A 72089-nucleotide genomic window follows, 5' to 3' on the forward strand; every position below is an offset into this window, starting at 1 on the left:
ATTTGGTATTCTTGACCATGGATCTTGCTGGGGCATTACACACAAAGCATTGAACCGTTATTTGGATGTTCCTCCCTCCGTAGTCCAGGCTATTTGCCAAGATCTCAGCTTGGTCAACCACCGTGTCCTCTAGGAACGCAAGGTCCGTTGGCCTCTTCAGTCCACAGATCAGTACCAACGTGAAACATTTGGAAGATTGATAGGAAAACCTTAACATGTTAGTTTCAAGTTTCAAGTTAATGTCACATGCACAGTACAGTGAAATGCCTTTCTTGCAAGCTCTAAACCCAACAATGCAGTAATCAATAACAAGGTATTACACAAAAACTATCTAGAACAAAATAAAATAGAAATAAGAAGAACACGATAAAGTAAGTAAGCATACTATATACAGGGTCAGTTCCAGTGCCATATTTACAATATGCAGGAAACTGGATCGATAGAGGTAGATACTGTATGTATAATGGGAAGGTGACTAGGCATCAGGACATATGATAAACAGAATAGCAGCAGCTTATATGGAGACTGAATATGTGTGTGTGTGTGTGTGTGTGTGTGTGTGTGTGTGTGTGTGTGTGTGTGTGTGTGTGTGTGTGTGTGTGTGTGTGTGTGTGTGTGTGTGTGTGTGTGTGTGTGTGTGTGTGTGTGTGTGTGTGTGTAGAGTGAGTATAAATGTATGTGTGTGTGTGTGTGTGTGTGTGTGTGTGAGCAAATGATAGAGTGAATGTTTGTGTGTGTCTGTGTGTGTTGGAGTGTTAGTGTGTGTAGAGACAGTGCATACGTGTATAGTGTATAATAAGTGTATAATAAATTACAGGTCAACTTAGATAGTCAGTGTAGGCATTTTGTTAGCTATTTAGCAGTCTTATGGCATGGGGATAGAAGCTGTTCAGGAGCCAGTTGGTGTCAGACTTGGAGCTCTGGTACCGCTTGCCGTGAGGAAGAAGAGAGAACAGTTTAAGGCTTGAGTGGTTGGAGTCTTTAACGATTTTCCAGTTTGGTGGCTACTTGAATTCAGCACAAAGCCTTTGCCATCATTTGGGTTAATCTCTATTCAATCTGCTAGGATTCTACTCTGCCTCTATGTTAGGCCATATATACTGAACAAAAATATAAACGAACATGAAACAATTTCAACGATTTCAATGATTTTACTGAGTTACAGTTCATTTAAGGAAATCAGTCAATTTAAATAAATTCATTAGGCCCTAATCTATGGATTTTACATGACTGGGTAGGGGTGCAGTCATGGGTGGACCTGGGAGGTTATAGGCCCAGCCACTGGGGAGGCAGGACCAGTCAATCAGAATTTGTTATTCACCACAAAAGAGCTTTATTACAGATAGAAATTCTCCTCAGTTTCATCAGCTGTTCGGATGGCTGGTTTCAGACGATCCCGCAGGTGAAGAAGCAGGATGTCGAGGTTACGGGGCTGGCGTGGTTACATGTGGTCTGCGGTTGGAGGAAGCTTATGGTAGAGAAATGAGCATTCCATTATCTGGCAACAGCTCCGGTGGACATTCCTGCAGTCAGCATGCCAATTGCACGCTCCTTAAAACTTGAGACATCTGTGGCATTGTGTTGTGTGACAAAACTGCACATTTTAGAGAGGCCTTTTATTGTCCCAAGCACAAGGTGCACCTGTGTAATGATCATGTTGTTTAATCAGCTTCTTGATACGCCACATCCGTCAGGTGGATTGATTATCTTGGAAAATGAGAAATGCTCACCTACAGGGATGTAAAAAAATGTGTGCACAAATCATGATATAAAAAAGCTTTTTGTGCGGATGGAAAATTTCTGGGATCTTTTATTTCAGCTCATGAAACATGGGACCAACAATTTACATGTTGCGTTTATATTTTTTTCCGCTATCTATCTATCGTGCATTCGGAAAGAATTCAGACCCCTTGACTTTTTCCCACATTTTGTTACGTTACAGCATTATTCTAAAATGGATGAAATAGTTTCATCTCACCAATCTACACACAATGCCCCATGAAAACAGGTTTTTAGAAAACGCCGGAAATATCATATTTACATAAGTATTCAGACCATTTACTCAGTACTTTGTTGAAGCACCTTTGGCAGCAATTACAGCCTCGAGTCTTCTTGGGTATGATGCTAAAGGCTTGGTACACCTGTATTTGGGGAGTTTCTCCCATTCTTCTCTGCAGATCTTCTCAAGCTCTGTCAGGTTGTATGGGGAGCGTCGCTGCACAGCTATTTTCAGGTTTCTCCAGAGATGTTCAATTGGATTCAAGTCTGTGTTCTGGCTGAGCCAATCAAGGACATTCAGAGACTTGTCCCGAAGCCACTAATTCGTTGTCTTGGCTGTGTTCTTAGGGTCGTTGTCCTGTTGGAACGTGAACCTTCGCCCCAGTCTGAGCTCCTTAGTGCTCTGGAACAGGTTTTCATCACGGATCTCTCTGTACTTGGCTCCGTTCATCTTTCCCTCGATCCTGTCTGCCGCTGAAAAACATCCCCACAACATGATACTGCCACCAACATGCTTCACCGTAGGGATGGTGCCAGGTTTCCTCCAGACGTGATTGTCATGAGCCTTTTACTGAGGAGTGGCTTCCGTCTGCCCACTCTACCGTAAAGGACTGATTGATGGAGCGCTGTAGAGAAGGTTCTCCCATCTCCACAGAGGAACTCTGGAGCTCTGTCAGACTGACCATCTAGTTCTTGGTCACCTCCCTGACCAAGGCCCTTCTCCCCTGATTGCTCAGTTTGCCAGGTGACCAGCTCTAGGAAGAGTCTTGGTGGTTCCAAACGTCTTCCATTTAAGAATGATGGAGGCCACTGTGTTATTGGGGACATTTTTTGTACCCTTCCCCAGATCTGTGCTTCGACACAATCTTGTCTCAGACCTCTACAGACAATTCCTTCGATCTCATGGCTTGGTTTTTGTTCTGACATGCACTGTCAACTATGAGACCTTATATAGACAGGTGTGTGCCTTTCCAAATTGTGTCCAATCAATTTAATTTACCACAGGTGGACTCCAATCAAGTTATAGAACCATCTCAAGGATGATCAACGGAAACAGGATGCACCTGAGCTCAATTTTGAGTGTCATAGCAAAGGGTCTGAATACTTAAGCCTTTCTGTTTTTTGTTTTTTTAAATTAATATGAAAAACAAACAATACATTTATCAATGTCTACACTGTATTTCTGATCAATTTGATGTTATTTTAATGGACCAAAAAAATGCTTTTCTTTCAAAAACAAGGACATTTCTAAGTGACCGCAAACTTTTGAATGGTAGTGTATGCCAGAGTAACAAATATTTAACAACGTTTCAATGTTTTACAACAGGTATGAAAGACAATGACATATCTGTATGTAATATATCCTCTCTCTCACTCTCTGGCTATGAAAAAGACAAAGACATGACATTGACCGCTGAGTGTTTGCCCACTCTATAGCCACCCTGGTTATTATCTGACCCTGATGGTCATCTACGGATGTTGGAACATCTTGAATAACAATAAGGGGCTCATGTACTCTTAAATTTCCTCTCAGCAGAGCCCTCGGAGCATGGTTCCTCTCTAATTTTAATCCTAGGTTTATAACTTCTAGGACGTGTTTCCTAGATGCTTTGCTTTATGCATTGATGGGTCTTAGAGTTTTAGACTGGGTATCTGTAAAACACTTTGTGACAACTGCTGATGCTAAAAGGGGTTTTAAGAAATACATTTGGTTGATTGACAGATTTGTATTATTATAAAAAATAATATAACAATAGTATTATTATCATAGTCTGTATTATTATGTTACAGGTGAGACATACCCAGAAATGTCAACGTCTTGTCAAGTGCTCAAATCTGTACAGCATCCCCAGACAATCATGTAGAGTAGCTCCAACTTACAAAAATGGGTTTACAAGGCAGTGATGAAATGATTTTATATGAGAACAATGATATATATTTGATACAATTACCCATTCAAAACTGATGTTACAAAATCACTTCTCATTGTGTACATTTCAAGGTTTCACAAACATCTAGTTAATGTTTCTCGGGCTAACGCACTGTTGAGTTTCCTATTTACTAAAGAACAACCATTAAGACAAAACACAAAAGTTGTAATATAAACTGTGTACATGTCATTCTATACTGAGAAGGTACATTCTGAAATATTTTGTTGTTGATGTGATAACAATTTTTATTCATGTCTCAATTTAGGATAATACTGTTTCTTTTTTTTCTCACTTAAATTGTATTATTTATGTTGTCTCATACCATGCTGATACACTACCAGCAATGCAAACAGATGTGCCTTTTTGCTCCCCTTCCTGTTGAAGAATGTTATTGTGTAGCGGATCTAGAAATTGACATGGCGGTGGAGGACGCCACGATTGCTGATGGCTGCACATAGGGTGACGTTGCCTCCCCTCTGGCCAGGAACTTGTATGATGGCACTGTGACCAATGATGTTGCGCCCACTTTCGCGCCTTTTTGTTAGGTTGAACCCTGCCTCGTCGCTGAAGACGTACTCCTGTGGGTCAGCCATGGCATCCAGTTCAAATAGTGTCTACAGAAATAAAGAAAACACACATTTTACTGTACCACAAATGCAGTACTGTCGTGTACTACTGTACTGGAATGAAAGATTTATAGTAATGTGTTACAGTAACTGCAGTACATAGTACTGTATTGACATGCTGGACATACTCTACATACTGTAAAAATGCTGTGCATTATAGCAATTCCCTGCATATATTGGAGTCGTTGCGCCTCAACTCTGATTGAATTCCTTTCAAAAGGCACACGGTACAGCTGCTTTGTCCTTATGTGGTTCTTCTGAACGATCCGGTCAATGGTGGAAATGCTGATGCTGTCAATTCCTTGGAAGATTACCTGGTCTTCAACTATTTGGGTTTGAATTTCCCTCAAACGGATGGCAGTATTGGCAATCACCATATTCACTATCGGCAGTCTCCTGCTCAGCTGTGAGAAGTCTCCGCCCACCTCCAATTGATGGCCGCCTCTTAGTTCTGCAAAAATGAAATTTGACCATTACTGACCTGTGGTCATCCTTTACTGTGGTAAAAACTACACTGAGAACAAAGTGGAGATTCAGTCTATATGCACTACAACATTACATGGATCACAGTAACAACAAGGCAAATGACCTGTTTTCCTTTCTGAAAGTATGGACAATGGATGCAACCGTGTAACGGCTTAGGTTGGGTTGCACTAGCTGTCCAGCTTCTCTCATAGTCCTCCCATGTATGAGCACATGATGAACTAGGGTGGCACGGTTTTCATCTGAGATTACTTGTCTTTGTTGTTGTTGTCGTTGTCCTCGTCTTCATCCTCGCTATTGTCTTGCAACTTCAGCATTGTAAGGATCCATTGTTCCAAAGCACATGGACATGCCTCTAGGCCCTATTTATTGATCCTGCAATTCTGATTGGTGTGTTAACAATTTTGAGGCTTAGTGTTTGCACCTGGAGAAAGTTGTGCTCTTTGAGTTTAGGTTGTGATGACTTGTGTTAATTATATTGAGAGCATGTGTTTGCTGAATGAATATATAGTACAATAAATTCTTCAAGCTCTGTCAAGTTGGTTGTTGATCATTGCTAAAACATGAAGAGTGATGTGTTGTGTTGGATTTGCCCCAAACATAAAGCCTTGTATTCATCTTTGTATTTTTTGCCACATTTTTTTGCAGTTTTACTTTATTAAGAGCCAGCAGAGCAGGTTAAATACCAAGACACCTATTCCATCCTAGAAAATGACAGACACCTATTCCATCCTAGAAAATGACAGTGGCCTAGAATATCAACTCCCTCAGCATCAACGGTGTGCATGTCACCTGCTGAACCTCATTGCAACAACAGGTTCTGCGTTGGCAGAAACAAATAGTAATGGCTACAAAGGGTCGTCTTTTGCCAAATGCCAAGCGGAATAAAACGGGCCGGTCAACCTTAGCTGCTGAAGTTGTAGAGAACGAGTGCAAACTTCAGTTGATCCGTCCAAATCAGACATGTTGGAACTCAACTTACCTGGCTGTGGAGAGGATCACGCGTATCATACAAGAGAAGGGGGAGGATGCCATAAGAAATGTGTGTGAAGAATTAAAAGTGAAAATGTGAGTAGCAATTCTTTGAATCATTGTGATGTTTTCCTATTACAGTAATATTTAGGGTCCATGAGATGTTAGAATTCTAAGAGGTATTACATTTACCTTACCTTTCAGGCTGAGCCCGGCAGAAACGTCCTTCTTGAATGAGTACTGCAAAGTGATGAAGCCTTGAACATGCAGCTTTGAACATTCTACAGTCTGAGACCAACACGCATATGGGGTGGCTGCTGCCAGTGATTTCTTTCAAAAAACAAAACTTCAAAGGCCGGAAGCATCTTGCCAAAGGTGCCAACCATTTATCAGAGCCATTCAGAACGGTCTCCAAAGGTTCTTTGGAGAAATGATGGAGGAGCCACAGCTTTTTGCTGCTGCAATCCTTCTGCCAAAGTTCAAGACGTCTCGGACTGACAAAGCTGATGTCATCACAGCCGGTATGATTTCTTTACTCCAAAAGGTTTTAACCTCATTGTCCATATGATATCTTTGAGTCTTTTCTTTAATTGTTTTTTGTTATGTTTCTGTTTAAGTTTCATTACAGGTGCTGGACAATAACCTTTGCGTATAACTATGTTTGGGTACAGCCAGACATGGCCTCAACTCAACATTAGAGAATTTGTTAGGTCTGAATGCATTTGAACAACTCAAATCAATCACAGTATCTGAGAATAACAAGTGTGTAAGTCTGTGTTAGAGCTACTACAATGCCAATAATATGATTGTGTTGCCAGCCACATATATTCAGTGTTTCAGCAAACTGTTGTGTTAATTTTGTGCTGTTTCCAATGTACAAGTTTGGCGTACCTAAAGAATAATTTTGACACAGTTACACAGGACGAGACTGAGCATCTAAGGCAGCATTCATCTGATGAAGAAGATTTCTTCTCATCACTGACAACCAAACGGTCAGAAGGTACAGGGGAGCTGGATGGGTATCTTGCTAGTCCATCGGACGAAATAGATTTACTTCATTTGTTTCCGTACATAAAGAAGTTGTCCCTCAAACTCAACACAGACCTGCCTGCATCTGTCACCTGCGAGCGTCTTTTTATCTGTGCTGGACTACTCTTCACTGCAAAGCGAGCCAGGGCAGACTCAATTAAGTTAGAAAATCAGCTCCTACTGAAACTGAATGGCAAATTCAGAGAGAAGTGAAGTGAGTTAAGTGCTCGATAGGTAGTTCCACAAAGAAAATATGCCTTTTGAACATTTGTATATGTGAAGTTGAAGATTTAATATTAAAATCAGCTGTGCTGGATTTTATCTTGTTGGTTATTTTCTGGTGTTTCATGGAAAATTTAGCCTGTCAAGCATTACATGTAAACAATATTACATATTGTGGCAGACCAGGGGGTTGGGTCAAAACGTTTACACAGATCAGACACGGACAGAGTAGGATTAGCTCAGTTTCAAAGGTGTTTATTAAAATAAAAGTCCAAAAGAAAATAGGTCTCCCCCAAGAGACCCTCTCTGGGATACCGTCTTCTGGGCTCCGGGTCTTGCTGTATCCTGTGGGAAACAAAAACTGAACTCCCTCCTGTTACCTATGGTACTGTCCCCAACTATACAGGAATCCTTTCCTCCCCCAGTCTCTCCCCTGTGTGCTGCCCTTCTGGCAGCTTTATGGGACTTGTACAGCTGGTGAGTAATCAGCCCTTGATTACTCACCAAACCCCAATTAGTCCTGGCCGGAGACCCCGTCAAAACCTGGCACGTCCAGCAGATGGAGCCATCGCCTCGTGATGTATACTCCGTCTGTCACCAGGCCTCGACGAGTCTCCCCCTGGTGGCTGACCTGCTGTACGCCACAATATACAGTAGTATATAGAAAAGTAAATGTTTTTGATATTCATTTGTTTGTGAAGCTTGCATTCAAACTTCCATTATTGTAAAAGGAGAGTAAAAATAACCATCAAATTTTAAATAGCAAATTTTAGAAGTAACAGTACTCAGAGTAAAAGTAACTTTTTAAATGTGCTACTTTTTACTTGAGTCGTTTTTTACACCAATACTTGATTACAATTTTATTAAAAGTAACAGTACTTCTACTTGAGTAGGATTTTACAGTACTCTTTCCACCCCTGAAAATAACAATAGCGAGACTATATACAGGGGGGTACCGGTACAGAGTCAACATGCGGGAGCACTGGTTAGCTCCAACAACAAAAAACATAGAAAATAAAAGTGCCACTCACCAGACAAGGTCTAGTCCAGGGCTCTCCAACCCTGTTCCTGGAGCGCTACCCTCCTGTAGGTTTTCACTACAGCCCCAGTTGTAACTAACCTGATTTATCTTATCAACCAGCTAATTTTTATGGTTGGAGCGAAAACCTAAAACTACGCTGAACCGAACTACACTGTAATTAGCAATGTGTCCAACCGGCCTCACAACCGCAGACCACGTGTATGGTGTTGTGTGGGCGAGCGGTTTGCTGATGTCAACGTTGTGACAGAGTGCCCCATTTTGGCAGGGGAGGTTATGGTATGGGTAGGCATAAGCTACAGACAACGAGCACAATTGCATTTTATCAATGGCAATTTAAATGCACAGAGATACCGTGACGAGATCCTGAGGACCATTGTCGTGCCATCGCCATCACCTCATGTTTCAGTCTGATAATGCATTGCCCCATGTCACCAGGATCTGTACACAATTCCTGAAAGCTGAAAATGTCCCAGTTCTTTCATGGCCTGCATACCAGACATGTCACCCCTTGAGCACATCTGGGATGCTCTGGATCAACGTGTATGACAGCATGTTTCAGTTCCCGCCATAATCCAGCAACTTTTCAGAGCCATTGAAGAGGGGTGGGACAACATTCCACAGGCCACAACCAACAGCCTGATCAAGTCTATGCGAAGGAGATCTGCATGAGGCAAATGGTGGTCACACCAGATACCGACTGGTTCTGACACACACCCCTAACTTTTTTTAAGGTATCTGACCAACAGATGCATATCTGTTGTCCCAGTCCTGTGGAATCCGTAGATTAGGGCCTAATGAATTTATTTAATTTGACTTCTTATATAAACTTATATAAACTGTAAATCTTTGAAATTGTTGCATGTTGCGTTTATATCTATTTTCAGGGTAGCTTTACTGTAGCTCAACTTCTTCCAATGTGAAGTAATTGGTAGATATATTTTATAGAGTAGCTTCTCCAACACTGACCCTGAGATGGCTTATTGTAAAAGCCAAAGTACAAGTAGCAGTGTTTCTATGCTTTTCTTATCTAGGGAGAGATAATATAATGGCAAGAAAAAGTAATGCTGGTCATATTTGTGAAACAGCGGTCAGCGTGAAGAAGCATTCCACCAATCTGAGGGTGAGAATGCCTGTCCTGGTCCTGGAGGTGCTCTTCCTATCCCTCTATGCTGCCTTTGTCAGCTATTACGATGATGCTAAACTGCAGAACAATGAGACCAAACCCATGGACAACGCACTTTACAGATATTACCCATTCTTTGCTGACATTCAGGTGATATTAATCGGTTTCGGGTGCCTTCTGGCCTTCTTTTGCCTCTACGGCTTCAGTGGGACGGTCTTCAACTTTCTGACAGCCACCTTCACCATCCAGTGGGACATCCTGGTGCAGGGCTACTTCCAGTTCAGCCATGATGGGAATATCCACCTGGGGGTCATCAACCTGATCAATGCAGAGTTTACCTGTGCCGTGGTGCTAATCTCCTTCGGGGGCCGTCCTGGGGAAGACCAGCCTAGTGCAGCTCCTAGTCAAAGCCCTGCTGGAGATCCTAGTGTTTTCAGTCAATGAATGGGCTGTGCTCAAGTACCTGAAGATCAACGACGCAGGGGGATCCATCCTCATCCACCTGTTAGCCTGCTATTTCGGCCTGGGTGTAACATTTGTCCTGTAAAGGCCACATCTGAACGAGGGCCACGGCAAGGAGTACACCAGTTACCAGTCAGACATCCTGTCAGTTATGGACACCTTATTCCTCTGGGTGTTCTGGCCCTCCTTGAACTTTGCTCTAACACTGAAGGGAGATGATCAGCACAGGGCCATCCTGCACACCTTCATAGGCTTCAGCTCCTCCATCCTCACGGCGTTTGCCCTCTCCACCATGCTCAACAAGAACGGCAAGATCACCATGGCCGACATCCAGAACGTGACACTGGCAGGCGGGGTGGCGGTGGAGTTGTCGGTGGACATGATGATCACTCCTGCAGCAGCATACGTGCTGGGTGTGATAGTTGTATCCCAAGCGGTGCAGGCCATCTCAGCCCCTTTCTGGCCCGCCACTTCCGGATCCAGGACCAGTGTGGTGGCCATAACCTGCATGGCCTCATATTTTATTTATTTAACCAGGAAGGGCTCATTGAGATTTGAAATCTCTTTTTCAAGAGCGTCCTGGCCAAAATAGGCAGCACCAAGTCATTACACAATTGCAGACAAAGTCATTACACAATTACAGACAGACAACATGAACAACTACAGGTAACCTAGGAAGAAACCATAGAATTCACAAGAGTATTTCAAAATCATTAAACAGCAAATTAAAAACATTGACATGTCAGGGAATCCGTCTCAAAATCCTTCATCAATGATTTAAAAACACCAATTGGGACAAGTTCTTCCAATTTAAAAGTATTTTGTAAGGTGTTCCAAGCCGATAGCGCAGAGTACATAAAAGCCCTTTTACCAAACTCAGTTCGGACATTTGGAACAGTTAGCAGGATAAAGTCCTGCTAACGAAGAGTACCACATTTCTGAACAATAAAAATTCTCTAATAAAATGGTAGTAAACCCAAAATGGCTTTTTAAATAAAAGTATACCAGTGACTACGATTGACTAGAAAAGGTCAGCCAACCCTTGTATATAAAGTGCATTGGACCCTTGTATATAAAGTGCATTGGACGGGTTTTGCAGTTTAAAATAGATCTCAATGCTCCGTGCGGAAGCATTCATATATAACATATCCCCATAGTCTAGTAAAGGCATAAATGTAGCTGATACTAGGCTCCTTCTGGCTTCAAAAGAAAAACAGGCCTTATTCCTAAAATAAAATCCCAACATAAGTTCAAATTGTTTTGTAAGTTGTTGAATATGCAATTTAAAAGAGGCCATCATCAATTCAATTCTAATATATTTATATGAGGTTACAGTCTCAATCTCATTGCCCTGACAGGTAGTAATAGGTGAAAGGTTCAGAGGTCTATTTCTTGCCTTAGGAAACAAACACCATTAGTTTAGGTGTCAGTATTGAGGATAAGCTTCAATTGACACAAGGTATGTTGAAAAGTATAAAAAGCAGTTTGCAAGTTCTGGAAAGCTTTTGTGAGAGATGAGGCACAACAATAAATAACAGTATTATCAGCATAAAAGTAAAGTTGCACATTTTTGACTAAATTACTTATATAAATAGTGAATAAGAGGGGACCTAGTACAGCGCCCTGGGGCACACCATTAGACAGACAATTTAACAGACATGAGCCAATCAAATTGAGTTATTCTATCAGACACATAGTTAGCAAACCATGCAACGGCATGCTCCGGAAGACCTACACTCGACAATCTCTGCCTCAGTATAGCATGATCAACTGTATCAAAAGCCTTAGAGATCAATAAAAAGTGAGACACTGTGCTGTTTTTTTGTCAAGGGCTTCAGTGATATTATTTAAAACCTTCATGGCTGCTGTAATTGTGCTATGCTTCTTTCTGAAGCCCGATCGGTACGTTGATAAAATAGAGTTAGTGAACAGATAAAAATAGTTTTTATAGACTAACAAGGGTTTCAAGTATTTTCACCAGGGGTGACAGCTTTGAGATTGGCCTATAATTATTTCAAAGAGTTGGATAGTCCCCTTTAAAAGTGGTAGGACAAATGCTGATTTCCAGATCTTTGGAATTTCATTAAATTCCAGGGTTAGATTGAACAGGTAGGTAAGTGGTTCAGCTATGAAATCAGCTGCCAGTTTTAAAAAGCAGGGATCAAGAAGATCAGGACCTGCAGGCTTTCTCTCATCTAAGGATTTCAGGGATTTATGTACCTCCTGCAATGAGAATGGCAAAAAAGCGCTGTGGGCATATGTGCCATCGTGACAGCCACTGAGGTGGTGTATGAGATCTTTAGCCACAGGGCACCTATGGAAGGAGACCCTAAGCTTCTGGAGCTCCAGGAGTTGATCCCTAGTCTGTGTAAAATTGGAGTGAAGAATGTGTGTAAATGATCATGAATCGCTTCTTGTTGGGATGCATATGTGGGAAACCCGTTTCAGGTGTCAAATTGTGAAGTACGCGCTTGGAAGAGTCTGTCAGAGTGACCAGGAGTAGTCTTATTTTAATTAATTGTATTTCTGAAGAGCAGAGGAAGATTGCTGTGGGCCTCAAAAGGATCCGGAGAATAGAAGTTTTGTGTTTTGAACTTTGGAGTAGAGCACCGGTCAAAGGAGTCATCTCAGGGGTGCCGACGGATGTTCAGGTTGAATACTTGGAGACGTCCTGGTGTGGTTGGTGCCCGGCGTCTGACCCGCTGGGTGAATGGAGAAAAAGACGAAAGTCTGTCAGTCCTGTTGTTTTTTTAAATAAAGAGCAAATACCCATGCATGTGAAGCTTGGTTGTGTAAGATACGACGTAAGAGCTTTCGTCCCCAAACCACTGCAGTGTAAGAATTGGGCTATGTTTCAAGTGTATGCAGACGAAAAGTGTATACTGAAGAAAGGTATGTAGAAGGACAATGGTGTTGCAATTGTGGTGGGGATCATGATTCTGAGTTCCTGGAGTGCCCTGTAAGGGTGAAGGAAATTGAGGTGGCAAAAGTTAGAGCGGTCAATCGAATCTCCTATGCAGAGGCGATTAAAAGGTTTGAGAAAACAAGTAATGCTAGTGAAGAGATGGTAGTGGATACCCCACAGCCTGTTGTAAATGTTCGCTGACAGACAAAAGACACCCTGTGCCTCAAAAAGGGGGGTTTTGTGTTCATTGCCACAGTTATAAACTGTACAGCAGAATTCAAAGAAACTAGACATTATTGTGGCTGCAGCAGAAAAGTTTTCGGGACTCAAGACTTAACCTTGGAAGACTTGCAAGGGGTACTGGAAGACCCGCCTTCCCAGGTTCCCCTTGAGCCTGTGTAGGGATCAGATATGTTTTATTTTTTGGTAGTTCAGTTTGAGGGAATCCTGTTTCCATCCCGCAAAGTAGGTGGCGGAATGCATATTACATTGTGTGATCGCCAATATACCATAGAATAAGTAGTAGGGGGTTAAGGTAAGTTAAAAGGCGCACTAAACGGATTGCACTAATCCGTTTTTAGATAGGACCAGTGTTGCCAATTTAGTGACTTTGTCGCTATATTTAGCGAGTATTCAGACCCCTCTAGCGACAAATCTAGTGACTTTTTCTGGAGTTATTGGAGACTGACGTGAAAGCACGTAGGCGGCCCAGTCCTCGCACAGCAGTCCCTCCTAGCTGCAGTCAGAGCAGGAGATGTTCACCCCTCCACGTCCAGACTGCAAATGAATCACGCATGTGGGAAGCCGCCGCTGGCTGATCCCACCCTGGCTTACATTTTTTTTTTTTTTTTTTTACAATTAACCTGAATTAGGGCCAGACTAGTTACCATAATTCTCTCACATTGCTATTGACAGTTGTTTCTATTGTCTCTTTTTGGTCCATTTAGATTGTTAATGTAGATTGCATACAAAAAAATTGAACAAAATGTTATGGTTAAAAATGTTCATGTTTTACTGTGACTTGTTGTAGGCTCCTAAGTGGACCATAAGGTTAAAAACCAAACCAAATTAAGAAAACTAAACTAAAAAACAAATAATTAAATAAAAAACAAAGTGACTCCGCCAGAGTTTCGCTTTTGGGTTACTTTTCCCGGTCCCAAGCTCAGATAAAGGAGGAGGGTCGGAATTGTGACATAAAAAAACAAGAATCGACAGAAGAAAGTTCATTTGTAGTTCTAAACATATTTAGGGTGTTTTTTACTCACTTTTTGTCTCTCGTTATCTTTCCTACAGCGTCCATCACAATTACAAGTACATGGCCACTTATGCAAATTGAGTGATGACGTCATTTAGCGACTTCTAGGACAGCCAATAGCTGCTTTCCTTACTGAGGAGTTGGCAACACTGGATAGGACCACGCTCATCGCGTGTTGATAAAACGAGAGAACGCCATTTTAGAGACGCTAATGAAGTTGTTAAACGCAACAACAACAAAAAGTTATACACGGTATAGCTAGCTAATATAAGGCTGAATTCATTATTGGCTGCTGTTAATAATTTCGTTTGCATACGACTGTACAGTAGCGTGGAACGAGAGCATTTCTTTTTAAGCTGTTGTGTGTTGTTGGGAAGAACAGCAGCAGGCGAATCCGAGGTCAAATTGGGCCAATTTGATCCTGAAGGCGTAGTTGGCTAACGTTAGTTCACTGGCTGATTTGATAAGTTTGCAAGCTAACTTAATTGTTTCTGGTCACAGAAGAAGCAGACGTTGGGACAAATCCCTGCGGTAAGTTAAATAACGTTACCATTACAAATCGCCACAGGCACATCTTCCTCACAGTTTGGCTAACGTTGTCTAGCTAGCTAGCGTTACTAGAAAACATATTGGTAGTAAGCTAGTTAAGTTCCATATGGTTCTTGCTCTAGTTAGTTGGAAGCTGCAGGAGTGTTGGGACAGTAATGCGCTAGCTAGCAAAAGGGACAGTAATGCGCTAGCTAGCAGATTGTAAAGGGCTAATGTAATGTGAGGCTCCATACTGTCATAGTTTCTAAACCTAGAGGCGAGACTTCCGTGAACGCTTGCGACACAGACCGGGGTTTGAGAAGGCATTGAGATTCTTCCTTAGTTCTCCTCGAAATCTTTAAATGCACAACCTAGATATGAGCCAATGTCTTAAGTAGTTGAACGTGTTATTACTCCAACCTCGTGAAAGTGACATACTGACACGTTTTAATTTGTCAAACTATTTTCTATTGAAAGACTTGACAGTTAACGGCTTGCACATGACGACTGTTAGACCCGGTGACGTGTTACTAAATATGAGTTTAGCTTCGCCATGGATTCGCCTATAAGTGTGATCGGATTTCTATTGGAGAAGCAGTTTTGGCCTGTCTTCATACTGTACTGTTTGGTATCATTTTAACCAGAATAGATTCTGACCCTATGCTTGTTTACAGCTGCACTGGGGTCGGCCAGGCTTCCTAGGGTGTTGGGGGACAAAATTAAACTTTGGTTCTGGTGTTATACTTTATATTTAATGTTATGGTAACACAGAACCGTTTATTCCACGAGAATAGGATTTACCATGGCTGAGATCTTATTTTCAAGTTATCAGAAAAGGTCAAAAAGGTTGCGGACAGGTCAATGTTAATCCCTAGTCAACAATGGCACCAAATCACTTGTCTGGGTTCAAAAATTCAACACGTTTTGTCCAATATCTCAAGATAGGGTGGTCATATTGTTTTGCCATTTTCAGAGCTGATGTAGAACACAGATTATTCAAATAAAGTAAAATGCTATATTATACAAATGTAACCGATGTGAAATGGCTAGCTAGTTAGTGGTGGTGCGCGCTAATAGTGTTTTAATCAGTGACGTCACTCGCTCTGAGACCTTGAAGTAGTTGTTCCCCTTGCTCTGCAAGGACCGCGGCTTTTGTGGCGCGATGGGTAACGATGCTTCGTGGGTGTCAGTTGTCGATGTGTGCAGAGGGTCGGGGCGAGGGGACAGATGAAAGTTATACTGTTACACAAATTGGGCAGTATGGAATACACAATTACAGTAATTTAAGCCCAATTTAAGGTAGGGTGGTCATATTAACAAATCAAAATGTTTTATGCAAAACTGAGTTTGTAACCATTTATGAAATTAGAATACAACTTTTTATACTACTTTATGCAAATCAGATAATTAATGTGGTAATTCGTCTACGGAATAAAAAATTACAGCATGTTACGCCCATTCATATAAAGTAAGGTGGCCATATTGTTTACATATTTATGTAGAACTGGGAGTTTACACTGAGGAGTAAGGTGCCACTCATTATACTAGTCGAATAAGACATGGGAGAATTTGGCCAAGATGTATTTATAGACAAATAAACATTAAACAAATAGCCAAGCTGAAAACTGCAGACATTACTAGTGCCTCCCCCGCGATCAAACCGCCATTAAAAAAATTAATGAAAGGCAGCCTAACGTGATCATTGACAGCTGCCTTGAAGGACACAAATAAAAAATGCTTTCTGCTACTAAGATCAGTGAAATGAAGTGTGTGCACGTTCACGTGAAGGGTGGGGGGGATTTGTCACAACACCGGCTCCGTGGTGTCTTAATTTCAACAGGAAGCCTGTCCAACTGCAGCTGTAGGCAAGCAAGGTCGGAATCTATTCTGGCTAGTATATTATTCAAATTAGACCAACTAGCTAGGCAAGCTATCGGCTTGGCTAACGTAAAGTAGCTAGTGCTAATTTACTAGGTATATAGATGGGTTGGGTGTTGAGCAACAAAACCGACGCGTGCACAACTATGGCGCAAAACAGACAGGGTTGGCTTAGATTGACAACATGTAAACAATATTTTGTCTCCAATGTTTATTGAAAACATAAATACATTTTCACACTTGTCATGTCACTTGTCTCTCACTTGTCTCTCATACACTTGTCTCTCATACATCGTTAGTTGGTTAGCTAGCTAACGAATTTTAGCAATATTAACATAGACGTGACACCAGTCAAAACAAGACATGGTATCAAGAACAAGCTGAAACGAGCCACCTACGATTCCCCACATGGCAGGTTCTTGTCATTGTTGCTAGCTATCTGGCCATCCACAATCACAACAGCACAGACTTCTGCCCCAATGAAGTGTGCACATCGTTTTCGTGATGTTGTCAGCTAACCCCAATATTCTGTGCCAGTTGTAGTATCTAGCTATCTAGATTATACATGTCTGCTTTTATCTCATGACTGATGTTCTGACTTGATTGTATCAGGTTTTCTCTTTCAGGAGACCATGGCAGACGACTTTGATGTTGAGGCTATGCTAGAGGCTCCATACAGAAAGGTGGGTAGCTAGAATTGCCAGCCTTGTAGCTGTTTTTTTTTTTTTGCGCATTCACTATTTGCTGGTCTTGTATCATCTTGTTGCTATTATTTATAGTTAAATGGTTGTTGTGCCTCTCAATGTTTGAATGAGGTGTGATGCATTGACATAATCCAAAATTCTGAATAAACACCCATCTCTCTCTCTTTGTAGACTTGCCTAACGATATCTCCCCTCTTCTCTCACCTTTTGATTCGTGTGAACGGTGGGGGGTGGGGGGTGGGTGGGGGGAGTAAGGTAGTAATTGCGCAATGTATTGATGTACTGTGATCCCCTAGGACAAAAAGAGCTTCATCTTAGAACATCCTATCACCTGTTTGGTTGCAACAAGGTGAATGCAAATGGATGATAATCAGCACATTTTACCCCACATGCAAAGGAGACAATATTCACATTTTCTGTTGACATGGTAGCTAAAGGCATTTTCACAATGTTTACACCTAATGTTACAGTTGGATCGACCCATAGAAATATAATTACTGTGGTACCAGTAGTTCTGGCACATTCTTTTGTTATGCGTCAGTGTCAATCAAGTAAGTCTGACCTAAAATAGGCCTTACATGTATTAGTACCTATTTTACCCTTACATTTGGCTTTAGTAGATTAGTCTTCTCTATAGTATACTTTAACAAATAAGGCTTAAATGTGTAGTCATGATTTTGCCATGGTCAACAAAACAAGCTAATGATTATTTTAAAATATGAATACTGTCTCCCTGCCCAAGTCTATTGTGATGGTTTCTGATTTTGTAAATCAGCATCTTGACTTTGCATGCCTTTTAACACCAGTAATACTTTACGTTTATTTTCTTACCACAATTTATTTGTACGATTTCAAGATTTCATTTCTATTATACATTTAGTTAATGATTTCACCAGTATGAGTATATTTTCCTCTCATAAAATTCAAACCATTCAAAAACAAACATCTCCATTCAGCTGGCACGAAAAATATATAGGACATTTAACATGAGGCTAAACTAGTTTTTTTTTTTTTGCTTCAGTTTTACTTGGGAGTCCATATTACTAAGCAGTGTGACTCCCTGTTTGCTTCAGGGCGAGATGTGTGACAGAGGTGGCATCGAACTCTTACAGTCCAAGAAGGAAAATGGGTGAAGATCACTGGACTGACATCAACCACAGGATCTCTTTTAGCGGCTGTGGGCCAAGCATGGTCTCAGTGGGCTTAGGAACAGATAGTGGTACGGGTACGACAAAGGAGGGGTGGGGTTGAGATGACCAAACTGTATCATGCCAAAATAGTATATATTTTTCCAATAGACTTTGACTTTTGGTTGGATTGAGTACTGTATAATATGTAGTTATAACAGCAGGGGGAGTAATTGGAGTGGAACTCTACAGGGGCTGTAGAAGGACCCCCTTACATACTTGTCCAAACATATTCATGTTAACAGTATTTTAACCTAATGGTTATGTTCCGTATTTTCTTGTTCCCTCCCTCACCCCTGACGACTTGCAATGTTTCCTCTACATCCTCATGATGTTCTTCTATCAACCCTGCTTAGGATGAGATAAAGTCCTCTAGTGCTAATGGACACGAAGAGCGCAGTAGTAAGAAGTAAGTACTGATTTTTAAACTCTTTGCTAAACCATCTCCATACAGACTGTTCTCTCTGCTACCGCACAGCAAGCGGTACGGGAGCGCTAAGTCTAGGTCAATGAGGCTTCTAAACAGCTTCTACCCCCAAGCCAGAAGACTCCTGAACATCTAATCAAATGACTACCCAGACTATTTGCATTGCCCCCCCCCCCTTACGCTGCTGCTACTCTGTTATTATCTATGCATAGTCACTTTAATAACTCTACCTACATGTACATATTACCTTGACCGTTGCCCCCGCACATTGACTCCGTACCGGTACCACATGTATATAGCCTCGCTATTGTTATTTTACTGATGCTCTTTAATTATTTGTTACTTTTATTTATTTAGTTTATTTTTCTTAACTGCGTTGTTGGTTAGGGGCTTGTAAGTAAGCGTTTCACTGTAAGGTCTACACCTGTTGTATTTGGCGCATGTGACAAATAAAATTAGATTTCTTGTCAGTTGCTACTAGTCATGTTTCAATCGTGTAACCTTTTGGAAACTGCATCAGTGATGGTTAGATGTCTAAAGTATCCGTTTACAATTGTATTCTGTGACTGCACCGTGATAATGTCATCCTGTGTTCCAGGAAAAAGAGGAGCCACATTAGGAGTAGTCGGAGCCCGAGCTCTGACAAGTGCAAGAGCAAAGTTGGGAAGAAGAGCCAGGATCGGAAAAGGAGCAAGAGTCCGGAGAAGAAACGGAGCCGCAGTAAAGAGCGCCGGCGCAGTGCTTCCCGTAGCAGGGAACATGCTGGACGCTACAGAGGACGCCGGAGCCCCTTGTACGTATTGCAGGGTTTTCCAAACTCTGTGCACGTTGAATTCTTTGCCCAAGCACTACACAGCTGATTCAAATAATCAACTGATCATCAAGCTTTGATCATTTTAGTCAGCTGTTTAGGGTAAAAACCAAAACGGGCACCTCTTTGGTTCCTGAGGACTGAGTTTGGGAAATGCTTATGTATTTTTTTTCCTGTGTCACAATTTTTGGGCTTCCTTATTTTGTCTACAGACAAATGGGTTGGAATAATCTGCTATATCTCCTTCTTGGACATAATTTGTGTTTTCCACTGAAAGCTGTTGTCTATAGAAACTTTCTGTTGATGATGAAATGAAACCTGGTTTTGTTTTTAAAAGTGGTGTAGTTTGTTGCCTTTGTAATCAAATTGTATTGGTCACATACGTGATTAGCAGATGTTATTGCGGGTGTAGCAAAATGATTTAAGACTATATACATATGGACAAGCGATGTCAGAGCGGAACGGACTAAGATACTAAGAATTTTATTTGTATTTTATTTAACCTGGTAGGCCTGTTGAGAACAAGTTCTCATTTACAACTGCGACCTGGCCAAGATAAAGCAAAGCAGTGCGACATAAACAACAACACAGAGTTACACATGGAATAAACAAACATACAGTCAATAACAGAATAGAAACATCTATGTACATTGTGTGCAAATGTAGAAGAGTATGGAGGTAGGCAATAAATCGGCCATAGAGGTGAAATAATTACGATTTAGCCATAACACTGGAGTGATAGATGTGCAGATGATGATGTGCAAGTAGAGATACAGGGATGTGAAAGAGCAAGAGGGTAAGTAATAATATGGGGATGAGGTAGTTGGGTGTGCTATTTACAGATTGGCTGTGTACAGGTACAGTGATCGGTAAGCTGCTCTGACAGCTGATGCTTAAAGTTAGAGAGGGAGATATAAGGCTTCAGTGCTTTTTGTTTATAATTTTTTTTTTGCAATTCGTTCCAGTCATTGGCAGCAGAGAACTTGAAGGAAAGGTGGCCAACGGAAGTGTTGGCTTTGGGGATGACAAGTGAAATATGTATTATACCTGCTGGAGCGTGTTGCTATGGTGACCAGTGAGCTGAGATAAGGCGGGGCTTTACCTAGCAAAGACTTATAGATGACCTGGAGCCAGTGGGTATGGCGACGAATATGTAGTGAGGGCCAGCCAGCGAGAGCATACAGGTTGCAGTGGTGGGTAGTGTATGGGGCTTTGGTGACACCGGATGGCACTGTGATAGACTACATTCAGTTTGCTGAGTAGAGTGTTGGGGGCTATTTTGTAAATGACATCGCCGAAGTCAAGGATCGGTAGGATGGTATGTTTCAGCATGAGTGAAGGAGGCTTTGTTGCGAAATAGGAAGCCGTTTCTAGATTTCATTTTGGATTGGAGATGCTTAATGTGAGTTTGGAATGAGAGTTTAGTCACATCCTAACCAGACACCTAGGTATTTGTAGTTGTCCACATATTCTAGGTCAGAACAGTCCAGCTTAGTGATGCTAGTCGGGCAGAAGGGTGCAGGCAGCAATCGGTTGAAGAGCATGAACTTAGCTTTACTAGCAGTTGGAGGCCACGGAAGGAGTGTTGTATGGCGTTGAAGCTCGTTTTGGAGGTTTGTTAGCAGTGTCCAAAGAAGGGCCAGATGTATACAGAATGGTGTCGTCTGCGTAGAAGTGGATCAGAGAATCACCAGCAGCAAGAGCGACATCATTGATATATATATAGAGAAAAGAGTCGGCCCGAGAATTGAACCCTGGTGGCACCCCCATAGAGACTGCCAGAGGTCCGGACAACAGGCCCTCCGATTTGACACTGAAATCTGAGAAGTAGTTGGTGAACCAGGCGAGGCAGTCATTTGAGAAGTGAAGGCTATTGAGTCTGCCGATAAAAATGCGGTGATTGACAGTCGAAAGCCATGGCCAGGTCGAAAAAGACGGCTGCACAGTACTGTCTTTTATCGATGGCGGTTATGATATCGTTTAGGACCTTGAGCGTGGCTGAGGTGCACCCATGACCAGCTCGGAAACCAGATTGCATAGTGGAGAAGGTACGGTGGGATTCGAAATGGTCGTTGATCTGTTTGTTAACTTGGCTTTCGAAGACTTTAGAAAGGCAGGGCAGGATGGATATAGGTCTATAACAGTTTGGGTCTAGAGTGATGACCGCGGCAGCTTTCCAAACTTTGGGGATCTCAGACGATACGAAAGAGGTGAATAGGCTAGTAATAGGGGTGCAATAATTTCGGCAGATAATTTTAGAAAGAGAGGGTCCAGATTGTTTTGCCCAGCTGATTTGTAGGGATCCAGATTTTACAGCTCTTTCAGAACATCAGCTGTCTGGATTTGGGTGAAGGAGAAGTGGTGGAGGGCGGCTTCGGCAAGTTGCTGCAGGGGGTGCTGAGATGTTGGCCGGGGTAGGGGTAGCCAGGTGGAAAGCATGGTCAGCTGTAGAAAAATGCTTAATGAAATTATTGATTATCATAGAATTATCGGTGGTGAGTTTTTCCTATCCTAAGTGCAGTGGGCAGCTGGGTGGAGGTGCTCTTATTCTCCATGGACTTTAGTGTCCCAGGAAGCAAATTTATGTTTGAAAAAGCTAGCTTTAGCTTAACTAAATGAGTATATTGGGTCCTGACTTCCCTGAAAAGTTGCATATCGCGAGAGCTATTCGATGCTAATGTAGAATGCCACAGGATGTTTGTGCTGTCAAGGGCAGTCAGGTCTGGGGTGAACCAAGGGCTATATCTGTTCTTAGTTCTACATTTTTTTTTGAATGGGGCATGCTTATTTAAGATGGTGAGGAAAGCACTTTTGAAGAGCAACCTGGCATTTTCTACTGACGGGATGAGGTCAATATCCTTCCAGGGGACCCGGCCCAGGTCGATTAGAAAATCCTGCTATCTGAAGTGTTTTGGGGAGCGTTTGACCGTGATGAGGGGTGGTCGTTTGACCGCGGACCCATTACACACGCAGGTAATGAGGCTGAGATCCTCGTTTAAGACAGCAGATGTGTATTTAGAGGGCAAGTTGGTCAGGATGATATCTAAGAGGGTGCCCATGGTTACAGATTTAGGGTTGTACCTGGTAGGTTCCTTGATAATTTGTGAGATTGAGGGCATCTAGCTTAGATTGTAGGACGGCCGGGGTGTTAAGCATGTCACAGTTTAGGTCACCTAACAGTACGAACTCTGAAGATAGATGGGGGGCGATCAATTCACATATGGTGTCTAGGGCACAGCTGGGGGCTGAAGGGGGTCTAAAACAAGCAGCAACGGTGAGAGACTTGTTTCTGGTAATGATGGTATAGAATACAGTGTATACATATGAGCTGAGTAATGCAAGTTATGTAAACATTAATAAAGTGACTAGTGTTCCATTCCTTAGTGGCCAGTGATTTCTAGTCTATGCCTATAGGCAGCAGCCTCTAATGCGCTAGTGATGGCTGTTTAACAGTCTGATGGCCTTGAGATAGAAGCTGTTTTTCAGTCTCTCAGTCCCAGCTTTGATGCACCTGTACTGACCTAGCCTTCTGGATGGTTGCGGGGTGAACAGGCATTGGCTCGGGTGGTTGATGTCCTTCATGATCTTTTTGGCCTTGCTGTGACATTGGGTGGTGTAGGTGTCCTGGAGGGCGGGTAGTTTCCCCCCTGTAGTGAGTTAGGCAGACCGCACCACCCTCTGGAGATCCTTGCAGTTGCGGGCGGTGCAGTTGCCATAGCAGGCAGTGATACAGCCCGACAGGATGCTTTCAATTGTGCATCTGTAAAAGCTTGAGGGTTTTAGGTGACAAGCCAAATTTCTTAACCTCCTGAGATTGAACAGGCTCTGTTGTGCCTTCTGCACCATACTGTCTGTGTGGGTGGTCCATTTCACTTTGTCAGTGATGTGTACGCCAAGGAACTTGGAAGTTTTCCACCTTCTCTACTGCGGTCCCGTCGATGTAGATAGGGGGGTGCACCCTCTGCTGTTTCCTGAAGTCCATGAGCATCTTCTTTTTGTTTTGTTGATGTTGTTTTCCAGGCACCACACTCCCAGAGCCCTCCCCTCCTGCCTGTAGGCTGTCTAGTCATCGTTGGTAATCAAGCCTACTACTGTTGTCGTCTGAACTTGATGATTGAGTTGGAGGCGTGCTTGGCCTATGTTCTATGTTGAAGTTCACGCATGAGACGGATAACTGAAGCCATAGCCCTGGTTTTGTGTCCTCAGGTCAATCCCCTCCCTGTTTGTGACCGGGCTGATGTGTTTCAAGAGAAGTAGAGTACACAAAGTAGTCCCAAATGAGGGAAGGAAACTAAGTTGAATAGAATAATACTTATGTATTAAAAAACCATACAGTTTGGCATAGTAGGCGTACATACTGAGCTGAACCTTGTTTTACACCCTAGTTTGGAGATGAAATGTTGTGGTGTTCCGGGAGGGAAGGTTGGTCCACCACATGCCAACAAACTAAGTTTTTTATAATTTTGTGTGACGTGTTGGTGTTTGCCTGTTGGATGTCTTGTCAATAAAGTATGTATGTAAAGTCTGGGTAAGAACTAAACCTTGTGATTGTTCCTTTTTTCAGTCGGAAACGCTCAAGAAGTCGTAGCCCCTTCAAGAAAGACAAGAGTCCAGTAAGGTGAGATACACAGCCGGATTGTCTTAGAAGCCACAGTGGGGCGGGTCAAAAGCTTCAAGTTCCTTAGCATGCACATCACAGAGGACCTGAAATGGTTCCTGCACACCGACAGCGGGGTGAAGGTTCAACCTCTGGAGGCTGAAGAAATTTGGTGTTTGCCCCCAAGACCCTCACAAACTTCAACAGATACACCATCGAGAGCATTCTGTCGGGCTGTCTCAACGACTGGTACGGCCGCAACAACTTCACCGGCCGCAACCATAGGGTGGCGCGGTCAGCCAGTGCATTATCGGGGGCACACTTCCTGTCCTCCAGAACATCTACAGCACCCGGTGTCACAGGAAGGCAAGAAAGATCATTAAGAAGGTGGAGATAGTACAGGTGCATCAAAGCTGGACTGAGAGACTGATAAACAGCCTTCACTAGCCAGCTGGTACCCTGCCCTGAACCTTAGACTGCTGCCCTATGTACATAGTCATTGAACACTGGTCACTTTAATAATGTTTACATACTGTTTTAACCCACTTTATATATATATATATATGAAAATTCACCTTTATTTAACTAGGCAAGTCAGTTAAGAACAAATTCTTATTTACAATGACGGCCTACCGGGGAACAGTGTGTTAACTGCCTTGTTCAGGGGGCAGAATGACAGATTTTTTTACCTGGTCAGCTCAGGGATTTGATCTAGCAACCTTTCGGTAACTAGCCCAACGCTCTAACCACGTGTGTGAGAAATCAAAGTTTATTTGTCACGTGTGCCGAATACAACAGGTGTAGACCTTACAATGAAATGCTTACTTACAGGCTCTAACCAATAGTGCAAAAAAGGTATTAGGTGAACAGTGGGTAGGTAAAGAAATAAAAAGACAGGCTATATACAGTAGTGAGGCTACATGCAGACACCGGTTAGTCAGGCTGATTGAGGTAGTATGTAGATATGGTTAAAGTGACTATGCGTATATGATCGAACAGAGAGTAGCAGTAGCGTAAAAGAGGGGTTGGTGGCGGGACACAATGCAGATAGCCCGGTTAGCCAATGTGCAGGAGCGCTGGTTGGTCGGCCCAATTTAGGTAGTGTGTATAGTTAAAGTGACTATGCATATATGATAAACAGAGTTGCAGCAGCGTTAAAAGAGGGGTTTTCGGGGGGGGGGGGGGAGCTCACAATGCAAATAGTCTGGGTAGCCATTTGTTTACCTGTTCAGGAGTCTTATGGCTTGGGAGTAAAAACTGTTGAAAAGCCTTTTTGTCCTAGACTTGGGCCCCTGGTACCGCTTGCCATGCGGTAATAGAGAACAGTCTGTGGCGGGGGTCTTCGACAATTTTTAGGGCCTTCTTCTGACACCGCCTGTAGAGGTCCTGGATGACAGGCAGCTTAGCCCCAGTGATGTACTGGGCCGTACGCACTACCCTTTGTAGTGCCTTGTGGTCAGAGGCCGAGCAATTGCCGTACCAGGCAGTGATGCAACCAGTCAGGATGCTCTTGATGTTGCAGCTGTAGAACCTTTTGAGGATCTCAGGACCCATGCCAAATCTTTTCATTTCCTGAGGGGGAATAGGCTTTGTCGTGCCCTCTTCACAACTGTCTTGGTGTGTTTGGACCTTTCTAGTTTGTTGTTGATGTGGACACCAAGGAACTTGAAGCTCTCAACCTGCTCCACTACAGCCCCGTCGATAAGAATGGCGGCGTGCTCCGTCCTCCTTTTCCTGTAGTCCACAATCATCTCCTTAGTCTTGGTTACGTTGATGGATAGGTTGTTGTTCTGGCACCACCTGGCCACACACACACAGTCGTGGCCAAAAGTTTTGAATGGCACAAATATTAATTTTCAGTCTGCTGCCTCAGTGTCTAGATATTTTTGTCAGATGTTACTATGGAATACTGAAGTATAATTACAAGTGTCAAATTGACAATTACATGAAGTTGATGCAGAGTCAATATTTACAGTGTTGACCCTTTTTCAAGACCTCTACAATATGCCCTGGCATGCTGTCAATTAACTTCTGGGCCACATCCTGACTGATGGCAGTCCATTCTTGCATAATCAATGCTTGGGGTTTTTGTTTGTCTACCCGCCTCTTGAGGATTGACCACAAGTTCTCAATGTGAGTAAGGTCTGGGGAGTTTCCTGTCCATGGACCCAAAATATCGATGTTTTGTTCCCCGAGCCACTTAGTTATCACTTTTGCATTATGGCAAGGTGCTCCATCATGCTGGAAAAGGCATTGTTCATCACCAAACTGTTCCTGGATGGTTGGGAGAAGTTGCTCTCAGAGGATGTATTGGTACCATTCTTTATTGATGGCTGTGTTCTTAGGCAAAATTGTGAGTGAGCCCACTCCCTTGGCTGAGAAGCAACCCCACACATGAATGGTCTCAGAATGCTTTACCGTTGGCATGACACAGGACTGATGGTAGCGCTCATCTTGTCTTCTCCGGACAAGCTTTTTTCCAGATGCCCCAAACAATCGGAAAGGGGATTCATCAGAGAAAATGACTTTACCCCAGTCCTCAGCAGTCCAATCCCTGTACCTTTTGCAGAATATCAGTCTGTCCCTGATGTTTTTCCTGGAGAGAAGTGGCTTCTTTGCTGCCCTTCTTGACACCAGGCCATCCTCCAAAAGTCTTCGCCTCACTGTGCGTGCAGATGCACTCACACCTGCCTGCTGCCATTCCTGGGCAAGCTCTGTAGTGCTGGTGCCACGATCCCGCAGCTGAATCAACTTTAGGAGACGGTCCTGGCGCTTGCTGGACTTTCTTGGACGCCCTGAAGCCTTCACAACAATTGAACCGCTCTCCTTGAAGTTCTTGATAATCCGATTTAGGTGCAATCTTACTGGCAGCAATATCCTTGCCTGTGAAGCCCTTTTTGTGCAAAGTAATGATAATGGCACGCGTTTCCTTCCAGGTAACCATGGTTGACAGAGGAAGAACAATGATTCCAAGCACCACCCTCCTTTTGAAGCTTCCAGTCTGTTATTCGAACTCAATCAGCATGACAGAGTGATCTCCAGCCTTGTCCTCGTCAACACTGTCACCTGTGTTAACGAGAGAGAGAATCACTGACATGTCAGCTGGTCCTTTTGTGGCAGGGTTTAAATGCAGTGGAAATGTTTTTGGGGGATTCAGTTCATTTGCATGGCAAAGAGGGACTTTGCAGGTAATTGCAATTCATCTAATCACTCTTCATAACATTCTGGAGTATATGCAAATTGCCATCATACAAACTGAGACAGCAGGCAGCAGAAAATTAATATTTGTGTAATTCTCAACTTTTGGCCACGACTGTGTGTGTTTGTATGTGTGTGTGTGTATATATATATATATAGAGTATTCTAGTCATGGCTTATCCTATATAACTACTGCTGTACACACCTTTTCTATTCATATACTGTATATTTATATTCTGGACATTGATCGTTCAGATACTGCTCGTTGTTATTTTTACTTGTGTGTTGTATTGCTAGATATTGTTGGAGCTGGACATAAGCATTTTGCTGCACCTACGATAACTTCTGCAAATCTGTGTATGCGACCAATAAACTTTGATGTGATTTATAAGCTCTATCGTGGTTTCGGTTTTGTGAACTGGACTCTTTGCTCACCATCCATGAAAATGATATGTGTTGAACTCTGTTTGCACTTTTTTTCAAGGAAACCAATTGACAACCTGACCCCAGAGGAGAGGGATACCCGCACTGTTTTTTGTATGCAGCTGGCAGCCAGAATCAAACCACGAGACCTGGAGGACTTCTTCTCAGCCGTGGGGAAAGTCAGTATTCGCAGTTTACAAACTTAAAAGTAGATTGCATTATCTTTGCCGTATGAAATAATTCAACAGACTTTATTTTGACAGAATTTAGCTTATGGTCATTAGGAAGGTGCTCACTCTTGACACACTATTACTATTTTATCCCCTGTAGGTGAGAGACGTGAGGATGATCTCTGACAGAAACTCCAGGAAGTCAAAGGGCATTGCCTACATTGAGTTTCTGGAAGTGAATTCAGTCCCGCTGGCTATTGGCTTAACTGGTCAGAGACTTCTAGGCGTGCCCATCATCGTACAGGCCCCTCAGGTAGTTGATTTAACTATAATATTTAGCATTGATGGAATCAGTAAATGTGATGTCACCTGTCACCGCTTACTTGGCAGATGGCATAGACTCACCATTTTGTGTGTGTGTGTGTGTGCAGGCTGAGAAGAACAGAGCTGCAGCAATGGCCCACAACCTTCAGAAGGGTAATGCTGGCCCTATGCGGCTGTATGTGGGCTCTCTGCACTTCAACATCACAGAGGAGATGCTGCGAGGTGTCTTCGAGCCTTTCGGAAGGGTAAGGAGGAAACACCATCACTTATCAATTACATTTTAACTTCCTTTTACACTAACTCTCTTGTATCTAACTGTTTTCCTTAACAGATTGAGAGCATACAACTGATGAATGACAGTGAAACTGGACGATCCAAAGGATATGGTTTCATCTCAGTAAGTTCCTGATTTTAGACTTACAATAGATTAGGGTATGTGCCATTTTAGTTAGCTGATTCACACTGTATTATTGTAGTTTGCAGATGCAGAGTGCGCTAAGAAGGCCATGGAGCAGCTGAATGGCTTTGAGCTGGCCGGACGGCCCATGAAGGTTGGTCACGTGACGGAACGCACCGACCCCTCCAACGCCAGCTCCTTCCTGGACAACGACGAGCTGGAGAGGACAGGCATTGACCTGGGCACCACCGGGCGCCTGCAGCTCATGGCCCGGCTGGCAGAGGGTGAGATATTAGCTGCTGTTTTTGAGTGAATGTAGTTTGGTCTTTTTGGTGCTCAAAATTGCCATTTAGGTTTATTTGTCAGCAGTAAGGGAAAGTTGAGCTTAGTATTCGATATGTCTACTTTTGTGCTGAAATCTAAAACTGATTTGGTCAACCAAGGTGTTACCCCAGTTGACTTCAAGAATCGCTCCAGTGTGTGCTCGAGTTGTTTTGAATAGCTTTGAACAGACTTGATGCTAATGAATAGTTTGTTTCCCTCAGGTACTGGTCTTCAGATCCCCCCGGCTGCACAGCAGGCTCTACAGATGAGTGGTTCCATCCACTCGACTCAAATCCACTTCGTCAACATGGCAGCTGGTACAGGTAGGCTCATTATCCATGTGTAACGTATCATACTACATATTGTGGAATGAACTACTCACTGGCCTCATCTAAGAACACTGCAGACTCCTCAAAGGAGAGGCATTTGAAGTTTGAGCTTTTTGATACCTCGTGCAAATGTGAAATTCACCACTACGTTTCCTTTAGAATGAGTTTCATGATCAATAGCCAAAGGTAGGTAGCAAAGGAAAGCTGTCACACCTGCTTTGGCAGGATGATTTCCAGTTACCTTTTTGCTCCTCCCTTAATTTGGTCTGTGATGTCAGAAAACAGTGCAAAGAGGGCGAACATTATCTGGAGATTAAATGTGTTAACATGATCTGCATCCATGACCACCAGTATATGATCATCTCAAATGAACCGCCGTAAGACTTCTTTTCTCACTATCATTTCTCCTTTTAATGATCTCTTCCACATTTATCCAATAGATCCACATGTAAACACTAAAGGCCAATCTGGCATTGCCACCAACACTCATTATGAGGTATGTTAATCACTTCAACAACCTGCCGGTCTCTGAGATGTCTATGTGAAAGCTGTTTTTTCACTCACTGGCCCTGCTTGAAAAGAGCACATTGAATATCATGTGCAACTGGTACGAAACCCAGAAATGAGTTAACATCATTCAAGTCAACCTGTGTGTTTTGCCTTGCCAAAGCCAGCAGTTTGTCTTGCTAGGTGAAGGGACTCTTCAAACTTTTGTAACACACTTCAATATCACAGTACCATGTTAGATGTGAATGCTGATATTGAACTAGCATGCAGATAACCATTGCTTCTCTCATATTGTGTGGCTAATGCTATGGCTGTCCCCCCTCTAGCACATAGGCTTAATGTGCACTGCAGTGTAGTAAGTCAATGGTCTTCATCCATTGTGCATCGTTCCATCCTCACAACCTTTTCTAACTGAAGTGCGTCTTTAATTTCTCTTCTTCTAATCTTTTAGACATACAAGCCAGCCTGAACCCACCCCCTGAAGGTGAACGTGAAAGTGTACAGCTTCTCAAATCTGCACATTATTTAATGCTCATCTAAAATAAATCCTTTTGTTTAAATTTCTCATGTTTCAAACCGGAAAGAGCTCTCCAATGGTCCTTTTTTCTTGTATTGTTTTGAAATCATTGCTGTCATGCATACCCACATTTTATTTTGGTTTAAGCCAAATGATAAGATTCTCAAGCTGTCCGTTTTCATCTTCTCTGGTTTTCTTGTGTGTAACTACATTGTGTCCAAATGTGCATTGAAACAACACATGAAAAACTAGTCCTGTACTTTGAGATGTATTCATTGGGGGTGGAAAGGATTGTCAGTCTGATGTTCTCAGTTGGAAGCAGAGTTGGGGTCAATTAATGCCATTTGAAATTCCAGTCAGTTCAGGAACTGATGTTCAATTCAACAGACAGGAATTAATCTGCACTTGACAGCAGCTCTGGTGAGAAGGACCTCTGTTAATGATACTGTCATCTCCTTTTACAGCTCCTGCCACCCATTCACTGAACCTGGCTCCAAGCAGGAACCAAGCCATGAACCTCTCAACGCAGCCACTGGCTACTCTCTGCCTACAGCTGTCCAACATGTTCAACCCACAGTTGTGAGACACTACTTTTAACCTTTTCATTTCATGATGAAAGGAAGCATTGTTTTTGATCTTTAATTAAATGAATGTAACTGATCATTTCCTTAAGCTGGGTTAGGTCATGAATGAATGATGAATGGCTTGAAATTACCTGCCTCTTTTCCAGGGAAAATGAACCCGGCTGGGATGTTGAGATTCAAGATGACGTCATTGAGGAGTGCAACAAACACGGTGGAATTGTCCACATATACCTTGACAAGGACTCCCCTCAGGTAAACAACTTTTGAAATGCACTTTGTGTCTCTGACTGATTAAATTATGACAGGCTACTTTATCAAATCGATTACCTAATGTTTTATTGATTACGTGATTGAATTAAACCATGCAACAATTAACTTGTTAATAACCTTCTGCACCACATAAGAATGATTATAGAGCTGCTGGCTTCCTGAATAAACTCTTAAACATCTGAAGATCTTATATATCAATAGCAGTCAATTATTAATCGTCACCTTATTCAGTCATCTGAACGTCGTAAAATCCTTGGTTATTGAACCCTGGCTAACAAGTTGAATCAGCATTACAAAAATTGGCTTAATTGTTTATTTACTAAATACCTAAATGATCACACAGAATTACATATACACAGGATGGATCATACATTGATTTCAAATCATGTCATAAAAGAAAGTCCCTAGCGGACGAAACCGATATGACAGCTGATTACACAAAGAAAGGGGGTTGGGTTTGAATGAAAGAGCGGGAAGACTGAGGAACAAAAGGATTGGGTCTCTATCGGTCCTTGAGAAGCTATGCTGCCATAAATACAGAATCTTATGAATTCTATTAACCGCCGATTCAGATAAGGAAAATGCAAGATATATATTTACACTGAACTGCGCTTCGATAGATGGAAGACTGGTTTGCCCAGCAGAGATCGCCCTTGTCCTTTGAAGAATATTTCTGGTTGCAGAGCGGATACGTTGTACCCTGTCGTTCTTATTAAGAGATTCTGTCCCTTCCTAGGCCACGTACGTTTACAGCTGCAGCTGATAACTCGACTTCTAGGATGCATCACTTCTTTAGTGAATAAGAGTTCAAAGTTCATTTTGCCATAATTAGCTCACGCTGAATTCTAGTAGAAATTCATCCTTCCAGCGTGGTGATCGTCACCTCCACGTTGAAATTAGCCGTTTTAAACGTATGAACACCAGTCAAGTCGTCGAACCCAAGTTGACTTCCGTCAACGGGCTTTTGTATTGGGGGAGAGAAGGGGATGTGTTTCATAGTTCTCAACCAATGTCTGTTCACTTGGGCGTGGCCACTGAGCATAGTTTACTTAGGAAAACAATTCTCTCATTTAGAATCTTAAAATTACATTTAATCTTTTCACAAATAGTTTCATATTTAAACATTTTAAATTGCACAATTCCATGTGAATCTGTTAACTAGAACGTGTAGACTTTCCCAGATCCGACAATTTGTCGTACCAACGGACACTTGTTGGATTACAGAAATATTGTACCTTTCCCCAACCTTTTGATGTTACCATACGTTGTTAACAAAGGGCTTTCCAAGAGTCCATTCTGTAGGGTGGAGAGAAAAGGGAGAAATGTATGTATGGGGGTCATAAACCTCCTACAACAGGGCAACTTCATGACAACTTTATAGAAGTGGATAGGTCTAAGGTGGTCCAGCAAATTGTGCACTTTGTAAATAAATTATAAATGCAGTTACCATTTCTTTGTTTTCTATTATGGTTTAATGTACAAATGTATATGTTTCTACCTTTTTACCCATCAAATGGTCTGTTGCAGATTGATAGTTTACCCTTACCTTATTACTTCTTCCTTTCCTTTATAGGGCAAAGTGTACATAAAATGCCCCACAATCCCAACAGCAATGGCTGCAGTGAATGCGCTACATGGGCGGTGGTTTGCAGGTGTGTATCCTTCTACCAATGGATTATGTATGGTCATTATTTGATATTTATATACCTTGCATTTTAAATCAGTTATGTGTGTGGCTAGGGATGGTGGGAATTAACCAAAATGAAATAGTACCATGTTTAGGGAATTTGTGCTGCTGATTTGTCATCTGTAGCTAGATTGTGTTCTTTAGAACTCAGGTTTCTACATTTAATACATGACTAATGCATATGTATTTGACAAATATTGATTAAATGTTTTTTCTCTCTCTCTGTAGGTAAAATGATCACTGCAGCGTACGTACCTTTCCCGACCTACCATAACCTTTTCCCTGATTCGTTAACGGCAGCCCAGTTATTGATGCCTGTGCGGCAATGATTCTACCATGCATGGAGTAGATGTCACAATGCCCGTTGGCTTCAATAATGTACATCATTTTTGCCAATATGTCGGGATCTTATTGAACGCAGTAGCAAATTACTGTACCAGTTCCACCCTATCTTCATCACGCAATGTTTTCTTGTTCAGTCTGACAGCTATTAGAGGCTAAGCTTGAGTTCCTCTGTAGCCACACATTTCTGTAGCTGCACTTGAGCAAATTACGTTGTTTCAACCTGCATTGTGAAAATACTACCTTTTGGGGTTTTGGTGGGGGAGGGGAACATAGGGTACGGAGTTGTTTTACAGTGGGAAGTCTGCGTATATTTCTGTTGAAACTGACCCCAGAAGAACGACCCCTTTTTGGACAGCCCAACCAAATTAACCTGTGACTCGAATTGCAGTTTGCCCTATGCTGTCATCCCATTAGGGCATTTATATTGTACATTTAGTCATTCAGTTGTGCTTTAGAAATGTTCATTTGCCATGTATGTTTTTTTGTCAGTTAATGTGTTAAATAAAAAAACGATGCCTACAAATAGTTTTTTCTTTACGTTAACATTTTGTAATCAACTTGATTCGGGTGGGTCAATGTGATGCATTTTGTCATCTTAATGACTTTGCCCTCCATTCCAGATGAAACAATCCAAAGTCATATGCATTTGTCATAACCTGGCTTACAACAGCTGGTCTTATTCTCTGAGTTGGTGTTTACGCAACCCCATGTCCTGCTTTATAATTATACTGTTTAAATATACAGTAAACCTGCATCTGTAGAAATTGTAATCCTACAGTTACACCATGGGTATGGTACTGATTTGATAAATCAATACATTTAGCAGTACAGAACTGGTCAATAGATTTAGAAGTTTTGCGCTTCAGATAGTCTTGACTTTTCTCGAACTCACAATTCAATCCCTTGGGACAGCACTAACTCCCATGAATGCCAATTATGAAACCCGCATCAAATCATTCCTAACTTGTGTCAACAGCATCTCCATGAGAATTGCTTGACAGTGATGCATTCTGGTAATAACCTTTTTAGGAGTCGCTTGGGCTTGACTCTGAGGAGAATGTGAAATGTCACTGGGTCCCCTAAGCCCCCATGACAAGATGTTTATCTGTAGAACTCTACAAGTCCCAAGTCAGCAGTGATCTGTTGAGAGCCTGCAGACTTCACCAATAAACATGAACTCATACCCAAATGTTGGTCCCTTTACTGTACCTTGGTTCTTGACATTAGGCTGGGACCCTTGAGTACATCATCCTATGTTCTATCACCAGTGGGTGACTTGTTTTCCACACCAGTGACTATAAGAAACCCTTCTAGCCCCCTTCAAAGAGGGGTAAGACATCTCTCATCCATTCAACAGAACAGATATTCAGTACTGTATGTATCCATTTTCAAGGAACCGCAATGGTTAACAGTAGCCATGTGTTTATCATGATCTTTTTCTTGATTCATTTCATAGCACATCTGTACTTAATGCATCTTCCTTTGTCGTGTTTTGGAGACAAAGCTACTATAGTGTCTGCTCTTCACACACAGAGGTAGCAGTGAGAGATAGGTAACAGGTTCATCGTTGGTGTTTGATTCTGCACCAGAGGCCACAGGGATGACTAGCAACTTCTCCTCCCCCAGCGGGCGAAGAGACTTCTTTGAGGAGGCTTTGTTCAAGAACCTCACAGTGGTTCTGTTAGGCCTTGTTATTAACTATATCAATGGGACCCTGTTGTACACCTTCTTCACCAACGTGACCTTCCACAGCGACTCCAGGTACATCCTGTACATGCAGCTGATCATCAATGACAGCATCAAGATGTCTTTCATTGTGCTCTTGCTTGTCATGTCCTATGTCTGCCCTTTCCTAAATGTGTCTGTGTGTATAATTCTGATTCTAATAGTAGGCAACACTCATAAGAACACTCCTCTGAACTTGGCAATCATGTCTATTGAACGCTTTGTAGCCATCTGTCATCCTTTACAGCACCCTCTGATCTGCACAGTGAGTAGGACCTATGTGCTCATCGCCTGTATTTGGGTTGTAGGGGCCATCCCTGGGTTCATAGATGTCATTATCGCCTTTGTCTTTAAGCCTTTGTCATTTTTCTCTACCGGCAGGATGTGCTATCATCAGAATGTCTTTGACTCAGTTCACAATTACAACAACAACTATGCCACCAATATCCTTTACATGTGCTTTGTGTGGATCACATTGATCTACACTTACTTTAGAGTGATGCTTTCAGCCAAAGCTGCAACCTCAGATCCAGTTTCAGCCAGAAAAGCCCAGATTACTATACTACTGCATGGGGTGCAGCTGCTGCTCTGTATGCTGTCCTACATCGCTCCTGTCATGGACACTATCCTCATCATCCTCTTCCCCAAGTTCCGCTCCATCATACTGTTCTGCAATAACATCATAACTAACATGTTACCCCAGCTGCTCAGCCCTCTCATCTACGGTCTGAGAGATCAGAAGTTTAAGAAGTACATGAAGGGTTCTCTTCTTTGTATGAAAACCAATCCGGTAGTGAAACCTAACTGAAACGTAAAGCACTGGGGGAATTTTCAGTGGGGTAAACCAGTGCAACATGTAGAACATTGCTACTAGAAATTTCTACTGCACTTACATGAATGTTGTCAGGTGCAGTGCTACACTTGTTGCATGATACCTGCAGTTGAAAGAGCCAATGGTGAAATAACGTAGTCTGAGCTTAAACGTGTACAATAACAGCAATTATTGCTATACTGCACATCTAAGTAATAAACCATCTGCTCTGCAATCTGGTATTGCCCTTTCTCAAGCACAGCAGGTAATGCTTATTGCTTACATACAGAACATTTGATTAAATTGTGTTACTGACCATTAATGTACAATGTATTACTTTTAAATTCAGCATGAGCCAAGATGTTTCAATTGGTACCTGTACCTACCGGTTAGTTTGAATGTCTCCATCATAATATGTTGTTATTATTGGAACATTCAGAAACTATTCCCATCTCAATATGATCCCCTCTTGCCTCTAGTTTGTTTTCACCTTTGAAAGATCCCATTGGGGTATTAGGCTATTATCAACATTAACTACTTCTCCAAGGAATTACAGTTACATCACAATCCTTACCACAATTTCACACTTCATATTCTATTGTTTTGAACTAATCATTGATCTATAACAGAAAAATTGAAGGGGATTTCATTCCACAGATCCACAACAAATGAGACGTGATAGACAGGTTTAAAGCACAAAAATATGACTTTTTCTTTTCCTTTAAATGTTTAACACTGGTAGAATAAACATAACCCACTGCAAACAGCATGATTTTATTTTCACAGATATGCACTACCGTTCAAAAGTTTGGGGTCACTTAGAAATGTCCTTGTTTTTGAAAGAAAAGCAAAAAAAATTGTCCATTAAAATAACAAAATTGATCAGAAATACAGTGTAGACATTGTTAATGTTATAAATGACTATTGTAGCTGGAAACGGCAGATTTTGAATGGAATATCTACATAGGCGTACAGAGGCCCATTATCAGCAACCATCACTCCTGTGTTCCAATGGCACGTTGTGTTAGCTAATCCAAGTTTAATTTTAAAAGGCTAATTGATAATTAGAAAACCCTTTTGCAATTATGTTAGCACAGATGAAAACTGTTGTGCTAATTAAAGAAGCAATAAAACTGGCCTTCTTTAGACTAGTTGAGTATCTGGAGCATCAGCATTTGTGGGTTCGATTACAGGGTCAAAATGGCTAGAAACAAAGCACTTTCTTCTGAAACTCGTCAGTCTATTCTTGTTCTGAGAAATGAAGGCTATTCCATGCGAGAAATTGCCAAGAAACTGAAGAACTCATACAACGCTGTGTCTAACCAGAATAGATAGAGTGGGAGGCCCCTGTGCACAACTGAGCAAGAGGACAAGTACATTAGAGTGTCTAGTTTGAGAAACAGACACCTCACAAGTCCCCAACTAGCAGCTTCATTAAATAGTACCGGCAACAGTGAAGAGGCGACTTCCGAGATGCTGGCCTTCTAGGCAGAGTTCCTCTGTCCAGTGTCTGTGTTCTTTTGCCCATCTTAATCTTTTTTTTTATTGGCCAGTCTGAGATATGGCTTTTTCTTTGCAACTCTACCGCGAAGGCCAGCATCCCAGAGTCGCCTCTTCCGGGCCAGTCCTAAGATAAAAGACTAAAGGTAACCGACAAAATTAGCAAGCCTGTGAGCTATCTAGTGATTACCTCCTCCCTCCAACTGTACTACGGACCTGAGGCACAGCAGACATGTAGTAGCCTGCCTGCTGGTAGGAGTCGATAACTGGGCTGGGCATGGTCCCGACGGTGCCCAGCCTCTTCATGTACTTGTTGGTGAGGATGGCATTACTCCCCTCCTTGCACTGGGCTAGAGCCACGTACAGCGGCTTGGTGGCCATGATGGGGCCGTTCTTCTCAGTCACCGTTCATCTCGTTCACCTTTGTGATACATCATTGGATGGCTTATGAAAAAGTATGGGTATTACTACCTTGGCACTTGTGATGGTGACGTAAGGGGCAAACTCCTTCCTGAGTTTCTCATCTTCTAACCTATCATCCAAGTTCTTGACGTACAAATTGACCCACTGAAACAACACAAAACACTTCTTCCAATGAATTTACGTTAAAGATTTTTCTTCATGACACAGGTGTGTGCATTTCCCCATAGTACCCGATAGCGGTGGATGCGTTCCTGTTTCGTCAGCTCAAACTTCCGTTTCAGCTCCCCCTGTCGCGGAATCCCCTTCTGAACGCGGCTCGCGTACAAAACAAAAAATGAGTTCTTTCCCATTAATCTCCTCAAATGTAAATGTAAACTGCCTAAAAGCAGCCAAAGTCAACTCAGAAAAGCCCAATTTTAAATGTCATGTTCCCAAATGTTCACATTATAATGACATCATGCTGGTTGATGAGATGACACATAAGGGAGCAACTTCAGAGTAGTAGTGGTTTCCAAGAGACCGGCCCCTTTCGTACATCATCAACCGCACACTGAGGGTCCTGCCTGGGATACCAAGAACAGACAAGAAGCCTGTTCAGACTTCTTGACTTTTTCCACATTTTGTTATGTTACAGCCTTACTCTAAAATTGATTAAATAAAACAAAATCATCAGCAAACTACACACAATATCCAATAACGTCAAAGCGAAAACAGGTTGACATTTTTGCAAATGTATTAAAAATAAAAACAGATACCTTATTTACATAAGTATTCAGACCCATTGCAATGTGATTCTAAATTGAGCTCAGGTGCATCCTGTTTCCGTCGATCATCCTTGAGATGTTGCTACAACTTGATTGGAGTCCACCTGCGGTAAATTCAATTGATTGGACATGATTTGGAAAGGCACACACCTGTCTATATAAGGTCCCAGAGTTGACAGTGCATGTCAGAGCAAAAATCTAGCCATGAGGTCGAAGGAATTGTCCGTAGAGCTCAGAGACAGGATTGTGTCGAGGCACAGCTCTGGGGAAGGGTACCAAAAAAGGTTCACCTTCCAACAGGACAACGACCCTTAAGCCAAGACAACACAGGAGTGGCTTCGGGACAAGTCTCTGAATGTCCTAGACTGGCCCAGCCAGAACCAGGACTTGAACCCGATCGAACATCTCTGGAGAGACCTGAAAATAGCTGTGCAGTAACGCTCCCCATCCAACCTGACCGAGCTTGAGAGGATCTGCAGAGAAGAAAGGGAGAAACTCCCGAAATACAGGTGTGGCAAGCTTGTAGTGTCATACCTAAGAAGAATCGATGCTGTAATCGCTGCCAAAGGTGCTTCAACAAAGTACTGAGTAAAGGCTCTGAATACTTATGTAAATGTATATCTTTTTTTTTTTTTATATATATATATATATAAATGAGCAACAATTTCAAAAAAAATGTTTTTGCTTTGTCATTACAGGGTGTAGATTGACGTGGGAAAAAACAATGTAATTATTTTTAGATTAAGGCTGTAAAGTCAAGTGGTCTGAATACTTTCTGAAGGCACTGTATTTCATAAGCTTTCATGCCAATTCACCCCCCATATCAGATTACAAATACAACATCAACCACCACTTTATAGTAGTTCCCAAAGAAAGGGATATGAAGTAATGTCAAAGCTAGTCATAAGTCCTACTTTCACAATGTTCTTACCAAATGCAGAAAAGACCTCCTTGAGTTTGTCATCGCTATATTCTTCGCCAAAGTTCTTGATGTACACATTGGTGAACTTCATGGCTTTGGCACCAAACTCAGCCTGTCATTCCTTTCAGGACTTAAAAGTGGCCAACAAAACTGAACACCACACCCATCACCAGGGACAGTTGAGCGATAGAAATAGAAAGAAAATGAAAATGATCTTTATAGAAAACAGAGGATGATGCAAATATACAACAGAATAAACTCATATGCTGGGATGTGGAGCAGTTTAAGTGTGGAGACTTACATTGACTCTCTCACCTTGATGAACACATGGCAAGATAAGAGACAAGTGACTGACATCAACCTTTGATTTGACAAATTCTTGACAGGCAGTTGATTATCATTCAGCATAAGCATGTTTTCAATGCTTGATTTAGAAAATACTGCAAGTCTCAACTTTGTGGCCATCAGACCAAACCTTATTTAAAGAAAAAAAAGGACAGGAACAACTGTCTACCATTTCCTTCACCTAATCGTGGACAACTGACATTTTCTCCACAGGAAATGGGCCTTTGGGTCTGCATTGCTAGTCACTGCCTGTCTCTAGCCTGAGCAAAGAACATGAAAATAGTATCTGCAAAAACGTTTATCACGGTCTGAATATGATACAACGTTGAACAAATCAATATTCCCTCCTCCCTAACCATTACAGATTTTCTTTGCACTTTCCCCACTTACATCTCATCAAATTCCAGGTGGTTTAAAGACCAGTTGAAATAAATGTCAAAAATTAAATAGAAGTACCATATGGATAGAATAAATAGCTCTTGGTAGGAATTTGTTCACTCACACTTTCCGGTCATTCAACAGCATTCCATTCATGGTATCGATTGGCTGCCTCTTGAGTCTCAAAGTGAACAAAGCTGTAGCCTTTGGAGCCATTCTTATCACACACAACCTGAAATGTAAAAGTTAATGTTGGAAATTAGGTGCAGAAAAATGATACCCTGACACTCAGACAAGAATAGAATGTCTGTCTACCTTACCTTGCAATAGACTATTCCCGAAGGCTGAGAATGTGTCATACATGGCCTTGTTGTCAATGGACTCGTCCATGTTCGTGATAAAAATGTTTCCAGCTCCAGACTTCCGTAGCCCTGGTAGGTCGACCCTTGAGGACCTCATAGTTCATCGTATCCAGAGCACATTCCGCAGAAAAACATTAAGAGTAAAGACATCCACTGCATCAGACATCAGCTCAACACACAAATGTCCATGAATAAACTAATATATATTTAATTGGTTTAATCATTGGAATATTAATCAATTAGCAGGATTAATCTTGCCATCCAGTTGATCAAAGCAAATAGCAAAGTCTACTTCAATGTAGTTGACCTTTGGAGTGGCTCTAGAGACAAAGCTCTCATATGGTGTGAGTTACCATCACCTTATGTCTATTTGTCCATGATTGATACGTAGTAAAAATCTGAATACATAAAAAATAATGTTACCATCAGTGGGCTGCTGGAAGTTGATGTAGGCTTATCCTAGGGACCTGCGAGTGATGACATCACGACAGATGAAGATGAACATGATGGGCCCAGCAGGAGAGAACTTCTGGTAGTGTATGGCCTCTGTGACATCAGGGTGCAGGTCCCCTATGTACTGGGAGGACAACGGGTATGATTAACCACTGCTGTTCATCCTGCAAACACAGAGAGAGTGAAGATGATAGAGACTGAAAATGGGAGACAACAGAATACAAACTAACGTTGAGTTGGAGACTATTGTTTTGCACCATTTCATTGACTGCTATCTTATGACGTTGCCAAGTCTCTTACAGATTTAGGCTAGTTTATCTGACCTGGGACTTGAGACACATGGTCTGTCTCTTGGGTGGGGGTGGAAGGGGAGGAGTCACCTGTGGCACATAACGGAATTGACGAGCTGAGGATCAGAATGGCCTATCAAGCCCAGTGTGGCAACTCTGTTCCGTCTGAACTGGTTGTGTGAGGTCTATGCTAGCACCTGCCCTCCATAAAAATGTTTGTCATGTTACGCAACAATGTCTGAACCTCACAAATCCCCAAAGACTACTTCATTAACCTATTTAACTCAGTGGTTGTTTCCAGTGAGTTTGGGGTGAAAGTGACATTTTTTGAAAGCTACATTCCTTGTCTTTTTGGAAGTCGAACTCATATCTTACTGCTGGCAATGTCATAAGAGTCCCCCCTCCCCAGTTTCCTCGGCTGTTTGTATCTTATACAAAAAAATACAAATCATATATACAGTACCAGTCAAAAGTTTGGACACACCTACTCATTCAAGGGTTTTTTCTTAATGTTTTACTATTTTCTACATTGTAGAATAATAGTGAAGACATCAAAACTATTACATAACACATATGGAATCATGTAGTAACCAAAAAAGTGTTAAACAAATCTAAATGTATTTTAGATTCTTCAAAGTAGCCACCCTTTGCCTTGATAGCTTTGCACACACTTGGTATTCGCTCAACCAGCTTCATGAGGAATGCTTTTCCAACAGTCTTGAAGGAGTTCCCACATATGCTGAGCACTTGTTGGCTGCTTTTCCTTCACTCTGCGGTCCAACTCATCCCAAACAATCTCAAATGGCTTGAGGTTGGGTGATTGTGGAGGTCAGGTCATCTCCATCAATCTCCTTCTTGGTCAAATAGCCCTTACACAGCCTGGAGATGTGTTGGGTCATTGTCCTGTTGAAAAACAAATGATAGTCCCACTAAGCGCAAACCAGATAGGGTGACGTACCGCTGCAGAATGCTGTGGTAGCCATGCTGGTTAAGCGTGCCTTGAATTCTAAATAAATCACAAACAGTGTCACCAGCAAAGCACCCCACACCATCACACCTCCTCCTCCATTCTTCACGGTGGGAACCACACATGCGGAGATCATCCGTTCACCTACTCTGCGTCTCAAAAAGACACAGCAGATGGACCCAAAAATCTCAAATTTGGACTCATCAGACCAAAGGACAGATTTCATTTCCTGTGGCGTTCCTCATGAGAGCCAGTTTTATCATAGCGCTTGATGGTTTTTCAAATCAAATCAAAGTTTATTTGTCACGTGCGCCGAATACAACAGGTGTAGACATTACAGTGAAATGCTTACTTACAGGCTCTAACCAATAGTGCAAAAAAGGTATTAGGTGAACAATAGGTAAGTAAAGAAATAAAACAACAGTAAAAAGACAGGCTATATCCAGTAGCGAGGCTATAAACGTAGAGGCTACATACAGACACCGGTTAGTCAGGCTGATTGAGGTAGTATGTACATGTAGATATGGTTAAAGTGACTATGCATATATGATGAACAGAAAGTAGCAGCAGCGTAAAAGAGGGTTTGGGGGGGGCACACAATGCAAATAGTCCGGGTAGCCATTTGACTACCTGTTCAGTAGTGTTATGTCTTGGCTTACCCCTGCACTTGAATAAACTTTCAAAGTTATTAAAATTTTCCGGATTGACTGACCTTCATGTCTTAAAGTAATGATGGAATGTTGTTTCTCTTTGCTTATTTGAGCTGTTCTTGCCATAATATGGGCTTGGTCTTTTACCAAATAGGGCTATCTTCTGTATACCACCTCTACATTGTTACAATACAACTGATTGGCTCTAACGCATTAAGAAGGAAAGAAATGCCACATATTAACTTTTAACAAAGAACACCAGGTAATTACCTCATGAAGCTGGTTGAGAGAATGCCAAGAGTGTGAAAAGCTGTCATCAAGGCAAAGGGTGGCTACTTTGAAGAATCTCAAATATAAAGTATATTTTGATTTGTTTAACACTTTTTTGGTTACTACATGATTCCATGTGTTATTTCAGTGTGTTGATGTCTTCACTATTATTCTTTAATATAGAAAATAGTAAAAATAAAGAAAAACCCTGGAATGAGTAGGTGTGTCCAAACTATTGACTGGTACTGTATATTTTTATCCATAATTTGAGAGCCCCGGTTGCCAAGATCATTTTAACATGTCAGACTTGAAAATTTGTTCATCCATTTTGGCACAGTAACCAGGTTTCCATCTAACGTAAACTCGTACATCCCCTTGGTCCGTACAATTGCCCTTATTTTAGCGCCCCAAAAACGTAATACTTCCAGATCAACTGTAATGTCAATACCATTGTAAAGCACAATTTCTCCCCTTTCCAACAGAATCAATTACATGACCTAAACGCTGCCCGTTTCTGCATAATTCAAGCATAATTCAATGAGCCCCGTCGGGTCTTTTTAAAAATGGCGGATGGGGAAGCGAAACTAATGCGTGATAGTGAGAAGGAGAGATGTTGTGTGGGAAAATTGCTTTTTTTCACTCGATCTGTCCAACTTATCACCTTATCGCCTCTAAAATGTAAATAAAACACTATAAAGAGTTTATATAATGTGTGATTACATACCTATTTTAAGGTCTGTGTCGAATTTGAATCGGGTTTTTAGGGCGGTGCTAAAGTGATCTTAGAAGTAAACAGCGGCTTTGAGAATGATGATCGCATGCAATGATGATGCAGAAAATGACTAGGTATCCCCCCTTACTCCCGTCACTGTCCATTTCTTGTTTTTAAACTATGAGAGAAGTGCTACACCTGGTAGAGAGAGATTGTAAGACAGAAATAGTTGCTTTATGCGTGCTGTACGTTACGACATGACACGTCACAATGTAACGGAGGGTCCGTTTTTTCTACGTTTCTCCAATACTATAGAGCCATTACCATGTCGATCAACGCTTGAATAGAAACCTAGTTCACACCCCCGATTTTGAAGTCAACACAGTCGCTACAGTCCCATTAGTTTTCTTTGTAGCCTCGTTTGAATGTTGCGGTTGCGCACATTTGTACGGAATGGGGTGAGTTTACATTAACCTTTTTATGCAAGTAAAGTCATTTACATGCTGGATAAAAAAAAAAAAGTGATGACGCCTATAAATTCCGATAAACTTTCCAAATGTCGACAAAACTAAATACGGTAGACAAGCTCATTTTGTGTCTGTAAATATAACAACCATTATATCGAAGTAAACTTGGGAGTAAACCTGAGGCCCGTTTCCATTATCACTTTAAAGTCAAACCAGGTTTGGCAGGCCTTGGTGGGCTGGCTCAAATTGCATTTCCACTGCCTCCAGAAATGACAAATTATGTAATGTTGCTAAGTAGCCATTATGTGACTGCAGTCGGCTTCTCTAATGATGCTAGCTAGCATGTTGAAGAATTTTATTCAACCTCTGTAACGTCCTGACCAGAGTTCTTATGTGTTTTGCTTGTTTAGTGTTGGTCAGGACGTGAGCTGGGTGGGAATTCTATGTTGTGTGTCTAGTTCGTCTGTTTCTATGTTCAGCCTAATATGGTTCTCAATCAGAGACAGCTGTCAATCGTTGTCCCTGATTGAGAATCATATATAGGTGGCTTGTTTTGTGTTGGGGATTGTGGGTGGTTGTTTCCTGTCTCTGTGTTTGTGTTCTGCACCAGCTAGGACTGTGACGGTATGTTCGTTTGTTATTTTGTATAGTGTTTTTGTTTTGTCTAATTAAATTCATTATGTCAAATTACCACGCTGCACATTGGTCCTCTGATCCTTCTCGCCTCTCCTCGTCTGAGGAGGAGGACGAAGTAGACTGCCGTTACAGAACCACCCACCAAACCCGGATCAAGCAGCGTGAGAACGGGCAGCAGCGACAGCAGCAGCGGTACCAGGAGGAATGGTCATGGGAGCAAATATTGAACGGAGAAGGACCCTGGGCTAAGGTTGGAGAATATCGCCGCTCTCGGGAAGAGATGGAGGCAGCTAAAGCCCAGGAGCAGTGGTATGAGGAGGCAGCACGGAAGCGTGGCTGGAAGCCCGTGAAGAAACCCCAAAAATTTCTTGGGGGGGGGCTAAAGGGTAGTGTGGCGAAGGTAGGTAGGAAACCTGCGCCCACTTCCCATGCTTACCGTGGAGAGCGGGAGTACGGGCAGACACCGTGTTATGCGGAAGAGCGCACGGTGTCTCCTGTACGGGTGCATAGCCCGGTGCGGGTTATTCCACCTCCCCGCACTGGGCGGGCTAGAGTGAGCATTGAGCCAAGTGCCATGAAGCCGGCTCTACATATCTGGCCTCCAGTACGTCTCCTCGGGCCGGTGTACATGGCACCAGCCTTACGCATGGTGTCCCCGGTTCGCCAACACAGCCCAGTGCGGGTTATTCCACCTCCCCGCACTGGACGGGCTACGGGGAGCATGCAACCAGGTAAGGTTGGGCAGGCTCAGTGCTCAAGGGAGCCAGTACGCCTGCACGGTCCGGTATATCCGGCGCTACCTTCCCGCTCCAGCCCAGTACCACCAGTGCCTACACCACGCACCAGGCTTCCAGTGCGTCTCCAGAGCCCTGTTCCTCCTCCACGCACTTTCCCTGTGGTGCGTGTCTCCAGCCCAGTACCTCCAGTTCCGGCACCACGCACCAAGCCTCCTGTGCGTCTCTAGAGCCCTGTACGCACTGTTCCTTCTCCCCGCACTCGCCCTGAGGTGCGTGCCCTCAGCCCGGTACCACCAGTGCCGGAACCACGCACCAGGCCTATAGTGCGCATCGAGAGTCCAGTGTGCCCTGTTCCTGCTCCCCGCACTAGCCTTGAGGTGCGTGTCTCCAGTCCGGTACCACCAGTTCCGGCACCACGCACCAGGCCTACTGTGCGCCTCAGCAGGTCAGAGTCGGCCGTCTGCCCAACGCCGCCTGCACTGCTCGTCTGTCCAGCGCCGTCTGAGCTGCCTGCCTGCCCAGCGCCGTCTGAACTGCCTGCACTGCTCGTCTGCTCAACGCCACCTGCACTGCTCGTCTGTCCAGCGCCGTCTGAGCTGCCTGCCTGCCCAGCGCCGTCTGAACTGCCTGCACTGCTCGTCTGCTCAACGCCGCCTGCACTGCTCGTCTGTCCAGCGCCGTCTGAGCTGCCTGCCTGCCCAGCGCCGTCTGAACTGCCTGCACTGCTCGTCTGCTCAACGCCGCCTGCACTGCTCGTCTGCCCAGCGCCGTCTGAGCTGCCTGCACTGCCTGCCTGCCCAGCGCCGTCTGAGCTGCCTGCCTGCCCAGCACCATCTGAGCCATCCGTCTGCCCAGCGCCGTCTGAGCCATCCGTCTGCCCAGCGCCGTCTGAGCCATCCGTCTGCCCAGCGCCGTCTGAGCCATCCGTCTGCCCAGCGCCGTCTGAGCCATCCGTCTGCCCAGCGCCGTCTGAGCCATCCGTCTGCTCAGCGCCGTCTGAGCCATCCGTCTGCCCAGCGCCATCTGAGCCATCCGTCTGCCCAGCGCCATCTGAGCCGCCCGTCTGTCCCGAGCGATTAGAGCCGCCCGTCTGTCCCGAGCGATTAGAGCCGCCCGTCTGTCCCGAGCCATTAGAGCCGCCCGTCTGTCCCGAGCCATTAGAGCCGTCCGCCAGTCAGGAGCCGCTAGAGCCGTCCGTCAGTCAGGAGCCGCCAGAGCCGCCAGCCAGTCAGGAGCTGCCAGAGCCGCCAGCCAGTCAGGAGCTGCCAGAGCCGCCAGCCAGTCAGGAGCTGCCAGAGCTACCCTCCAGTCATGAGCTGCCCTCCAGTCATGAGTTGCCTTCCAGTCATGAGCTGCCTTCCAGTCATGAGCTGCCCTACAGTCATGAGCTGCCCTACAGTCATGAGCTGCCCTACAGTCATGAGCTGCCCTACAGTCATGAGCTGCCCTCCAGTCATGAGCTGCCCTCCAGTCATGAGCTGCCCTCCAGTCATGAGCTGCCCCACAGTCATGAGCTGCCCCACAGTCATGAGCTGCCACTCAGTCATGAGCTGCCACTCAGTCCGGAGCTGCCACTCAGTCCGGAGCTGCCACTCAGTCCGGAGCTGCCACTCAGTCCGGAGCTGCCCCTCTGTCCTGAGCTACCTCTCTGTCCTGAGCTACCTCTCTGTCCTGAGCTACCTCTCTGTCCTGAGCTACCTCTCTGTCCTGAGCTACCTCTCTGTCCTGAGCTACCTCCTAAATCATGTGGGGGCCTTGGGGAGGATTCTTAGGCCAAGGTCGTGGGCGAGGGTCGCCACTCAAAGGACGCTAAGGAGGGGGACAAAGACAGTGGTGGAGTGGTGTCCTCGTCCACCGCCGGAGCCGCCACCGCGGACAGATGCCCACCCAGACCCTTGAGTTTTAGGGGTGCGTTCGGAGTCCGCACCTCAGGGGGGGGGGGTACTGTAACGTCCTGACCAGAGTTCTTATGTGTTTTGCTTGTTTAGTGTTGGTCAGGACGTGAGCTGGGTGGGAATTCTATGTTGCGTGTCTAGTTCGTCTGTTTCTATGTTCAGCCTAATATGGTTCTCAATCAGAGACAGCTGTCAATCGTTGTCCCTGATTGAGAATCATATATAGGTGGCTTGTTTTGTGTTGGGGATTGTGGGTGGTTGTTTCCTGTCTCTGTGTTTGTGTTCTGCACCAGCTAGGACTGTGACGGTATGTTCGTTTGTTATTTTGTATAGTGTTTTTGTTTTGTCTAATTAAATTCATTATGTCAAATTACCACGCTGCACATTGGTCCTCTGATCCTTCTCGCCTCTCCTCGTCTGAGGAGGAGGACGAAGTAGACTGCCGTTACAACCTCACCATGCTGTAACTAACATTACAGCAGGGTGCCAGCCAGAGCCATATATTTAGCTTGCTGACGTTAGCTATCTAGCTAAACGGTTAGCGTCTTCACTAGCATTACAAGCTAGCTAGCTTAATTCCTACCTTGCTTGCCATGGAGTTGATTATCAGCTAGCAAGCTAACCAAGCAAACCAGACGACAGGTTTGATATGATGTACCTAGCTAGCTTTCAATATGACCTGGACAGCTAAAATTCCTGCTAGCTAATGTTAGGTAGCTAGCATTTGAGGGCTGACTGTTCTCACAAAAACATTTGTGTAGTGCAAAAATGAACCAACAGCTATGGTGGTAATTTGTGTAATGTGGGATTACCGCAGTACTGCTTGTCCATGTGCTAGCTAACAGCAACAAGCCCAGACGTGCTAGCTAATGTTGTGTCAGCATCCAGCAGTGATCAACATAGTGGTTGCATAGTAACAGCATCTTTTATTTTTTATTTAACTAGGCAAAAGGCCTCCTGCGGAGACAGGGGCTGGGATTAAAAATAAAAACATATTAAATAAAATATAGGACAAAACAGACATCACGACAAGAGACAACACTACATAAAGAGAGACCTAAGACAACAACATAGCGTTTGGTAGCAACATGACAACAACATGGTAGCAACACAACATGGCAGCAGCACAACATTGTTGCAGCACAAAACAGGGTACAAAACATTATTGGGCACAGACAACAGCACAAGTGGCAAGAAGGTAGAGACAACAATACATCACGCAAAGCAGCAACAGCATTGGTGGAAAATCTGATGGCCGAATGGTAAAGCACATCTAGCCGCTCGAGAGCACCCTTACCTGCCGGTCTATAAATTATGTCTCCATAATCTAGCATGGGTAGGATGGTCATCTGAATCAGGGATAGTTTGGCATCTGGGGTGAAAGAGGAGCGATTACGATAGAGGAAACCAAGTCTAGATTTAACTTTAGCCTGCAGCTTTGAAATGTGCTGAGAGGAGTGTACCGTCTAGCTATACTCCCAAGTACTTGTATGAGGTGACTGACTACCTCAAGCTCTAAACCCTCAGAAGAAGTAAACACATCTGTGGGGAGAGGGGCATTCTTTTTACCAAACCACATTACCTTTATTTTGGAGGTGTTCAGAACAAGGTTAACGGCAGAGAAAACTTGTTGGACACTAGGAAAGCTTTGTTATAGAGAGTTTAACACAAAATCCGGAGAGAGGCCAACTGAGTATAACACTGTATCAGCTGCATATAAATAGATGAGAGCCTAGGATTGAGCCTTGGGGTACACCCTTGGTGACAGGCAGTGGCTGAGACAGCAGATGTTCTGACTTTATATACTGCACTCTTTCAGAGGGTTAGTTAGCAATCCAGGCCATAGACCCTTCAGAGACACCAATACTCCTTAGCCAGCCCACAAGTATGGGATGGTCTACCGTATCAAAAGCTTTGGCCAAGTCAATAAAAAGAGCAGGACAACATTGCTTAGAATCAAGGGCTATGGTAACACATCCATAACCTGAGCGGAAACTAGATTACATACCAGAGAGAAAACTATAGACATCAAGAAAGCCAGTCAGTTGATTATTTACAACTTTTTCCAACACGTTTGATAAACAGGGCAAAATAGAAATAGATAACTAGCTATCTATGTACGTAGCTAAATAGCTAGCTAGTAAGCCATGTAGCTAAGCAAACAAATTGTATTTCAAACAAATGACCGGACCGTTTGAATGCTACCTGCTAGAAATCTGCAATCTGTTTCAACGACGAACTAGTAAGCAATACCGATTTGCTAGTTAGCTACAGTAGTTAATTTAACTCACTGCGTACCAAGCATCGATGATCATGTCACCAGAATAAGATTTTAGATTTGTATACGAAAGGAGCATCAAGCAAATCACCTTGCACTTTCAGCACCCTGGGAAGTTCATAATTTATTAGCCCTTATTAATCTGTAGCCTAATAAACAGCACGCTTTCCTGAAGAGTTGTAGTGGGAGGACCACACAGCATGCCATAGCGTGACTCCAAAGCCTTGTCTCCATTGGCATTTAAAATTAGGGCCAAGTTTGAGCTGGCTCAAATGGAATTCTGAAATTCGAGCTGGGTTGATGGAAACCCGGACCAGTGCAGCCCAGTTTCACAACTGGTGCCAAAGGTGACGCTCCCTCTTTTTCCCCTGCCCCGCTACAAAGTTTCTCCCTGCAGGCGGTCACTGAGTCCAAGGTAAGGAGCTCCTTAAACTTGACCCCAAAAAACCATCTGGGTCAGATGGTTTAGACCCTTTCTTCTTTAAGGTTGCTGTCCCTGTCATCGCCAAGCCTATCCCTGACCTTTTTAACCTGTCTTCTCTCTGGGGAGATTCCCATTGCTTGGAAGGCAGCCACGGTTAGTCCTTTGTTTATTAAAGGGGGAGATCAAGCTGATCCTAACTGTTATAAGCCTAACGTTAGGCTAATGTCAGCTAGCTAGGTACGGTTACTAGCCAAGTTGGCGGACTCGTGATTGCCAATCAATTCCAGCATCACTAATGAAATCAAAATACATTCCAGAAAATAGCATTTATAAATCTATATTATTGGAGAATGACTGACCTTATTCAAATGCCCAAGGTGGAAACAGAGCTCAGTCAGATTACTTAATTTACAAAGTGCTGGCCTATAAAAAAAAAACATGTTTTTGTCATTAAACTACAGTATGGAACGCCGTTTGGGTCTTTGCGTGTCAAAAAAGATATGTCAAATAACACCATTTGACGCTTCAAATAAGCTTTTAATTTGACACGTGTAAGAAATACCATTGTAAATAACACAAGCATATTGCTATTACATTGTTATAACTAACTTCTTTCTAAGCAGGGTTTCTCACACACCCAGAGACAGATGGCTGACACAGAACATTCATAAACACTGATAAGAAAAGGGTGCAGACACACACACATACTCAAGGACAGAGGGCTGACTACGCACACACAAAATCTCCTGTTTTAGCTGAACATTTTGATAACAAGGAACTTTTGTTGCAAGACTCAGAAGGATGACGTCCAGCTCATCAGGACCAATCTGAGAAGACAACAACCTGTCCAGAACCAACCAAAGGACCAGAACTTCCAGACTCAACCTACTTTCTGTCCTGTATAAAATGACTATGTATTTCTGTTATCTGGGCTCTGTCTGCAGGTTCCTTACGAGCTGAATGAACGAGTCCAAGCATGCTTGTATCAGATATCTTTACCTCTGAATAAAACTGCTTTTTATTATACGAATATCCACCCTGTCCAGAGTCTCTACTTCGTCTCAGTTCTCCAGTAAACTTGTGTCATCAACAAAATGGTAGCAGAGGAAGGTTTTCTTCTCTGAATTCGATCCATAAAGGTTGACAGAGAAAAGAGACAAGTGAGAGACGGATCAGAAAGGAAGGGTGACCGGTCCGACGGAGCAGCCGGGAATCCAGCTCGCCTCAGGAAACTGATCTAGACGGCCGTCAAAACGAAGGTAAGCAGTACCTGTTAAATCAAAAATCTGCATATTGTATAATAGGAAAATCCAAATTTAAAGATCAGAAGTACTGAGGTGGAGTATGGATTACTGTTAAATTTATGATAAATGTCTATTGTAAATGTAAAAGCAAACATGTAAAGATATCTGAGATATAGAGAGTCACATAGTCGGGTAGAAGCCGTGAGACTCAGAGTCACATAGTCGGGTAGAAGCCGTGAGACTCTAAAGTAATTAAAAAGAGATTCACATAGTCGGGTAGAAGCCGTGAGAATCCAAATAACTTATAGAGAGTCACATAGTCGGGTAGAAGCCGTGAGACTCAGATTCACATAGTCGGGTAGAAGCCGTGAGAATCTAAGTAAATGTGTGTTGTAAAAAGATTCACATATTCGGGTAGAAGCCGTGAGAATCCAAGAAATTGTGTTATAATTGTAACTGACTTGATAAAAAGATTCAGATAGTCGGGTTGAGTGAGAATTCCGTGAGAATCCAAGTCTAGAAAAGGTTCCCCAGACTTAACAACATTTGATTGGTTAAAACACTTGGAAGTTACCTAGGGGGAATCAACAAAATAAAAATAAAAATACGAGTTCAGATAGCGGGCAATGGTTGACTTGGCACTTAACTAGATGCACTGTGAAGAACTTAACTTGCGATCAATGTATTAATGTTGTTATGTAATAAAATACAAATGTGGAAATGTTAATTTGAATGCTATGAAAGATTGGCCGTTTCACGAGACTCACAAGTTGATAACTTTCGGGAGGACAGCTGAGTCTTCTTTTGGCCCGTGGTACAGCCGCCGAGCTGAAGACTGACTTGTATTTTTCCTCTATTGTGATGTTGGTGTTTCCATAATTCCTAAAATTGAATTGACAATTGGTACAGCAGCGCTTCGATTTGTTAATATATTGTTCCGGAAGGGTGATTCCGACACCTTCTGGGAAAATATTTAACGGATCGAAAAACTGAAAAGCGATAATAACTATTGCAAAATAATTCTCAAAATTGAATTGACAATTGGTACAGCAGCGCTTCGATTTGTTGATGTATTGTTCCGGAAGGGCGATTCCGACACCTTCTGGGAAGATATTCAACAGATCGAAAAACTGAAAAGCGATAATAACTATTGCAAAATAATTCTCAAAATTGAATTGACAATTGGTACAGCAGCGCTTCGATTTGTTAATGTATTGTTCCGGAAGGGCGATTCCGACACCTTCTGGGAAGATATTTAACAGATCGAAAAACTGAAAAGCGATAATAACCATTGCAAAATAATTCTCAAAATTGAATTGACAATTGGTACAGCAGCGCTTCGATTTGTTAATGTATTGTTCCGGAAGGGCGATTCCGACACCTTCTGGGAAGATATTTAACGGATCGAAAAACTGATTAACAGTAATAACTGCTGTAAATAATTCTTTGTGTGCGAGGGTGAAGTGCAAGAGATAAGTCTGCACTTGCACCGAGAATTCATCTCGGGTTTTATACTCAGAGACGGGCTAAGTATACAAAGATAGTGGATAGATTACACACACATAGTACTTAATTTATAAGACAGAGAGGGTCTCGTGTAACGCGCCAATCAAACCCTTAAGGCTAAGATAGCTAAGGTATGTGCAGGTTCGAAGTTGATATGGGTTGAAGCCCTGCCTCTGGCGTTGATGGCCATGAGAGCCTCTCCAGGGGCAGGCACCCATCTCTCTCCTCATGAGATAATGACTGGTCCACCAAGAGAGGGAGGTCATATGCCCGCTCTTGATGTAATTATGTGAAACAACTGACGGAACTCTCTGTAGCACTCTCTACCCAGGTTCGCAAGGTCCGAGAGGGGAAGCTGCCAGGAGGCACGCCACCACAATGTAAAATGGTGACTGGGTGGGGTTAAAAAGTCCACAAGAGAAAGTGGCTGGAACCCAGGTGGACTGAACTGTACGAAGTGAAGGAGGTTACTTCACACTCAGTTCAGGTCAAAGGTAAATCAGGCGCACCTTGGCACCACCTCACACATTGTACTCTAGCTCCAATTCCTTACAGAAGTCAGAGCCGATTTGAGCGGCCTAAATTCGATTCCAAATTAAGACACTCCTGATTCAGGTGATGCGGCATCAAACTTCGCCTCCCCTGAAGAAGGAACCTCTCCCAGTTAGAGGCTGCAAATGAGAACGTGTTCTCAGTCAACTTACCTGGTAAAATAACGGTAAAATAAAATAAATAAATAAAAAACACTCATAACTCTTAGAGCTGTACAGAGAATGGACAGAAGATGGCAGTATTGCAGCACTCAACGGTCTCCCAGAAAATGGAGAGCCTGTTTGAATGCTGGTGACAGAAAAAACTTAGAACCAATTCGGTGTAGAGAGAATACATTTAATAACTTATTTAGGTTAAATTTACAGACTAATGATATTATTGTTATGGATTGGCTGACATGCGATATAAATTTAGCGAAGTATATGGTAAGTTTACACTTTGGAATGGAAAGAGTTGAGAAGTTGATTTTACTTATACGATAGTTTTGCTGCTAAACTTAGTTGGAGTAACTAGATGTTTTGCCTAGAGGCATGAATAAGACAGTCATTTTTGGTATTATATTGGCTAGTTGCTGCGTTCTGAATACAGGTTGAGCGCTAGTAAACGCATATCTTTATTTGAACTATACTAATCTATTTGATAAAAGTACTAAACCTGTATATTTAACATTTGATAATGATTTACCGGGTGTGGCCGTATTAAATTATGCTAGAGAAAATTGGTTGTGTCATTTAGAGGGAAAATGTGTACATTATAGCTTTGAGATACTTTTCAAAAGTTGCTGAAAGTTATTGGTTTTTGGTTTAGGTAACACCAGAGAATTCGAACAATAAGTAAACGTATTCTAAACGTGATCTGTTTTCATTATGGGGAACAAAGAACGACTCGCAACCTGGTATGGCTGGCATGAGAGTTTTTAAAGGGACAGTGTACGTTTATCACAGTTGTATGGTTAGTACATGAAACATCGGGGAAATTTAAAACGAATGATTTAAGGGTATTATCATAATTATTAGGTTTTGTTTTTGTGGTAAACGTTTTGGGTTAAGGGGTTTTCCGTGTTCCGAGAGACAAGATAATATTAGGTGTTTTACTTTCTGAGTTTTATTTAGACAAGGGACTTTGTTAAGATAAAGGGTTCTTTTGGTATGTCTAGATATGGTATGAAACACGAATGTAGGTGTAACCTTTTTGACCTCTTTTCGTTGCATTTTCCTGTCAATCACGGGGGGATCAATCACGGGGGGATGTAGTGAGAATAATGAAATTGTGGTCATTTGGGAATACTAGTTTTGAGGTAAATTGATATAATAGAGTTTATAACTCTTGACCATAATTGTAGTTTTAACCACAGAGGAGTCAGGATTCTGTTTTTAAACATTGGCTATGACGGTTTTGAATGGGCTGTTATTGAATTGGTTTGAACAGGAGATATTTTAAGCCTATAGGGCATGGAAATAAAAGTGATAGAGAGCTTATTAGTAAAGAAAGGAATTTATATGGTTAGCATTTGTTTTGGCCATAAGAAGATAGAGATAGGTTTATTAAGGTTATGTAAGGACTTTAGAGATTGACACTATAAGACATGTTGTTAATTTTAAATCCATGATTTTAGATAAAGTCAAAACAGTGAGACACTTAGTTAATAATGCAAAAGAACACATAGTTGTTATTGACTATTATTAGAAAAAGGCAGACAGATGGGTCTACCCCACGCTGTTGAGACCTTGAAGGTTTGAGAGTAGAGTGGGGAGGGTGGACCAGGAAATGAGCAAGGTAGGCTGTGAAATAAGATAGGACAGAAGGGGGTTAACACATATAAGCAGCACAGATACATTTTAAAGTAGATAAGTCACTTGACAGAGAATTGGAAAAGAATAGATATGAATGTACGCCCAAGGGAGAATTGGATTTCTATATTATAATGTACTAAGTCATGAGTAGGTAAGGTTGATACCTGGCCAGAGCCACGGGGGAGGGGTACATTGTGGTCTAGGATAGGATGGGGCCTATTGGATAATAAACTAATTTAAAATTAAAAATTCTAGCTAAAAAATAGGCATAGAAGTTAAATATATAATCAGATAGAACAAATGACAAACTGTTTATTAACCAAACCTGTATGTCCAAGATTTTATGCATTACAGGTGAATTAAAGGAGAAGGTGATTCACCCGACCTGGGGGCATATCGCACTTGGAGGGTGAGACACACTGACACTGCCGAATGATCACAGAGTTAAGGAGAAGAACCGTTACTAATAGAGTTCGGGGATCAACTCCTTAATGAAGAATTCCCTGCCCCCGACCTTTCCTCACTGTGTTTGTTCATAGAAGTGAAAGTGTTGCTTGATCTCTGGCTGATGATGTGTTCTCTGGGAGAGGAGGGGGCTTTACAGGATTGCTTGTAGTCCTGAGTTGTCTGTTTAGGATACGATGGGGATGTTACCATCGCAGTGCTGCCAGAACCGCCACCAGTTCCGACAGACCAGGTTCAGCCGGCCTCCTCCACCACTTCAAGACCAAGTCCTACGCCATCACCTAAACTCTACAATCTGGTATAGGTAATAAATGTAAAAGACATCTCAGATAGTGACCAACTGGGGACTGATTCTGGTTATGAGGGAAGGGAGAATATGTGGTTGGCCTATAAAACACTTAATAGAAAGGACTGTGTCGTATGTGGACATGCCAGACCTATTCTGGCTGCTCACCCATTTGCCCTAAGTAATGGGGAAGGTTGGATGTGCATATTGGAAAGTTTAAGCCAAATTCAACCCTGTGTAAAACTCTGAGTCTTGTGTTCCCAGAAGTCCGTCCCCAGAAGACACCATGGGGGGTTAAGGCATATGGGGGATATTACAGCTGTAACACTGGTACAGGTAGAGGTATAGACTATGGGAGGTTCCCTGCTACTGCCTGCATTACTAATGTCACTATTAAATAGAGGTGTTGCTGATGTATGGTGGATGTGTGGACCTGCCAGGCGGTTGACCCCATTTTGAAAGGAGATTATCAGGGAACATGTGTTTTGGCCAGTCTGATAAACACCATTGCCTATTATTGAGGTTACAGCTAACCAACTTTTGGGAGCTGCACATGACAGAGGCTTGGGACCAACCCAGGAGACGGCAGAAACGTGACGCTCCTTGGTCCGAGGGTACAGATAACATTCACACCAACCTGTTGGGGGTCCCAATAGGGGTCCCCCACGAATTCCAGACATTAAACAGGAATGATGGCCTGTGGCATCTGATGCCCATCATTGGCCCAGCTATTGTTGATGCTAAGCATAATGCCTGGATCAATTATATCTACTATAATTAATAATGATTTGTTAAATACACCCACACAGCACTTACGGGAATGGCTGAACAATTGGATGCTACCTCTCAAACCAGTAGACAAAATAGACTAGCACTGGACATGATTCTGGCCATCCAGGGAGGCGTATGTAAAATGTTTGGAGAACAGTGTTGCACGTTTGTCCCTAACAATACTAGTTCGGATGGGAGCATTTCAAAAGCTCTGAGTGGGTTGGCAAGGTTATCAGTGGAGATGAGGGGTCTTGCAGGTGTGGAGGAGAGTGGACTGGTCCCTTGGCTGGGTGGTTGGTTTGGTAAGTACACTGCAATGATGATTACTGAATTTCTGACACTAGTTGTTGTTTTTCATTTCTGTGCTGCCTGTATCATACCTTGTTTGAAGAAGTCTGTTACAGATGTGGCAAGGGCCTCTGGTATGATGCCGCTGCTTGATGCTCCAGTAGGAGAGGCTGATACGGAATCAAGCTTTCGCAGGAGAGTGGGCCTGACAGAGGAGGACCCTTGGTTCGCTGTAGTTGATGTTGTCGAATGAATAAAAAGTGATGTTTGTCCTCCCTGTTGTGAAGGTTTGAAGTTCCCGGGTGGCGACGAGCCCACCTGATACAGGTTGTATAGAGGGATGGACCTGAGGGTTTAACATACTCTTGTTTTTTGGTTACTAATGTGTCCAGGGGTAGTTCTTGGAGTGGTCTCCTTTTGGTCCTTGCTCATCCTTATTGGTGACTGAGGAGGCTGGAAAGGCCACCCACCAGAGCTGTGTGGTATGTATGGGAGCCCGTCCACTCCTACGCATTGTACCGGCTACCCTACCTGACGTATGTCTTCTTCCTGTTATGAAACATGACAGCCCAACTGCCAACTGCTCCGTATGGGACAAGTTTTACCCTATTGTTAAAAGTACTAGAAAGGGCCCCGATGTTTTCTTCTCGGGTTGCCAGGGCTAATTTCACTTGTATAAATATGTCCCTTGGCCCTCCAATGCTGGGAGCATTACCTTATGAATGGTGCAATAACACCCATAATCCTAATGCCCCTTTCCAACCTGTGTCTAGAGCTGATGTCTGGTGGTGGTGTGGAGGAAATCATCTATATGACCGCCTGCCAGGGAATGCCACTGGTCTTTGTGCTCGTCTCTCTGCTTCTTCCTGTTTCAGTGTATCCTATGGAAGTAAAGGACCTGATGGCCCGTGTAGAGAGGGACGGGGATTTATCCCGGTCCAAAAGATCAACAGGAGTGGATCCTGGAGACCCCACCTATATTGACGCCATAGGAGTCCCTAGGGGGGTGCCAGATAAGTATAAACTAGTAGACCAGGTTGCAGCGGGTTTTGAATCATCATTTTGCTGGTGGTGTACAGTTAATAAAAATGTGGACCGAATCAATTACATTCATTTTAATGTTCAGAAACTAGGCAATTGGACTCAACAAGGCTTCGAGGCGGTCCATGGCCAATGGGAAGCTACTTCCCTGATGGCATTCCAAAATAGAATCGCGGTGGATATGTTGTTGGCTGAACGCGGAGGTGTTTGTGCCATGTTCGGAGAGCAATGTTGTACTTTCATTCCCAATAACACAGCAACTGATGGTAGTCTTACTGTTGCCTTAGAAGGTCTTCGTACTCTTAATGGGAAAATGAAGAGCCACTCAGGAGTGAATACCTCAATGTGGGACTCTTGGATGGATGCGTTTGGTAAATATAAGACGCTTGTTTCTTCCATACTGGTATCTATATCTGTCTTCGCTGCGATACTGGTGCTTTGTGGATGCTGTTGCATTCCATGTATTCGAACGCTGGCCACTAGGATCATAACTACTGCTATTGATCCCAACCAGACAGAGAAGGGACAGATGTTTCCTCTGCTTGCCCTGGAGGATGCTGAGCCAGGCTATTTGACTGATGACTGATTCAACGCCATTTATAGCTTTTGTCACGTCTCTTGTGAGACGTGAAGAGGGGGAATCAAAGCTTTATCTTCTGATAAAGTTTGCCCTATTCTGCCATTTATAGCTTTTGTCACGTCTCTTGTGAGACGTGAAGAGGGGGAATCAAAGCTTTATCTTCTGATAAAGTTTGCCCTATTCTGCCATTTATAGCTTTTGTCACGTCTCTTGTGAGACGTGAAGAGGGGGAATCAAAGCTTTATCTTCTGATAAAGTTTGCCCTATTCTGCCATTTATAGCTTTTGTCACGTCTCTTGTGAGACGTGAAGAGGGGGATTTGTAAGAAATACCATTGTAAATAACACAAGCATATTGCTATTACATTGTTATAACTAACTTCTTTCTAAGCAGGGTTTCTCACACACCCAGAGACAGATGGCTGACACAGAACATTCATAAACACTGATAAGAAAAGGGTGCAGACACACACACATACTCAAGGACAGAGGGCTGACTACGCACACACAAAATCTCCTGTTTTAGCTGAACATTTTGATAACAAGGAACTTTTGTTGCAAGACTCAGAAGGATGACGTCCAGCTCATCAGGACCAATCTGAGAAGACAACAACCTGTCCAGAACCAACCAAAGGACCAGAACTTCCAGACTCAACCTACTTTCTGTCCTGTATAAAATGACTATGTATTTCTGTTATCTGGGCTCTGTCTGCAGGTTCCTTACGAGCTGAATGAACGAGTCCAAGCATGCTTGTATCAGATATCTTTACCTCTGAATAAAACTGCTTTTTATTATACGAATATCCACCCTGTCCAGAGTCTCTACTTCGTCTCAGTTCTCCAGTAAACTTGTGTCATCAACACACGTCAAATAACACAATTCTATTGTAGAATGTTGTGTGTGCTGAATTTACACGTGCAAGCCAAGCGCCACCATTACTATCAGTAGCACTGTCAAAGCTGTACTAAAAAAGTATTCAAACAAGCACCCACCGTCCACGAACGAAGCTAGCTGGCCGCTTATCATTTTAGCTATGGGCAACAGGATTAAGTAGATGGCTAGCTAGTTATTTTCATGAACTTAAATTCAGTTTCAATAGGCGAACAACAAGTGGCTACCTAGCTAATACTTACAACGATTCATACATCATTGCTAAGAATATTGAAAGTGACTGCAGTTTCAGGCTGGTTGCATTGACGCTAGCTCGGTAACGTTACCAAGCTAAAGCTAGCTAGCTACTCCAGATGTTGCTAATAACATCTGTATCAAATATATTTCCTTTTTTTTATCCTGATCTTATTCCAAATGCTCACACATACGTTTTCCCATTTGGTGGAACAAATAATGCATTTTTACGAACTCGGTATTGTAAACACATCGTTCGCCTGTGTTGTTCGCAGACTTTTTTTGTACAGCTTTGACAGTGCTACTAATAGTAGTGGCAGCACTTGGCTTGCAAGAGCAAATTCAGCACACACAACATTCTATAATAGAAGTGTGTTATTTGACGTATCAAATTAAAAGCTTATTGACTCCTCAAATAGTGTTCTTTGACGTGTATCTTTTTTGACACTCAAAGACCCCAACGGCGTTCCCTTGTGAATCACCAACCTTGTCCAGACAGAGGGTTGAGTTACCGAATTGACGGTTTATTAACCCAACTTTACACAGGCTACTGTTTGGCCGTAGCCCACGCCAAATAAACAAAATATACCCCACAAGCCAACCGCGACCTTCTCTTGTGAAGCCCAAACGTAAGAGAGAGAACAATGGCTAAACCTGGTATTAACTTCCAATGCTCCATACCCCTGCCAAAATCCCCTCCACACCACTCCGCCAAACACCAGGATGCCCGGCATCAGAACATTCCAGGCATCCCCGTGATTGGCAGATAGCAGGTTGATTGGCATGTCGGACCAAGCGAAAACTGGTAAGTACAACACTAATAGCCTACCACATAACACACCGCTGTCTGTGCGGTTCGCTACAATATTATAAACTATGTCGACGCGGCCCGACTAAATGTTCTGCGTGAAAAAGTAGTCCACGTACATTGAAAAGCTACATTCTGGGATTCGAAAAAGTAGAAAACTGGGTCCCCTACACTTGTTTTTGCAAACAGTTCAAGGATAAGGAAATGTACAATGGAACATTGTTAATCATATGCACTTAGTAAAAGTCCAACATTTGTTAAAACAAATGAGTGACAGGTGTATACATCACTGCAGCCTCGTCTCATATACTAGACGTAGCGTAAATGTAAATTCGTTATACTAAATTAGAATATGTTATTTTTGTGTAACAGTATAACTTTAAACCGTCCCCCGCCCCGACCTCGGGCGCGAACCAGGGACCCTCTGCACACATCAACAACAGACACCCACGAAGCGTCGTTACCCATCGCTCCACAAAAGCCACGGCCCTTGCAGAGCAAGGTGCAACACTACTTCTAGGTTTCAAAGCAAGTGACGTAACTGATTGAAACGCTAGTAGCGCGTACCCGCTAACTAGCTAGCCATTTCACATCCGTTACATTTGGTACTGTATGGTTACATAAGACAGATGGTTACTTTAGGCAAAAAACAAAAGTAGGGTGGATGGGTGGGTGTATAAAAGGTTGAGCGTTTGAATCTCATAATTTTAGCTAATTAGCAACTTTTCAACTACACTGAACAAAAATATAAGGCCACAATAAAAGGCCACTCTAAAATGTGGTTTTGTCACACAACACAATGCCACAGATGTCTCAAGTTTTGAGGGAGCATGCAATTGACATGCTGACTGCAGAAATGTCCACCAGAGCTATTGACAGAAAATGTGTAAATTTTTATACCATAAGCCGCCTCCAACGTCGCTTTAGAGAACTTGGCAGTATGTCCAACTGGCCTCACAACCGCTGTGGGCGAGCAGTTTGCTGAAGTAAACGTTATGAATTTGGTGTCCCATGGTGGCGGTGGGGTTATGGTATGGGCAGGCATAAGCTACAGACAATGAACATAATTGCCTTTTTCAATGTCAATTTCAATGCATAGAGAAAGCGTGACGAGATCCTGAGGTCCATTGTCATGCCATTCATCTGACGCCATCACCTCATGTTTCAGCATGATAATGCGTGGCCGGCCCCATGTCGCAAGGATCTATGCACAATTCCTGGAAGCTGAAAATGTCCCAATTCTTCCATTGCCTGCATACTCACCAGACATTTCACCCATTGAGCATGTTTGGGATGCTCTGGATTGATGTGTACTACAGCGTGTTCCAGTTCCCGCCAATATCCAGCAACTTTGCGGAGCCATTGAAGAAGAGTGGGACAACATTCCACAGGCCACAATTAACAGCCTCATCAACTCTATGTGAAGGAGATTTGTAGTGCTGCATGGGGCAATTGGTGGTCACACCAGATACTGACTGGTTTTCTGATCCATGCCCCTACCTATTTTTTTAAAGGTATCTGACCAACAGATTCATACAGTATCTGTATTCCCAGTCATGAGAAATCCATAGATTAGAGCCTAATTTATTTATTTAAATTGACTGATTTGAACTGTAACTTAGTAAAATATTTGAAATTGTTGCATGTTGCATTTATATTTTTGTTCAGTATACTTACTACTTTTTAGCTACTTTGCAACTACTTATCATATTTTCTAACTCTAACCCTTTATCTAACCCTTGCCCTTATTAATGTAACTCCTAAACTTAACCCTAGCCTAGCTAACGTTAGCCAGCTTGCTAGAATTCATAACATATCATACGAAATGGGAGATGGACATCCACATAATTAATACATGCCATATGAAATATAGTCTATTTACTATGTTATCTCGGATTTACATACAGAATAATACGAAATGCTCAGCGACCAGGTTGATAATTGGCAAAAACCAATGATTGTACAATTGTACAGTAATGTACTTTGTAAATACTGTTGAAAAATAAAGATGAAGACATTCTGCCTTTAAAAAAAAATCTTAAACAAAACCTTATTTCACTTGGACTTTGACAGTTTACAAATTATTACCTAAGTGAAACTGGGATGTTTTTTGGAAGACAAACATTTAATCTATAACCTGTTTTCCCAATTTCATTAATAGCTACTTTTAGCTATTCTAACTTTTGACAACCATGTGCACACTGTGCAAATAGACTGTCTCAAGCTAGGTTTCCATCCAATTGGCCACAGATTTTCATAACAATATTATAAAAAACCCATAAATACAATGTGCATTTTCCCATCAAATTGACGTGCGTGATGACGTAGTACACAATAACGTAGTACACATAAAAACGACTTTGCTGTTAAATTCCCATGTACCAAATAATGACTAAAAGTTAAATGGGTTTCCATCGAATGATTAACTTTACTGATGATTTTGTCACAAAACATTTTCAGCTATATTGTGTTCTTGGCAAGTGTGCTCTAAACAACAGCTCGCAGATACAGTGCAAGTAGGATAGCCTATACTACATGAAATTTGCATTTGTCAAAAGGCAGCCAAGCATCAACCATATCTTTCCCGAGTCAGTGGGAGTACCACACAGCATATCGTGAGACTGCAAGTTTACTTTGATATAATGCTTATGTCGATATGTATAAAAGCATTTCTCGTATAATACATTTTACCAACACAAAAAGAGCCCTCCTTGTCTAGCATATTTTGTTTTGTCGACATTTGGAAAGTTTACCAACAAATCAGCTGTTTCCATCAGGCCCGTCATTAAAACCAATTCTCCAACATGTGCTTTAAATCACATGAAAAGGTTTGATAGAAACCTGGTTATAGGAGCACATTTTTGGCCAGAAAGAATACTGGTCAGTAAAAACAAAGCAAGATAGCCTGTTCCACATTTTATTTATTCAGATAAAGATGAGAATTGACTCTAAAAAAGCAGACTGGCCGCTATATGTAGATGGGTTTCTTACTCTATGTGGGATGTAATGGCGGTGTTGATATTGTGAATTTGTGACACCGCTTCTTACTTGGGTTGTGGTATGGGTTGGGTCTCCAATGTGCTGCTTCACAATAAATTGTACAGCAATGGCTTCAGAGGCTTATGTTCAAAGCAGTGGAGTTTAGGGGCATGAGAGCAAATTATGACATCATACCTTACAAACCATAGAACAAACATAACAAATATGTTGAGATTCTAAGAGAGAACAGAAGACGGTCTAAGCTTAATTTCAACTTCTTGGCAGTCAAACAAGCAACATAAACCGTCTTCCATTTTGAAGTGTCTCATAGAAAACCAGGCAGATACATTGGAGAAAACAACCGCTTTAAGAGGAATATTTTTGCAAGCAGGGTTGATACAGTGTGATAAGACATTTTCGAAAAAAGGTTCAGTTACTTTAGGTTTTACAGAAAGATAGTCAATCTTGCAAAATACATGGAACAACATTTAAGCACATACAATTTTCATTGTATTGAGTTCAAGCAGCGCTTGATCTTGAACAGTGAGTTATACCATTAGGACAATAATCCACTTTGTTCAAAAAGAGTTCTGCCTTTCATAAAGCCTAATACAATTCTGGTGGAATGTCTTATAATGGAGGAAATCTAACATGGCGAAGGGGTCTCTTAATCAAACCTTGAAATTGTGAAAGTGATTATAGAGCAAAACGCCCAGATGCCAGTGTCACAATACAGCCTGCCTCCTTTCTGTATGAGCCCACAGCAGAATTGCACTGTTAGTTAAATACAGGATTGTACTGTGTCTGAATTTCAAAAGCAAGCAATAGTGACGTGAGGAAGAAAATATAACACTTAGCATCACAGTGTTGGTGAAAATGAACTGCCAGTTTAATAACCACACGTTAAACCTGCAATACCATGACAAATCACACAAAAAAAATGACCGTAACAAAAGTGATGAAAAATGCACAACCAGCTAGGTGGGACAAAGGAATTAAGGACGATTAGAATTAACAACCCCCGCCCCCAACACAGTCAGTCATTCACACACCCAATTTAGCACACACATACACACCCCAAAAAAATAACAGCAACATGGACTCGCTACTCAATACAACCACATTTTCACAAACAAAATGACAACCTGCTAACAACTGGACATTACCCTGTCGCCTCAGTGACCTGAGAGGGATAAACTAGTTGGTCAGGAACAATTCCGGCTGCTTGTCATACAGAGGGGGAGGGGTTGATGGAGTGGAGGGGGATGTTTATAAGCTGTTTGTGTTTAAGAGTGTAGGTAGATTAACAGTGCAATTCCATTAGTTTTCCCCTTCTCCGGTCTCTCCCTCATCTCCCTGGTTTTCCGATGTCCACAGCTGCAAAAAAAATAAAATCATGTTTGTTAACATTATACTCCCCAAACTGAATTTGGTATCTTCTACACCATGCCATATAAATGAACAAAACATGCATGTAACTGGAAGCATCAATGGGTCGACTTGAAGAAATTACAATAAGAAGAATTGGTGTCAAGCCATTTAATAATTATACAAAAAGAAAAGACTTACAGTCAGGTTGTCCCTTAGTAGTTGCATGATCAAGGTGCTGTCTTTGTAGGAATCCTCATTTAAGGTGTCGAGCTCAGCGATGGCTTCATCAAATGCCTGTAAAGGAGGAAATTACACTAAGAATAGAATGCTAAATTGCCACCAGTTATTCCAGTACACAGCTATCCCTTTGCTATACAAATGCATTAAGTTATTGTCACGCCAGTCATTTGTTAAAATAGTGGTATGCTGAAATAACTGCAGGATGGGCACATTTTTAGATCCAATTTCATGTTTGCAAACTGAGCCAAAGTGCCTTCTTACAAATGCAGAAACTGGCAAGATAAGACATGTCACAATGGCTCTGCATTCTTTGAGTGAAGCACTTTTTGATTGTCTTGGGGGTGAAAGCTGAGGCGGCATGATTTGGCACTTGAAGTCGCTCTCTCACCGTCTTGGCCAAGGTGCAGGCCTTCTCAGGGTTGTTGAGGATTTCATAGTAAAAGACAGAGAAGTTGAGGGCCAGGCCGAGCCTGATGGGGTGTGTTGGCTGCATCTCCTTCTTGCTGATGTCGAAAGCATCCTGGTATGCCTGCTGGGAATTATCCACTGTGGCTTTAAAGGCAACAAGAAGGGAGAGGATGAATTTGAGCACTTAGTGTGTAGCAGTACAATTCATCACATCTTTAGGGAATATTTTAACATATTCCTCTATCCACACATCTAATCCATTAGCAGTCATGATGTGATTTGGTGTATTTCATATAACTAAATAAACTATCTTGTTTACTTACTCTTTTTTGCATCGCCAGCTGCTACCTCAGACAGGTATCTATAATAATCGCCTTTCATTTTCAGGTAGAACACCTTGCTCTCAGCTGCAGTTGCATTGGCAATCAGGTACTTGTCAAGAAGTCCCTGAAAGAGAAGACAAAAATGATCGAAATCAGCATACCTACTTAGAGAGAAATTTTAAGTTATATTTCAGAGGGTGGACCACAACAGTTCTTACCAGCACATCGTTGCAGATGTCCTGCAGCTCGGTTTCAATCTTCTCCCGGTACTCCTTGGCCATGGCTTGCTTTTTCTCGTTGCCCTCTGTCTTTTGCTCGATGCTGGAGATGACCCGCCAGGATGAGCGGCGTGCCCCCACAACGTTCTTGTAGGCCACTGACAGCAGGTTGCGCTCCTCATTGGAGAGCTCCCCACCCTGCTCCGTCACAGACTTCATGGCCCCAGCCATATCGTCATAGCGCTCAGCCTGCTCAGCGAGCTTGGCCTTTTGTACCAGGTCGTTTTTGTCCATTTTTCAGTCTGAGAAGAAAAGAGAGCAGAATGTTAGGAGTGTATCGAAATAGTCTGATGGGCCTTTTTCTCATATCTGTGCAGATGAAGGAAAGGACTATTGATATTAGATATACCTATAGCACCCTACATATGACTAGTCAATTACAGCATTTATTCAAACTGCTGAGAGGTGACAGGGCAGTAGGTTAATCTAACTGATTAATGTTCATGTTCCTTCTTTTGGTTTTTAGATAGATTGGTTAGATTACGCCATTCTTATGAATTCATGTCTAGGGGACTCTGATATTGCCTACTTTCATATTAACAGGACTAAGGCCATTTGAAATATAGCTAAATAATTGACTTCTGCGATTTGTGCCATGATTATGCAATTTTCTATGAATTTGAATGATTGCAATTGAATGTTAGCTACAACAGGTAGCTATGTAGAACTACACTTAGCCTTAATGTTTTACTGGTGCATGGCCGCCATTGTACGAGTTCCATACAACTAGGCATTAGTGTTCATGTCCTGTGTTTTTGCAAGCAAGCTTGTACTAGATAGTAGTTGCAGTAATGCGTTGTGGGGCCGTAGGGCGGCACCACCTACTACATAACTTGTAAGACTACATGCATACAATTGCTAACCAGGGATATATATTAATGGGTTGTTAATTTGATCAATTTAGCAAGCTACCTTTACATATCGTTGAGTTATCTAGAAGCTAGTTAACTTTACTGCTATCCAACTCTGACAGAACAATCAATCGACATTAATAACCTGTCGATGTGTCTTCACCCGCCCCTAGCTAGCTACCCCGTTTGAAATCAATAAATATAGTAGCTCATTTCAATAAATAAATATATAGAAAGGTTAATGTCGATTGGTATATATATATATATATAAGCTACCTAAGCTCTTTAGTGGGGCATATGTTATGTATATTGTTTTGCCATCGAACGTTAACGTGTTGGTTATTACTAGCTAACGTTAGCCAATTTAATGCGATATTAAAACAACGGTGGTTGAATGGCGGGGCATTTGCTAGCTAGTTAACGTTGCGGAAAGAGGCTTGATGTAACTAACTTTAACTCGCAAACGGTAACGTTGGTTACTATCCTTGTCAAACGATATAATTTAAAGTAGTTAACTAGCTGGCTTAGACATATGAGTTCTTATTGAATCAAAACAATTATCCGGCTAACGTTGCGGGTCAGCTTGTGACATTACATTAGCCGCAAAGGCCTGTGTTCTGCCTGTTAGAAGTTAGCTATAGATGCTAGTCGACAGCTAGCTGTAGCACACCACCTCAGAATAGTGGAGGGTCGGTCAAATGGCTAGGAGTAGCTAGCTATCTGTAAAATACGATGTTTGCGGTTATCGACTTTTCGAATGTGCATTTCAGTAGGAATAAGTCAATGGTTATTTTCTACTACGATTTAGTTAATGTTACCCGTTTTATCAGTTAGCTGATAAGTTAGCTAACCATTTTCAATTCACGTACATGGCCTAGCTAGCTAGTTTGGCATGAGCTCAGTTAGCTTACTAGCCACCTAGAAAACAAGTCCTTGTTCAGCACACTTCACCGAGGAGCGTTGTATAATTTAAGTTAGCGAGCTAGCATGATGGCTAACGAATATAATTACACCGAAACGGACATACTGTGTAATATTGAACACACGAAATAAAAACATAAGACATAAATGAACTTTTCTCGGGTCCCCGAGTAGGCAAACTCACAATTTTTACGGCTCTAATTCCTGCTTTTTCTCTGGACGATGCAGCCTCCGTCCTCCGTCTCTCTCCTCGAATCGTTCAGGGCAGTACCACTTCCGCTACATTGACACTTCTGTTTCCTTTAGCTAGCTAAAGTTAGCTTCATGTCAACAAAATACTTCACGCTATAACAGACATGACATCGTTTGGGTTTAATCATTTATATTCAGCTACCTACTATGTTTTATTGTCAAAACACTCAATGCGAGACATTCAACTCCTTATTTAAACCAGGACAATGCAGTGTGTTTTGGCTAGTAAGAGGAACAGCTATACACATACAGTATCTTCAAATTAGCACTGATTGCAATGCATGTTGGATGCACCTGAACATATGAAGCAATTATATTTCAATATTACTAATATAGTTGGGGGACAAATCTCATCACAGCGTTGAAATATTGTTGAAGATAGCGTGAAAAACAAATGCACTTGGGCAGTGTTTTAAGATATGCAAAGTTCAGGTGTGTACTTGCAGTATAGATGGGCTTTGCTTTCAAAATCCTAGCTACTGGAATACTTTTTCTCTACTCAATGCAACGTGCAGTAGACGATCAGGACATTTTACAGTGAGTATGTTGAGCCAGTAGGAAGATGAGCAGAGAGAGTAGTGTTCTGTATCTTACAATGACTTCCTTTCAAACAATACAGTTGACTCATACATATGTACATTGCATTAATGCCGTGCTGTTCATCCAGTTTTTTGTTTTGTGCATGCATTCCACATGCCCCAAGTCATTGCATGTTTCAGGGGCCCATAATTCCCAACTTCCATTCTTATACATTATGAAGAAAGTAATTATTCACCCTTCCCCTTCCTTACCCCCAAAAAACACACATCTAGTCATTGAAAATGCATTGGATTTATTACACATTAAGTGGGTCGTTCCACGAAATGGGTTCCTTTTCCGTCCCTTTGATATTTTAAGTAGAAATTGTGCACCAATATTGCATTTTAAAAGCCTGTTATATTATATGAAGTGCTCTGTAATTTAGACAACATGGAGAATTCAACAAATCTCATTTTTAATATGAATAAAGACTTGAAGTGCCAAAATTCAGCATTTTGATATGTCGCTCCATCAACTTTGTGTCACCTCTTAACCCCAAAATGTCTCCAAGTGTCACACCTACTCCCTATCCAATGCTAGACATCAGCGGTGTACTAACCACCGGTCTTGGCACCATCATTACGCACACCTGCTCCCCATCATTACACACACCTGGACCTCATTATCACCTTGATTACTCTCCCTTTATTTAGCCCTCAGTACCTCAGTCAGTATTGGTGTTGTACTTTATTTTAAAGGTCAACCCTGTTACATGAACTGAATGCTTGCTTTAATGTGGTGAAATGGTTCATTTTTAAATGATTTCTTTTAAAGAAACATTGGACATCTAATAGTTAAATGCTTTTTGCTACACCTGCAGTAACATCTGGTAAATATGTGTATGTGACCAATAAAATTAGATTTTTTTTTATAGTAAAATCATAGTGTAAAGGCAGGGGAGCTGGTTCTGTATTTGGCCATTTTCTGGTGTTTTGTGGAGGAAAACTGAGCAGGTCAAGCATAACATGTCAACCCTGTTACCCATAGATAGGCTAGAACTGTTTTAACAATTTCATTTTTTGTGAAGCTTGCATTTAATTGCCACTCCCGGTTGCACACAAGCTTCCTGTCACAGGGGGATTTATGGCTGATTTAAGATGAAATTGTCAACCCTGTTACTTTATTTGACACTTAATAGGCACTTTTTTATTTATTTAACTTCTTAAAATGGGAAAAATAGTTTTTTTGAACATGTGCTCTTTATGACAATGTTATAATTAGGTGAATTCGATTTTATTTATTTTTTTGCAAACTTACACTTCTCCAAAGGCACCGAATTGGTGGAACGACTCAAGTATTTACACATAACAGTTCTACAGAATGTTTGTGAGATAATGGACCAGTTTTCCTAACACCTGCCCCATGTTGATAAAGTGCTGTCGATCATGAAGCCTGACCTAAAAGGAGTCATTATCAGTGAGGGAAGAACTGCTTGAAATTATTGATCACAGTATTTAAAATAAAAAAAGAAAAGACATATTAAACTAAATATCAATGGGTGAAATACTTAGCTAAATATCAGTGGATGAAATGGGTAGATTAAAGAAACAGGAATAATGTGAATAATTCTGAAGTAAGGAGTATACCGGTAGTCAATCAAAAGTGCAGCGTTGCCACCAGAGGGATCAAAAGCATTGGATGAAGTTGTCTTATTTTGGTCTCACCACCTGTCTCTCTTCATGTAAAAGACCAATGGTACCAAAATTGCAGACTCCATGAATAGCTGTAGAGAAGAGACATAGCAAAAGTACCGTCATTGGCATCCATCAGAAGTATCAACGACATTAGATAAGTTTTATTACTTAGATGCCCAAAAAAGTAGGCAGGTTAAGGAGTAAAATTGAGATCCACACACCTTCAATCCCATTTGCTTCCTCTGATCGTGCTTAGGTTCCGCTGCCCATCACCTGGTTCATAGTGGCTGGGGTGCCTGTGGAGAGATGTCGTTAGGAAAAAGAGTTGAACATGTAGTTGCATTGATCATGAGAACGGTGAGGAATCAGCCCAGAACTACACGGGAGAATCTTGTCAATGATCTCAAGGCAGCTTGGACCATAGTCATCAAGACATCAAGACTTTGGTAACACACTACGCCGTGAAGGACTGAAATCCTGCAGCGCCCGCAAGGTCCCACTGCTCAAGAAAGCACATATACATGCCCGTCTGAAGTTTGCCAATGAACATCTGAATGATTCAGAGGACAACTGGGTGAAAGTGTTGTGGTCAGATGAGACCAAAATGGAGCTCTTTGGCATCAACTCAACTCGCCGTGTTTGGAGGAGGAGGAATGCTGCCTTTGACCCCAAGAACACCATCCCCACCGTCAAACATGAAGGTGGAAACATTATGCTTTGGGGGTGTTTTTCTGCTAAGGGACAGGACAACTTCACCACATCAAAGGGACAATGGACGGGGCCATGTACCGTCAAATCTTGGGTGAGAACCTCCTTCCCTCAGCCAGGGCATTGAAAATGGGTCGTGGATGGGTATTCCAGCATGACAATGACCCAAAACACACGGCCAAGGCAACAAAGGAGTGGCTCAAGAAGAAGCACATTAAGGTCCTGGAGTGGCCTAGCCAGTCTCCAGACCTTAATCCCATAGCAAATCTGTGGAGGGAGCTGAAGGTTCGAGTTGCCAAACGTCGAAACCTTAATGACTTGGAGAAGATCTGCAAAGAGGAGTGGGACAAAATCCCTCCTGAGATGTGTGCAAACCGGGTGGCCAACTACAAGAAATGTCTGACCTCTGTGATTGCCAACAAGGGTTTTTCCACCAAGTACTAAGTCATGTTTTGCAGAGGGGTCAAATACTTATTTCCCTCATTAAAATGCAAATCAATTTATAACATTTTTGACATGCGTTTTTCTGGATTCTTTTGTTGTTATTCTGTCTCTCACTGTTCAAATAAACCTGCCATTAAAATTATAGACTGATCATTTCTTTGTCAGTGGGCAAACATACAAAATCAGCAGGGGATCAAATACTTTTCCCCCTCACTGTATATACTGTATTCTATTCTATTCTACTGTATTTTAGTCTATGCTGCTCCGACATTCCTTGTCCAAATATTTACACTACCGTTCCAAAGTTTGGGGTCACTTAGAAATGTCCATGTTTTTGAAAGAAAAGACATTTTTTCGTCCATAAAAATAACATAAAAT

General features: G+C 42.4%; 3 protein-coding genes and 2 pseudogenes across 5 annotated transcripts; 3 read left to right on the forward strand and 2 right to left on the reverse strand.

Annotated features, from left to right (window-relative positions):
- Positions 1 to 9347: 9347 nt before the first annotated feature.
- On the forward strand, positions 9348 to 11729 carry LOC120058762 (annotated as a pseudogene).
- A 2501-nt stretch (positions 11730 to 14230) lies between these two features.
- LOC120059523 (RNA-binding protein 39-like) lies at positions 14231 to 33780 on the forward strand. 3 transcript variants are annotated; one of them, XM_039008647.1, is made up of 15 exons: positions 14231 to 14579; positions 17067 to 17137; positions 18702 to 18754; positions 19371 to 19565; positions 24148 to 24201; positions 27863 to 27980; positions 28132 to 28284; positions 28403 to 28540; positions 28627 to 28692; positions 28772 to 28976; positions 29238 to 29339; positions 30834 to 30948; positions 31100 to 31205; positions 32797 to 32875; positions 33139 to 33780. In XM_039008647.1, the coding sequence occupies exons 2-15, from the start codon at positions 17087 to 17089 to the stop codon at positions 33237 to 33239; spliced, it is 1536 nt and encodes a 511-aa protein (XP_038864575.1). In that variant the 5' UTR covers positions 14231 to 14579; positions 17067 to 17086; the 3' UTR covers positions 33240 to 33780. The 3 variants fall into 3 exon arrangements, with proteins under 3 accessions (XP_038864575.1, XP_038864573.1, XP_038864576.1); XM_039008645.1 differs by having other exon boundaries at positions 17081 to 17137; XM_039008648.1 differs by lacking the exon at positions 24148 to 24201 and having other exon boundaries at positions 17081 to 17137.
- A 1075-nt stretch (positions 33781 to 34855) lies between these two features.
- Positions 34856 to 35788, forward strand: or135-1 (odorant receptor, family H, subfamily 135, member 1). The gene has a single exon (XM_039007500.1). The coding sequence runs from the start codon at positions 34856 to 34858 to the stop codon at positions 35786 to 35788; it is 933 nt and encodes a 310-aa protein (XP_038863428.1).
- A 1536-nt stretch (positions 35789 to 37324) lies between these two features.
- On the reverse strand, positions 37325 to 41101 carry LOC120058997 (annotated as a pseudogene).
- A 22525-nt stretch (positions 41102 to 63626) lies between these two features.
- On the reverse strand, positions 63627 to 68604 carry LOC120059525 (14-3-3 protein beta/alpha-2-like). Its single transcript, XM_039008649.1, has 6 exons — positions 68279 to 68604; positions 66263 to 66564; positions 66045 to 66168; positions 65702 to 65865; positions 65272 to 65367; positions 63627 to 65079 (listed from the first exon to the last, which is right to left on the reverse strand). Exons 2-6 carry the CDS (start codon positions 66554 to 66556, stop codon positions 65023 to 65025), a joined length of 735 nt encoding a protein of 244 aa, XP_038864577.1. The 5' UTR covers positions 66557 to 66564; positions 68279 to 68604; the 3' UTR covers positions 63627 to 65022.
- Between the last annotated feature and the right edge of the window lie 3485 nt (positions 68605 to 72089).

The sequence above is a fragment of the Salvelinus namaycush genome, chromosome 14, assembly GCF_016432855.1.
Source record: "Salvelinus namaycush isolate Seneca chromosome 14, SaNama_1.0, whole genome shotgun sequence".
Lineage (NCBI taxonomy): Eukaryota > Metazoa > Chordata > Actinopteri > Salmoniformes > Salmonidae > Salvelinus > Salvelinus namaycush.

Coding starts and splice junctions, on each gene's coding strand:
- LOC120059523 (XM_039008647.1), top strand. CDS start 17,087: ATGGCAGACGACTTTGATGTTGAGGCTATGCTAGAGGCTCCATACAGA. Junction 24,202..27,862: donor AAAGACAAGAGTCCAGTAAG/GTGAGATACACA, acceptor CTTTTTTTCAAG/GAAACCAATTGACAACCTGA. Junction 28,285..28,402: donor TCATCGTACAGGCCCCTCAG/GTAGTTGATTTA, acceptor GTGTGTGTGCAG/GCTGAGAAGAACAGAGCTGC.
- or135-1 (XM_039007500.1), top strand. CDS start 34,856: ATGACTAGCAACTTCTCCTCCCCCAGCGGGCGAAGAGACTTCTTTGAG.
- LOC120059525 (XM_039008649.1), bottom strand. CDS start 66,556: ATGGACAAAAACGACCTGGTACAAAAGGCCAAGCTCGCTGAGCAGGCT. Junction 65,866..66,044: donor AGCTGGCGATGCAAAAAAGA/GTAAGTAAACAA, acceptor TTGCCTTTAAAG/CCACAGTGGATAATTCCCAG. Junction 65,368..65,701: donor CCTGCACCTTGGCCAAGACG/GTGAGAGAGCGA, acceptor CCTCCTTTACAG/GCATTTGATGAAGCCATCGC.